Source organism: Lissotriton helveticus, chromosome 4_1, assembly GCF_964261635.1.
Source record: "Lissotriton helveticus chromosome 4_1, aLisHel1.1, whole genome shotgun sequence".
NCBI classification, from domain to species: domain Eukaryota; kingdom Metazoa; phylum Chordata; class Amphibia; order Caudata; family Salamandridae; genus Lissotriton; species Lissotriton helveticus.
The window spans coordinates 776,792,488-776,864,576 of NC_136063.1; positions in this window are offsets into that span (position 1 = coordinate 776,792,488).

Genomic DNA, 72,089 nt, shown 5'->3' on the forward strand with positions numbered 1-72,089 from the left:
ATAAAAAAAATATAAAACAACAAAAACAATAAAAAAAAAGTTCTTTTCAGAACTACCTCCCCGTTATTAAAAAATTGGTACAATATTTGGAACTGTGCCAACCTCTATTTCTCTTAGTTCGCTTCCCAGTTCGCTCGCCGGTACGCGAACCGGAAGCGAACCAAAAACAGTAAGTATAAGGGAAGGAAACAGAGACTTATGTTAAAAGAAAGACAGCTATAGGGGAGTAAACTAGAGATACTATTACCCGTAATCCACTGCTGATGATGTCACATATTACATCATTCATGACATGCTCAGTGACATCATCAGCAGAGGATTGCGGGTTTTTTGACAACGTGCCTTATCCACGGTTTAATAACGCTGCCTTTTGCTTTATATAAGTTTTCAAATTGTATGAAATATATACCAATAGGTCGTTATGAACCTTTAGGTAGTGCTTTTCTTCATGAGGTCTGGTCGCTTCCATACACATACAGATGTTTCAAAGATGATCAAGAAGTTTATCTGAATGGAGAGGAATGCACTGAGACGCCAGATCATTCACTAATGTGTAGGCACATACAGTTACACGGTTCATGCAACAAACACCGACCAAATATGGCTTGCGTGTTGCAAGGCACGCCAGTTCCTGCTATCATCCCCACGTTCAAGTTGTTGGAAAATGGTAGTTATTTGATGCTCAATAATGAAGATTGTTCTGAGTTAATTAAAAGTATTCCTTTTATGGTAACAGTAAGTGAACGGGTTATTTGCTGCAGAAATGTTCTATTTCCTCCCACACATGAACATAGGGAGTTTTCAATCTGGCCACAAATACCAACCTTGGGAGAGATTTCAACGGCATGGCAAGAATAAGAGCTCTTTTGTCTCAGAGAGAGGTGGCCTTGAGTTCGGCCCGTGAAACTTTCGTGCTTCACATAGCGAACACCCGTACAGAGGTGCAGACCCTTCTCAATTCAGATTTGCCTTTCAATTTCAGCAAGATGGTTCGGACTATCTTTAACGCATCCTCCACAAAGGCCCTGGCGCACTTTTTTAAAGTTGTTACCAGTGGTCTCGTGACTTCATTTGAGAAAATCTTTGGAGTCATCCCTGCTTTCTTTCATTCTATTTTCTCCACTCTGCTTCGTGGATTGGCATTTTTACTTGCATTACCAGCGGACGCTCTTGTGCTTTTTTACATTTTTAAATATGGATGTCCCTCCTATGCAACCTCCCACCCTGCAGCTGCTGACACTGTTCCGCAATCGCATGCTAGAATATTATGGCACAATGCCGTTGGCGATATTAAGCACGGCATATGGATTATCTTTTCGATTCTCCTACTTCACCTGTGTCCAGCCTGTATTTCACTGCCTGACCTGTGATTTCGATTGGGCCATTGATTTGTGTCTCTGCGGACCGGTTTCTCCTGACGTCGACTTTAATCAGCTGATGACTCCTATCATTACTCACGAGTTGGTTTGTCCTGGCGAAAGGATTATGGCTGTGGCATTGATGCATGGACTAATTGGTCCCTGGAATTTACTGGCGGCAGCACAGTCTTTCTTGGAACAGAGCTTTCTTGAAAACCCACCGAGCTGTCCTCTGATGGTGATAGAGGATCCGGTGCTGGGAGAGCACGTATGTTCTTTTCCGCTTTTAAATTGGATGGCTGAACTGTTTTCGGATGAAGACGGTGACTTCCTATTGGAGGCTGTTGCAGCTTATTTTGCATACACAGTTATGTCATAGACCTTTTTCATGTTTGATATGCTGAGTACTAGCATTTCATTGACAATTCATTGACTTATTTGTCAAGTTTTTATTATTTACCTTGCCTATTGGCTTAAGACTCGATAAAGTACTTGGCTGTTTTATTTTTCTTTAGCATTAAATTTTCCTAGTTTTTAATGCTTTACCTTGCGGACCGTCCACATATAAACTTGCAATCTGCTCTCATGAGATGGCACTTCTATTATCTTATTCAGTTCGTTTCCGGATCATGGGGAGGTGTCATCTAGGTCCTGGATATCTTTACACCGTGTTAAGTTAGCATGGGCTCCTTACCAGTTTAAACGCCATTTTTCCTTTTTTGCAACTTCTGCACACGACACTTAGTTGTTGCTTTAGCTTTCCACCTAGTAGTTCATCGTGGTTTACATGAGAATAATGTGTTATTGCTCTACTATCTGCTTTGCTTGTTAAACTATATCTGTACAGCGAGTGCTAAAGTTTCAAGAACAACACGATACAGAATTGTTATGAGGTCTGATCTCCACGACTTCATACTCATAACATAAGTGCAACTTCTGCCAATTCTGGGCATGAGGCGGGTTTTATATTGCTTTGCCGAACACACATACACAACAGTTGATGCGGTTCACATGAAGAGAGAGCTGGTGTATGCTGATGTGATTCCTTCAAATCTAAGACACTAAAGTATGGGCACGCCCTAAACCAACACAAAGAGACCTTCTTAGCAAATAATATAATATGTGTATTAGGGAGGGTGGGATATAAGCAGCCGCGGGCCGTGGAGGGAGTTACGGTGAGGCAGGGAGGCGGGGAGGGGGAGAAGCAGGGTGGAGCCCTCTCTACCCTGCCCCTCCCCCTCCCCGCCTCCCTGCCCCACCGTAACTCCCTCCACGGCCCGCGGCTGCTTATAAGTGTTGCTAACTCTTATTCATTTACAGCATGTTAACATACTGTCACCATTCGCTTTTTATGTACTAGTAACTATGCTGGTAATTTTGCTACTGATAATATGTGTACTTGTATTCTCCACCCTGCTTCTCCCCCTCCCCGCCTCCCTGCCTCACCGTAACTCCCTCCACGGCCCGCGGCTGCTTATAAGTGTTGCTAACTCTTATTCATTTACAGCATGTTAACATACTATCACCATTCGCTTTTTATGTACTAGTAACTATGCTGGTAATTTTGCTACTGATAATATGTGTACTTGTATTATCTAAGATACTACGCCTGAGAAGACGGCATTAGTAAATAAACATTTCAAATACACATGTGTTCTTCCTAACTCCATGTTCTGGTTTCTAAGAAATATATAACGACCGACTGTTCATGAGTTCCACGTATCCTGAGGTACTATAAGTTCATATTCTGGATTGTCTAAACATTGAGAGTTTGTTATATCCAATGTGACACTGTACCTAGCTTGCTAAGGGGTTTTTGATTACTAACGTGAGTTTTGGGACACCCTAATTCGCCGAGGTTCCAATCCTCTGTCCACAGTTCTGTGTGAGAACAGAAACCCTGCGACAGGGGCACCCCCGACCCTTGCTGGAGCTTCATCACACTTGCGATACAACTCCAGCAATGCGCCACCTTTACGGCACAGATACATCACGCATCTGTGCTGTTTTTGCCCCATGATGCGCCGCATTGTAAATGCAGCACACCATAGGTGACGGAACAGCGGCACAGAATGACTAACACATCCCTGGTGATGCGCCAGTCATCATAAATGTATCCCTATGCTTCTTATCTTGTTAGAGATGAACCGCCATATGTATCATCAAAGTTTTTTGCATTTCCTAAATAGCGAACTTTAAGGAATAAATAGCGATTCTTTACCATTCCTAGTTTGCGATTAGCTATTTGCTAATTACAAATTACCCATTCATTTCCTTCATTTCCATAGGGCGGTTGGACTCACTTTTAGCTCGAACGGCTGAATGGATTTCCACGAAACTTGGCAAAATTGTAGGGACTGGTAGCCCGATGTGCCTTTGCTATGTCTCAAGATATATGCTCCAGTGGTTTTTACGAAAATTAACTTTGAAAAATATATATTGGGCTACATTGGCCTATATATATGTTGGAGCCCAAATGTAGCCCAATGTAGCCCAATGAAGCCCAATGTAGCCCAATGTAGCCCAAAGATGGCCGCCAGACACACAAAAAAACAAATGTAGCCCAAATATCAGCCAGATGTAGCCCAACTATAGCCCAGTGACAGAATGACCAATCAGCTTCGCAAACCTTCGTTACGCGAAGCGGAGCGCTGTTACAGATATATATCTTTTTTTGAACGTTAATTTCTCAAAATCCACTGGAGCACATATATTGAGACCTAGCAAAGGCACATCGGGCTACCAGTCCCTAATATTTTGCCAAGTTTCGTGCAAATCCATTCAGCCGTTCTATTATTATTATTATTATTTTTTTTGCCCCGCGGGGCCCTTTTAAAACCTCCACATCAAACCTAGGGGGTCAGCGAGGATCTACTATGCCCCCTTATGGTTATTTCCCCCTTTGTTTTGGCCTCCTCTTGTCTCTCGATCCTACCGAGAGACAAGATGGCGGCCGCTACGGACTTTTTGGAATGTTGACAGACGCCAGAGAACCAATCAGCTTCGCTTCACAAAGCTCCGTTGCACGAAAAGTACGCGTCCTGGGACGCTGCCCGGTCCGCTGTTACAGATATATATCTTTTTTTAAACGTTAATTTCTCAAAATCCACTGGAGCACATATATTGAGACCTACAAAAGGCACATCGGGCTACCAGTCCCTACAATTTTGCCAAGTTTCGTGCAAATCCATTCAGCCGTTCGGGCTAAAAGTGAGGCCAACCGCCCTATGGAAAACTCAATGTTAAAAACACGTTTTGGGACCCCCCTTTTTTCTCGGCCCCCCCTTGACGAACCCCCCCCCAAATTTTCAAGGGCTGCTCAGAAACAAAATGTGCCATTTTCCTGAAAATTTCAGCCAATTCCGTCCACAAACGCCAAAGTTATTAGACATAGAATTTTCAAAAATCCCATAGAGAAAAAATCCTAACTATATATACCTACTGGCGACCGCCAGTAGGTAATATATATATATATATATTTATATATTTATATATATATATATATATATATATATTTATATATTCCAGCAGCTTCTGTCTCTCCAATGCGGCACACAGAAATCATGGACCACCAAGCAGCTTCGAGTAAATTGGCAAGTTTATTATCTCCTCTTAGTTTCAAATGACATGACGCGTTTCGGGTAACGAATACCCTTGATCACATAACTTTCATGCAGTACCAGGTAACATTTAAATACTCATTTTTTCATTTCAAAACACCACGTGACTATGAAAAGTGAAGAAATACTTGTGATTTGGATGGCAATTACACTTCCTTTGAGCACATATTGGTTACAATATACATTATGTTCTTATCAATATATTGTTCATTTGTCGGTAAAATATAACAGCTTGAATGCATAAATATCCGTCTAACAGCACGCCAATAAAAAAATTCTAATAATCCTTGCAATGTAATTATAAAGTTATTAGCATTATTATTTATACATTATTTACATATTTCATACATATTTACAAGATAAAACCTGTTATAAATCATTCTTATAATGCAAAATTAATTGTGCAAACTCCCAGCCTAAATGCTGCTATATCTGTGCAAATTGCACAATTGTTCGGTTTGCGGTTTGTACTTTTCTCCCCATGACTCTCAGATATTTTACTCCCAGATACTACGGGCCTTGTGCAAAATTACTGCCTAAATATAGTTGCAAATATGCTAGATTAATATGACCGCGTCTGCTAATAAAGTTTCATAATGTACAGGTATGAAACCAATTATTGCAACATCTAGAAACCTGATCCCAGGTGTCAGTAAAGTGCTCAGTAGATTAATTCCTACTAAATGCAAAAGTGCTTAGTGCTACAGTGAAAAAATGTATATAAAATGAGTAAATCCTAAAATGACCGTAGAGATGAGTGAATATTAAAAGAATGTGTATTCATTTATCTATCTCGGCACTATCTAGGGGGATTATGTAATTGTAATCATATCCCTTCCTGTATGACTCCACCAATTGTCGTCTAGATTTTAATCATAATGCAGGATGGTTCAAGACAGTTGGTAATGACAATATTCTTTATCACATTTATGATTTCCTCCAATTTATTAGGTGAGAGGAAAAAAAGAAAAATCATATGTCAGTAAATACAAGCAAATCAGAAAAGAGATATCCTAAAGGAATGTATTCAGGTCTTCAGTATTATTCAGGCCATAAGGAAATTTGCTGTTTAAGTTCAGGATATATTTTGTCTCCAATTGTCTTAATAATTTCTCCCTATCTCCACCTCTTCGTGGTGTAGGGACCGTGTCAATAACATAGTATGTAAGACAATTAATGTCTTTATTGTGCACGGATTTAAAATGTTGCGCGACCGCATAAGCCGGGTCGCAGTTTATAATGGCTCTAATGTGCTGTAAAATTCTCACGTGCACCTGGAGCTTTGTGCTTCCCACATATCTTAGCCCACAGGTGCACGTGAGAACATACACTGCGAATTCTGTACGACAGTTGCCATTTTCCCTGATTGTTAGTTCCTTTCCTGTGGAGGGTATATTGTATTTCGTGGTGTTGACACCACAGTTGCATGCGCGGCAAGTAGCACACTTAAAGAACCCTTGTTTTACTGGTAACCACGTTTTGATCGGGTCTCCTTCTATTTTGGTTTTTGTTAGATAAGCCTCCATAGTTTTACATTTCCTGAAGGTTATAGTTGGTTTATCTGGTAGTCTTTCCTTCAGGACATTGTCAGTTAAAACTACGGGCCAATTTTTGGTTAAAGTTGATCTGATCTTACGCTCTTGTATGCTGTAAGTTGTAATCAATCTGGGTGCCTCATTACCCTCACTGCTTTCTTTCTCTACTTCTTGGCTAGTTGACAGTAATGCTTCCCTGGCTTTTTAAAACTGCTTTGGTTAGGATATTCTCAGTGTAACCCCTTCTTTTTAGTCATTCTAGGGTTTCACCCTGGCATCTTTCAAATTCCTCAGATGTGCTACAAATGCATTTTAATCGCAAGATTTTCCCATAGGGAATACTTGCGATTAAGTGTTTCGGGTGCGCACTGGTGGCATGCAATATTTCATTGCCAGCCGTTGGTTTCCTAAAGGCACTAGTTATTAACTTGTCTTCTGCTGCCTGTATGCGCACATCTAGGAATTCAATTATTGTTGGACTGCTATGTGATGTAAAGTGCAAGTTATAATCATTCACATTGATCTGTTCTATAAACTCCTGTGCACTCTTGCTGTCCCCCTTCTAAATTATAAAAACATCGTCAATAAAACGAAGCCAGCGAACAATCCTCTGTTCAAAGGTGTCCTTGTATTGTACCATGTGGAGCTGCCTCTCCCAGAGCCCTACGTGTAAACACGCATAGCTCGGCGAAAAGCGGGCCCCCATGGCGACACCTTGTTTTTGTCTGAACATGTCCTTACCAAAGGACATGTTCAGACAAAGGCACCATGTGATTAAAGATATTACCATCTTATTATGCAACACATATTCTCCTGGTCTAGTGTTTAAAAAATGTTCAACACCCTTCAAGCCCTGTTCAATGTTGGATACTGGTATATAATGATTCAATGTCCAGAGTCAATAATATCAAATCTTCATGCCACGTAAAATCCTCTATTTTTCGGAGAAAGTCCCCTGTATCTTTTATATACGACGGCAATTTCCTTACCAGGTCTTGTAAATAAAAGTCAATATACTGGCCCACTTGCTCTGACATGCTGTTTATGGAGGATATGATGGGGCGCCCAGGGGTTGGAAATTTCTCCTTATGTATCTTAGGTAAAAGATATAAAAAGGGCACCTTAGGGTCTATATATACATACATACAACTACCCACACACACACACCCACACTCATTTTATCTACTACAGAAAATTGTGCCTACAGATATCTATATACATATATTTATCAATTTACGCAATCCCATGTTAAATATTGTGCACATATGTTTGGTGTGCATGTGAGAAAGTTGATTTCATCACCATCAGGAATTCACAGCTTCATAACATGTTTCAGCATCCAGCCTTCCTCATTGCCACATAATATAAGCACTCAGTGTGATTATAGCCCATGGGTTATCAGTGTAAAATATATATTTTACAGTGTTAACTTGTATTTCTGCCATTGTTGAGTGCAGATACAGATGATGACTCGTGAGAGGTGACATTGGAAAATGCCGGTAAAAATGTGCCATGTTAAAAACTGATGTTACTGCAAATCACAATTACATGGCCACCATTTTATATCAGGAAGCAGGGATAACTGTCCTAAAACCACAATTTTCATGAAAATTATGATTGTTCCGGTAAAACTAAAACAATAAAGACAATGGTTGGATCAAAACCCTGGTAGAAGTCATGGATTGCCACTGCAGAACCTAGTAGAATGTCAAGCTCTATTGTGAATTCCAAAAAGCAAAGCTAATGGTTGTATGCCTCAGGGTTTAGATATCCATGGGGGCAGCCGGGACCAGCAGCAAACTGCTTAGGTCAGACATTGCTGCACATGGCTAAAGGCTGAGCACTGTGCTGAATGGGTACATGGCAGGCACGCGCAATATATCATACAAATATTTACAAAAGTATTGAAAACAAACAACTAAAAGTAGCTATGTGTGTGTACTATTTGCTTAAGCGTGTAACATTTTCAAAAATATATTTTTGTTAGGAAAACGCATTCTGTTTGTCGAAGACAGAGATTGCACCTCCCATCTTTCAACTATGGTAGAAAATAGCATTTTAATGTGTCTGGATCTGTTTCTTTTGTTGATGTAATGCTGTTCTGTTGTGTATAGTAGTTATCATATGTATTTAAGCAGACTAAATGCAAAATCCCAATGTTTAGAACCTTTGTGTTAAGCAATGATGATCAAGAGTATGATCTAGGCCCAGAAACCCAACATATAGATACCTATAGATAGATGGATAGATAGATAGATAGATAGATAGATAGATAGATAGATAGATAGATAGATAGATAGATAGATAGATAGATAGATAGATAGATAGATAGATAGATAGATAGATAGATAGATAGATAGATAGATAGATAGATAGATACATAGATACATAGATAGATAGATACATAGATAGACAGTACTTACAGGTTTTGTAACTGAGAGGAATCGATCATAGGTGATAAGCAGAATACTATACACTGAAGATAAACAAACAGTAGAATCTACACATAACCAGAGTTTACAGGCAAGCCTTCCGTTCAGCCACCTTCCTGTAAGTGCAGGGTATATATACCATGGAATGGAAAAGAAACCTATAAAAGAATACATATCTTTAGATAAATTAATTCTCATATATTTAACAACATATTTCTCTATGGGATGCAATAAACTTCATGATGAATGTCTTAAAAAGAAATAAATATTCACAAGCTGTTTTAAAGCACAAGTTAGACTCACGTCTGAAAAACAGCATACATTATACATGATCTCTTTAAGCATGATTTCCACAATGAGTGACACATATTCAAATAATTCCCTTTAAGTGCAAAGTAGTTGTGTATAGTTCAATTTAAGATGCATTGTACCATGGTACCATGTAGTAAGTATCAAACTGACATGTTTTTAATCTATTTTCTTAGCATTATTGAAAAGAACACAACAGCAGGTAAGATTGCAGAGTTTCTTTATTCCTGGCCAGTATCACAGATTGATTCCCCGGCAGCAACTGCTGTAGCTACACATTCTGTGTTCCATGCAAGGAACCCACATAACAGAATGCGCACAAGGACAACCCCGAGAGATCCCAACACACCCCTCTCCCTTCACATAAAAACAATTCCAAACACACCGCTCCCTTCACATAAACAAAACAGAAACTTATCTAACAAAGGGAAACAAAGAAAGCAAAATTAAAATTTAATGTAATCCTGAAATGGTGGGAGGAGCCCTAGTTCTATAAAGGTTTTGTCGGGGAACAGTGTTCTTGGCAGGTATCAGATCCTTGGACTCACCACCGCAGGAGGCAAAGTCATGTTTACTTCTCACAAATTCAACTTTTGACTCTGGCACTAATGGGACAACACATTTGTTCCAAATGTTCCCATTCTCCAGTACAACAATGAGGTTAAAGATTAACTCAAAATTTGGGAGGTGCCCCATATTAGTCTTCCTCACCTACGACCTCGTTATGTAGTGCTGTTGTTTCAAACCATATGCTAAAATCCCCATCCACAATCACAACTGCATCTTATTGAGATAAGATAGAAATGTAATCAGTTAAAAGGAGGACAGAAAGAAAGGGGTGTCTCCCAGTTTCTTGTAGCATAATTATATCAGCTGTTTCAATTAATTTCCCCAGTCCACTTAAACAAGCTTTGCACCCAGCCCGCATTGTTCCAAGAAATCATTGTCAAGACAGGGATCTGTGATTTAGTCTTGGCCAACAGCTACCTCCACTGTGTGTAATAATCATTCTTTACAGTGTCGGAGATAATCTCCTTCCAGGCATGCCTTCTATGAATAATAATGGGCCATTTGCCCTGTATAGTTGGTGCTCGTCTGTGGTTTCCACCAATTGCACCCTTCAGTACACAGTCTGGGATTTGAGTTTGAAGTGGTTTTAAAAGAATATGGAGAAATTTCACTGGAGTAGGAATGTGAAGATCAATACTCCAGTCTTCAAAGATAGCCCTCTCAGCCAAAATGGCACTCCATTGTACTGTTATTTTGTAGGCTGTCTTGGTCACGTCCCCAGTTGAGGTTAACAGAGGCTTTTCAAGTTTGATCCAATCCACGTCATCAGTGGATATGTTCTTAAGGGCAGGAATATGAGTAAACAACTGCAGCAAAATCTCTCTGTACAGGGTATCCATACAGCCCTTAGGGATGTATCGAGGAATGAAGAAGAGTGTTCAGTGAGAACTCTCCTCTTCGTCCCACTTATAGAAGTTGAAATCTTGGTCATCTTCTGACTGAGCTGTAGACAAATGCTCTACCCGGGGGTCATTACCTGCAGAACTTTTCCTTTGCTATTCTTTTACTTAGCAACTTTTACTTCGCATAGTCCATTACTACGCATGCTTCTACTTAGCATGCCGTTACTTAGCATATGCCGTTACTTCCCATATGCTGTTACTTCGCAAATTAATTTATTTGCAGACTATCCACCATGACGTGCACCATGAAGCAGGAGAAGAGTGGATCCATGGTTGAAGGTGAAGAGAGGGACCACAAGGAGAGAGAGGTAAGTGGGGCAGTGTAGTTAGGGTAGTGTTGTAGTGTATGTGTAGTGTAGGAGGTAGTGTTATAGGGTTTAGGGTAGTATTGTAGTGTATGTGTAGTGTAGGGGGTAGTGATTTAGGGTTTAGGGTAGTGTTGTAGTGTATGTGTAGTGTAGGGGGTAGTGTTTTAGGGTTTAGGGTAGTGTTGTAGTGTAGTGTAGGGTAGTGTTTTAGCGTTTAGGGTAGTGTTGTAGTGTATGTGTATTGTAGGGTAGTGTTTTAGGGTTTAGGGTAGTGTTGTAGAGTATGTGTAGTGTGGGGGTAGTGTTTTAGGGTTTAGGGTAGTGCTGTAGTGTACATGTAGTGTAGGGTAGTGTTTTAGGGTTTAGTGTAGGGTTGTAGTGTATGTGTAGTGTAGGGGACAGTCTTATAGGGTTTAGGGTAGTGTATGTGTAGTGTAGGTGGTAGTGTTTTAGGGTTTATTTTAGTGTTGTAGTGTATGTGTAGTGTAGGGTAGTGTTTTAGGGTATAGGGTAGTGTTGTAGTGTATGTGTAGTGTAGGGGGTAGTGTTTTAGGGTTTAGGGTAGTGTTGTAGTATATGTGTAGTGTAGGGTGTAGTGTTTTAGGGTTTAGGATAGTGTTGTAGTGTATGTATAGTGTAGGGGGTAGTGTTTTAGGGTTTAGGGTAGTGTTGTAGTGTATGTGTAGTGTAGGGGGTAGTGCTTTAGGGTTTAGGGTAGTCTTGTAGTATATGTGTAGTGTAGGGGGAAGTGTTTTAGTGTTTAGGGTAGTGCTGTAGTGTATGTGTATTGTAGGGTAGTGTTTTAGGGTTTAGGGAGGTATGGGGGCGTGCAGGGAAGTATTGGTGTGTATAGTAAAAAAAAGATAAAAAGAATCTGTATGCGTAGTAAAAACCGGCGAAGTAATGTACTGCTAAGTAATGCCACTCAAATGGTTTTCAATGATTTTGCGAAGTAATGGCATGTGTTATAAAATACTGCTAAATAAAGGCACCTGCGAAGTAAAAACTTCGTAAAAAATCATGCTAAGTAATGGCATGCTAAGTAACATCATACATTCCATTTGAGATAATTTTCTATATCTTCTTTATTGCAGCAGTGCTGGACCATAGGAGCCCAAAGTCTCTTTGTCCTTGTTGCTGACTAATGCTCACAGAATCGAGTTCTACACTCTGCTGATTTCTCAAATATACCCTAGGTCGCCTGGGCATTTTACTCTTATAGTTGGTCATATCTTTCAGAATATCATTGCAACCTCTACATTCCCATCGCTCAGTAGTTAAAGCTGATTCACATGTATAGCATGAGCCACACCTGTGATTACCTTTAATTGGGACATAAACCCATAATAGATCTTTGTGAAAGGTCCTTCTCGTGGTTTTCCCAGTTCTTCCTACAAAAGAAATGAGCATTTTTGGGCACACGATTTGAAAATGTATGTTTACTCATTTACATGTACCCCCTCCACTCACCTCAAAACAAACAAGTGGGTGCATTGACTTTGTTGTCCTTATCCCAACCTACATACAATAATGGATATTTTTGAAGTATTATCTCCGCTAGTACCAGTGGTGTATGTAATCATGGTTGTGTGTAGGTCATGCATGAGATGAGAGTGTGATAGTGTACTGTTGTGTATGAGGAAATAATGGTTATGTGTGGTTGGTTATGGGGCGGACTTCATGTCATGATTGACATATTTTTCATTACACGGGCAGCCTTAAAAATGCTGGATCTTTGTATGAGTTGCTGTTTGAGGGTATTTGAGCTGTGCCCTACTTTTAAAAGAAATAATTACCAGAATTGTATTGACCTCTTTTTATTAGATGTACAATCCTGGGGAAAGCTCATTCATATTAAAGTCCTGCCTAGATATGAGTAACCACTTCCCTCTCCGCCTCACATTTGTGGAGGTGGCGAAGAGGGGAGTAGGACTCCTCTATTTTCTAGAGGTGTCCTTTCAGTCAGTAACATCGGGAGGAGAATAAAATCATGGGCAACTACTCCAAGTATGGCTTACTTTACCAATACCTAATTCCACATTTTGTTTTGCATGGCTAACCTTGAGGAATCTCCTGATATGGATATGGATGCTCTTTCCAAATGGTTTGAGAAACTGAAAATGATTTGCTTAATTAAACCTGCCCTAATATAGTCTGCCTCTGAAGGCAGATCCTACATTGTAGGACAGGGCCTGTAGGTCAGCCAAGATTAGTCTCCCTAGTGCCCTCAAGAGAGGGTCTTCGCATGATATAAACTCAGCTTGAGCTGACTGCAAACTTGTCTTGAAACATTCAAAATCTAAATGGGATACAAGAATTTGGAACAATATTTTATCTGTAACGCACTCGGGGGAGCAAGTAGCTTTCTGGCACATAATCACACACATCCCCAAGACAAATAGGATAAAGACCGAAGCACACATTCTTCCGAAAGACTGGGTGAACCATTCAAAATTTTTATACAGTACTTCCCCTCCAACCCTTGCAAACCTTGATTCCTGAAGGATAAATGTGCGAATTTCCTCCTTATTATAGGCCTGTATGTATATATATATTTGTTAGGATGATGTATCTATATAGTTAGTATGAGTATATTGATTAAGTTAGCTTTGTATGGGAAAATATACATTATTCGCGTGTATTTCATGTTAGTTAGTCAGTGGAAGAGTCGACTCCATTTTGTGGCCTTAGCTCAACTTCAGGCCAGTAACACGTGACTTTCTCTCTAGTAAGCAAAATCCCCGGCTTTGAGTTATGGAGAGGCAGCTGAAGATGGGTTGCTTCTCCTCTGCGTTAGAACCATCAAGGCTGCAAGTGGGTGCGAGCCTGATAAGCACATTCCTGGAGGTGCCAGACGAGTCCTCCCGAGCGTTAGGCAGAAGGGAGTCACCTTCTTTGACTTTGCCATGATGAACAGAGCTATTTTGAATCTGCTTTGTGTGCCATATATGGTCTTTCCTATGAACCACCTGTACCAACTTTAACAACTTGTATTTTTCCTTTCTAGGGTAATGACTTGAGACTGTAACAGTATATATGTTGTCCCCTGATTATGTGTCGGTAGTCTTCTCAGCGAGCCTCGAGGGGTGAGGTTGAGAGAGGCTCCACTTCGAAGTGCTTTATATAATAAACGATTGAACTTTCTTCACTGCCAACTGACTGATTATTGGTAATTAGTATTGGGGGACTATTGGTAAGTAGAGCTCCATAGGTTATTTATTTTTTCGGTACATCAGTTGCCGACTCCACCGGGACTCCACGCTGGGGTCGTCCCCCCGTAATCGGGAAAGAAAGGGACAATAAAAGGGAATCTTTGGTCGAGGGGGTGGACTGGCCGGAGTTTTGGAGTAACTCCGCTCTCGCGATCAGAGAGCCTCAGCTGCTAGTGGCCCCACGCCGGAGTCCTACGGGCGTAACCCAGGAGCTGACCGTGTTGGTTGTTAGGAGTTGGCAGTGGAGAACTTGCAATCAGACCTGAGTGCACCAGGTGAGTGATTTGCTTTGTCCTGTGTTGGATACACCTCGAAAGGGGGTGCTTTTGGTTTCCTTTGATTTTGGTCATTTTTGATTGGGTGGTTGGAGAACCACGGAGAACTTGTTTGGAGGTACGACAGGGCAGTATTGAGACTGCACGGGTGGACGCTCCTATTTGGATTGTTTGGTGAACAATAGAGATATGGACCAGACGCCTTGGTGTGACTTGTGATAGTACACATCCGGCCGGACTGCTCTCGTAAATGCCGACAGTTGCGCTTGGGTAGCCCTCGGGCAGATCTGGAGCAACGCTGAGGTAGAATAGTCCGGAAGGTGAACCAGGTGGGCTGTAGGATGGTCTGTGGTTGAAAACCTGTGTGGCTATCTCTAGGTAGTCGCTGGATGCGACTATTTGACTTTGGCCTTTTGTCAGAAAGGATTGGAAATAATTAAGTTCTCCATGAGCAGGAGTCGACGGGCTCTGCTCTTTGTTCGGAAAGACATGTCATTTTAAAACAGTTTTAATTTTATGTTGTTTGTGAATCGTTTTGTTTGTGAATCGTTTTTAATGTGTTCTATGTGAGTAAATGAAAGAAGTTTGTATGAACATGGCCATGTATGAAAGAGTGTTGTCGTGAATGTTTCAGAAGTTGTGAGTAGAAATTAAGTACGATGCCGTAAACTATGTTTTGGATGTGTATGCCTAAAGGGCACACGATTGGATGAAAGTCAGCCGGCTCCTCCCGAGGGAAGCGCCAGTCATGATATGTATTGTAAGCACGGAATTGCTCCACTTTTGTTTAATACCTTGTGGCATAGGTATACCAAGGACAATGTAGAATTACAATGGCCACTAACAGGGTCCTTTGATGAGAAAAAGATTCAGTATTTACAAGACCGTCTGTTTTCTAAATGTGGTAGACAAGCAATGTTCGACACCCTGAACATATGGCAGAAAGAGGCGAAGCCCAAACGTATTAGAGCAGAAAAACTGAACAAAATTAAAGCAGAACAAACTATTACCCAGAAAGCTATCACCTATGATGAAAATCAGACTGAGCAGAATATCGATTGTATGAATAGGCAATTTAGATTGCAGACGGAAAAGAGTTATGTTACTCGAAACGAACCCGAAGACGAAACAGAAGTGTTATTGGACGTTCGACCCCCTCCCCCGTATGGCCCTCAGCGCGTGTAGCCTGCTGTTCTTTTAGATTTGGCTTCCGCTCCCCCGGCTAAAGTCCCTGCTATAGCCGCTTCCCCTGCCCTTTTAGGCACTCCTAACATCCCTTCTACCTCAGTAAGGGAAATGGCTACACTGATTCCTGATACACAGTCAACTATAGGGGGTCCTCGTGTAATTCTTTTGGACCCAAGTCCTATATGGACTTCTCAATCTGCTGGTACAACACCCGTATCAGCGGAACTGACTCCTTCCAGGGGTCTCGGGTATTTAACTGCTCAAAGACTATTTACCAGGGCATCAGCAGGACATGATGAGAAAGAATTAATAGCAGAACAGGCAATTAAATGGATGCGAAATAATTTGTACATGGTGGCTGATATTTGGAGTACCATGAAGGATTTTGAGCCTGTTATGCAGGAACACGCATTGTACCAAATGTCTCGTTATCTCATTAGAGTATGGGAACAGTGTTTTCAGGATGGACTAGCTCCTCAAATATTATATGATATTGCAGATCGAGTACATAAGTTTGAACTGAGCTCTGAATAAGTATATAGGAATGTAGAAGTTTTAGTAAAATATCGAGGTAGGATATTTTTGAAATGCCCCAATTGGGATTCTCAGCATCCAATGAGAGAAGTACATCATATTTATCATCCTGAAATACCAGAGATACGAAATGACCAGAATGTAGTGACTAGGGATAGAGTGGAGGTTCGATTTCAGGAACAGTGGGTATACACTCCATGGAAGAGGAGTGAAATCCTCTCCCTTGTAGTGTAGTTCCTATTATCCCAATAGGCTCTGCGCATTGGAATAATATCTTCAATAGTATAGACCTAGGGCAGAGGTTATATAGGTCTTCTACCGACGATATTAGACTTAAAGTTTTGTGTTTGCCAGCTAGCTCAGAGTTCACTAGAAACTTTCTCGAATAGGCAAGGAGGATTTTAACCTCCCTGGATAGACAAGAAGGGATTTAGTTTCTGACAACCATAGAACATCACAACTTTGCTCTCCCCTAATCAAGAGTGTATCTCTAGAGTCGTGTGAAAACAATAGACAACTTATTTTACTCAGTCAGTACGTGCATTCTTAGTTTCACCAGTTTGTAGAGAAATAAGAGATCAGTCTCTTTTCTAATACAAGAGAAATGAATCGCTATTATTGCAATACTTGTAGTTAAGTAAAGTGCATACAGTAGAGACAGAATTATAAAATAATACTGTAAAAGCATTGATATGGTTTCTGAGCCATATGATACTTTAAAATGGATAAAATAGATACATACATATATACATTTGACTAATCGTACTCAACTGCTGCTTCTAACCACGCCTACCCCAATGTACCTGACCTAAGCCTAATACGTGGGCGGGAGTAGATAAGTAGCAGTTTAAGTTAAGTTTGTTTTGCCAAGGGACTGATTCGAGAATTCTCTGCAAGGGGTTATTCAGTTCTGTACCTGAGATCTAGAATGATGGAGGGCTGGTATCTCTTATCCCAGGTCTTGATATTCCAGCTGCCTGCGAGGGCTGCTTGGAAGCGCCGGAGCTGGATTTCTCGGCAGGAGAAAGGCAGCGTCTCGTTCTCAGCGCGTCAGGAAGGCGGGGCAGCGTCTGTGGGCTTCGCTCTCTGCTGGGCTCCTCAGCACGTCTCGCTGCTCCGATCTCGTCACCACCGCATGTGTTTGCTTAAGGCAATGTCGGTAATATTTATACCTGAAAGGTGCCGAGATTGACGTAAGGATGGACATATATACGTCAATTAGGATGTCATATGAACGGGCTCGTTCGCACATTCTTTTGCTGAAGTTCTCGGTGAAATCAAAACAATGGCTATGGGAATTTCCCAGGTCGCTGTAGGTTTGATTTGTTTTGAGAACTCTGTATGCCTTATCAGGGGCTGGAGGAATATCGCTTGTCTAATTAGATGGCATGCGTTATGACCTAATCAGATAACGCGCTTCTGTGCCGTGGTGTGGCTTAATCAGATAACGATTTTTGCACCGTTGGATGGCTGCTAGTTAATTATTAACCAAACCAGGGTCAGGAATAGGGGAATCAATACAGTACCTATAGGAATACATCACACCCACTCCACGTAGACTATGTCCATATTTACAAATCTAGGCATAGTGAATATCAGTAGCGTTTGTGTATACCGTACCACCCCAAAATACATTTATATGCATTCCGAAAATTGGATTTTATAAAATATACGAAACACAATCACATGTACTGTCACGTATACTATAAGCACAAGCAGTCTAATAATGCTACTCATATGTTAAAAATTCAGCATAATCTAAATGCGAAAACCACACATGAAATGGCTCTTAATACAGAAAAAAAGTGCGAGACCATTTCATCACAATCATAAATTTATGTATAACAGTACTAGCATAGCGAATGTCTTGTGACTACCTAAAAATAGAAATTTAGTTCTCTAAGAATAACGTCTACTTTAAGCAGAAGATAAGTGTCCCAAAAATAGTAAATATTTTGGAATTGGGGAAAAAGTTCTTGCAGTCTGAAAAAAAAGTATGAGAAAAAATTTTCATATCGCTTTTCTTCAAAAAGTTGAAGGCCAAATTCAGCATGTAGGGAACTCCAAGTGCTAGTTTGCTCAAAGTTATTCCTGCTGCTCTGGTGAAAACATCATATCATTTAGACTGTTGAAAAAACTGTCAACAGCTTCTTGCGTAAGTTCCACTAATTCGGAAAAGGTTGTTACCATGCATTCATGAGCCTGAGCATGATTGCCTCCATTGATGTTTTGATCAGCATAGCTGACTGAAGGTCGTACCTGATTGATGCTGCTTTCATCTTGTACTTCACTACCCCTCAATCGTAGTGGTGAAGACTCCACGAATGCCGTCATCAGGATTGGTAGCCGCTGGGGACAGCACAATGCATGAGCCGTTACCGGACCCAACAAGGTATCTGCGTCCATTGGCACATCCGATTGTAGTGCCAGACAGGTGTCCAACACGCATTCTTCACCGCATAGCAAGCACCTTAATACAGGCATAACACAACTTTGCCACATTGGTCTAAATGAAAGAAACCAAGTCATGTTCAGGTCTCTAAGCCGGGATAGTCCAAGGATTTTAGTTACCCGGTCCCGGTAGCCAATGGCTAGGATCATTTCTTCCCTTGTCGCAGGTGTTTTGTCTGTGACATGGTTTGCCATAGCGAAATAACAGGATCAAAAATAGAATACCCGCTACTAGTCCTAAAAGGAGTGGAAGTCCGCCAAAAATGGAATGGACAAAGTCTGGAAAAATAACCAGGATGGCTTTGAATGGAGTTAAAGCACCCGAGAACACTGCTTTAAATACACTGGAGATACCAGTGGTATCAGAAATATTTAAGATTTCGTTCAGTATTTCTGCGAAATGTATGGGGGAATTAGTTGATAATAATGAATGAATCTCTTCTGTTGTCCTTGCAACTTGGAGATCATACGTTTCTTTTGATGACGTGAGCCTGGTCGGCGTCTGTAGGAGCACAGTCTTCATTCTGCTTAAAGTATCTATTCGAATAGAAGCAATTTTCAAATCGGGCCATAAACTTTCCTCCCTGTCTGGAGAATCGCTGGGGAACAATACATGTTCACAGCACATGACCTTCCTAGTCACAGTTATGAGATAAGGTTTTCCGGGCAGCAAACTACAACATCTGCGATCTACTATTAGAATGTAACTCCCGTTCGAGAGTCTCCTAAAGAATGGTTCTATTCGTGTTGCAGGTGTGCCTAGCTGGTAACATGAAAGGTTATTTGAAGTCCCTTCACAGGCTCCGTGCAAACTAATACCCTGACACAGAAGTGTACCGCTCAGTGATCTTGCACAATTATCGCCACTGAGAAACACTTTCTGGCCTTTATTGCTGACACATTCGTGTGTATAGGGCAAGTTCCATATTGACTTAATGTATCCTTTACCCAACCTTTCATACTGGCCTGCCTGTATATATTTTTGGCAGAATTGAAACTGGAAAGTAGTTATCGGAATATTTATTATTCCATGTATTATCCATTCAAAGACAGGTCGTTCTGACATTGTCAATGGTAATCTCTCAAGTTTTTCAATGCTCAGAATTGTATAGTCATAATTTACAACAAGGGGTGGTGATGGACAGAGTCTCTGAATTAAGCAGAATACTCTCACCCAGTCAAGAGATCAGGGCTAGATCCAACACCGTTTTTTAGCTCATTGCACCATCCCAGTTTCAGAACCTGGCTGTATGCAAATTAGTCTGTCCCTGGCCCAGTGCATCATGGGAACAGGGCAGACCAGACTACAAAAGCCAATTCTTACACTGGGAAGGAAACAAGCTTCCGGGGACCGGTTTCTGGCATTTCAGCCGTCTTCGGCCCGGCTTGCTTGAATCCTGATGGTGCAATGAGCAAGGGACTCACATCTGAGTATACCCTTCCACGCTTAGGGTGGACAAAATAATTTACAACAAGGGGTGGTGATGGACAGAGTCTCTGAATTAAGAAGAATACTCTCACCCAGTCAAGAGATCAGGGCTAGATCCAACACCGTTTTTTAGCTCATTGCACCATCCCAGTTTCAGAACCTGGCTGTATGCAAATTAGTCTGTCCCTGGCCCAGTGCATCATGGGAACAGGGCAGACCAGACTACAAAAGCCAATTCTTACACTGGGAAGGAAACAAGCTTCCGGGGACCGGTTTCTGGCATTTCAGCCGATACGGCCCGGCTTGCTTGAATCCTGATGGTGCAATGAGCAAGGGACTCACATCTGAGTATACCCGTCACACGCTTAGGGTGGACAAAATAATTTACAACAAGGGGTGGTGATGGACAGAGTCTCTGAATTAAGCAGAATACTCTCACCCAGTCAAGAGATCAGGGCTAGATCCAACACCGTTTTTTAGCTCATTGCACCATCCCAGTTTCAGAACCTGGCTGTATGCAAATTAGTCTGTCCCTGGCCCAGTGCATCATGGGAACAGGGCAGACCAGACTACAAAAGCCAATTCTTACACTGGGAAGGAAACAAGCTTCCGGGGACCGGTTTCTGGCATTTCAGCCGTCTTCGGCCCGGCTTGCTTGAATCCTGATGGTGCAATGAGCAAGGGACTCACATCTGAGTATACCCTTCCACGCTTAGGGTGGACAAAATAATTTACAACAAGGGGTGGTGATGGACAGAGTCTCTGAATTAAGCAGAATACTCTCACCCAGACAAGATATCAGGGCTAGATCCAACACCGTTTTTAGCTCATTGCACCATCCCAGTTTCAGAACCTGGCTGTATGCAAATTATTCTGTCCCTGGCCCAGTGCATCATGGGAACAGGGCAGACCAGACTACAAAAGCCAATTCTTACACTGGGAAGGAAACAAGCTTCCGGGGACCGGTTTCTGGCATTTCAGCCGTCTTCGGCCCGGCTTGCTTGAATCCTGATGGTAATTTGTTCTGGGATCATGCAGGCTCTAAACAATGATTCTATACCTTGTACTTGCCAATCTCTTGTACCCCAAACAGTTTTTGTTTCAATATTATTGTTCCAGAAATCAAACCCAAATGTATTCATTTGTTCAACGAATGAATCGGAATATATAAATTTTGTGTTTGTAAGCATGGTCTTCATATCTGTCTTATTTGACAATTTGAAATAAAATGTTTCTGCATTACTTGTGTTAAACCCTGAAAAGTATGAATATTTATCCTAAAATGTTTTCGAGCTATCTTTTGGAGGAGTAGCACAATGTTCCCATTGGTTATAATTTAAAACATGTCTAGGTTGAGCAGATTTATGTAGATAATGGTTACCATAATGGTTGTAGCAGAACATCTGATCATAATTAGACGAACCCTGCAAATAATCATGTTCTGTCAATTTAGCAGACATCACAAGATCAGACATCATATCATTAATACTTTCAAAGTCCCAATCATCCGCAAATGAGCTTGGTTTTACAAAGTCACTCAATGAGATCTTGAATTGGTGTGGATACTTCAGGATTTCAACCGGACCATAGATTTCATAATCAGTTTTGTCCCATGCTACACCGCCTGGTATAGGATTGGCTGTGAAGTTTACTGAAGAAAGTTCTCTTTTCTCGATGTGTGAAGATGTGTGTGGTTTAAGGACCAAGTTGATTTTCTGGCTTGCTGTGTCCATTTTAGCATATTTCCCTTCAATGAAATGTCCCAAACATAGTACTAAGATGAGCCAAAGAATGAGGATAAATGCACCGAAGGCCACCCAAAATTCAATCCATGGAGAGATCAGATAGGTTTCTTTCAGCTGTTGAAAAAGTTCCTTAGCTTTGTCTTTAAAAGTTTTTGTTGATGGCTGTTTCTTTGCTTCACTCAGGGCTTCAGATGAATCATCGAAGTTGATGAAGTAGCCGGATGCTGTTCTGTCAATTGTTCCAATTGCTTTTGGATTTTGCTTTGTTTCATTAGCAAAGTCTGCAGTTACATCATCATAGGTTGTTGTTTCTTGATGAAAAGTTTTAATTTGGGTTTTAAGAGGTTCAAGTTCCATTGCTTTGTTGCATAGTCCTTGTTGATTCACTGTAGATTTTCCAAATGTGATCAGTCTTCCAGTTTGAGCCTCTGTATTTGTAGCAAACATTGGTGTTCTGCTATTTCTCGGGAGTCCACTTGGCCTACTGTTTGTTATCGGCCACATGATTGTGGTTTTACCAGGTCGATGGATATGACTCGGTTATCCTTTTTACCAGCAAAGGGCGGTAGTACTACTGATCTTGTCCCGTTGATAGACAAGACAGGAACTGCTTTTCTGTAAGAAGGCCCAAATTCCTTCTTTACCGCGATCTTTTCTCTGACTAGATCCCCGACTTTTGGAATCCAGACAGGCCTTGCTGGGACAGGTGGTTTCTCTTCAGTGGTTGTTGGCTGTTGTTTCAGTTTTATGTTGCTCAGGTCTTTTCTTGTTTCATTTAAGTCCTGTAAAATAGCCAAACGATCTTTGATATCAAAGCTTTTGTCTTTAACCACTGAAGTCTGACTATCAAGATCTTGGATCATCATTCTAGTCCCGAACAATAGTTCGTACGGACTGAACCCTTTCAGAGAATTCCTTGGCAGGTTATTTAGACTACGTTGGACACTTATTAGATGTTTGACCCACCCAGCACCCGAACCTAATACCTTTTCCGTTATAGATTGCTTTATGTCTTGGTTTTTTCTTTACACCATCCCGTATCCCTCAGGAAGGAAGTGAGAAGAGTCCTGCTATGCTATGCTCATTTGGCCATGCTTCCCCATAAGCTTGAAGGCTAAAAGGAATACATTAGTCAAAACGTAGCATGCTCCTAGCGTATATGCCATTATAGACTCGCAAATCCTTTTATAACAGTCCAGACGTCAGCCGAGCGCTGGGGTCTACATTATAAGTGAAAATTAGTCTTTTTATGTTAATATAACGCTTTTTTTTCATGATGGGGGCTTTCTTATTGTTGTTGTTTATCTGGAGTGAAATGCCATGGCAATAGTCCTCCCCGCTCGCCACTGCGATCTCTATTGCAGTCTGGGCATTTTTTTACAAAAATGTGATGATGCAGGCTCATGCCTGGCCACCAGTACACTGATTGTAATTCTTCCAGAGAATCTTTTTGTTTAAGGTGTCTGAGACCCTCACCCATATGTGCGTCTGCTATTAACAAGCCTCTCCTGTCCGTGTTTGGAATCACTCTATCCCCCACTCCAGGGATTCGAGCAAAAGGGACTGAGTTTGCATCGATTATGTATGTATAATTGAGTGGATAATTGATCGGTAGCGCCGAGCAGTCGCCTTTTGATGACATTTTCACCGCCAGCACAGTTTCACCGTCAATGTGTTTTACTGTACGCTTTTTTGTAGCTACGGAAGCCGGTTTAGTTGCTACCGCTGTGGCTGTCTCAGCCAATGAATTCCCTGCAACGTGAACGCCATCACGCTGATGACTCAGTGAATGTATCACGTGAGTTTTTGGTAGTTCTTTCTGTAAAAGAACTACTTGTTCCCAAAGCACTTTTTGCTTTATTGTTGCACCTGTGTCATCTTTATAACCGTTTTGAATCCATTTCTGTAAATCGTTATTGTATGATTTGACGCAGTAATACGAATCGCACACAATAAGTGTCGGGAATTCGCGATCGGCATTATCTAGCGCCATTTTTAACGCTATTATTTCAGTTTGTTGTTCTGAATTATTTTCCACTGAGTGTGTTTTTGTAAGTAGAGATCTTAATTTACCTCCGCGCCACACTTCTTTTACAATTTCGCATGTGGCCTTGTAAGCCAGCTCTCCCCAAACTGAGGGTTGAGCATGCCCGTCTGTATGTATTACACAGGCGTACTGTCGTAAAGGCAGAATGTCGATTGGCAGAGGGTATTCTTTCTCATATTCTAGATATTTTAATTCTTTCATTTCCGGGTCAAAATAGTATTTTACTTTGTCTGTAGCAACAGAATTTACCCATTGTATCCATTCTGGATTTAGTGCAGTTGTCGGTAAATTACATGGTGTTGTTAATGCCTCAAAAGCTGATTCTGCTGTTCTGACTGTAACCTGTCTACCGTCTGCTTGGTATTTTTCTTTTTCTACAGCTGTTTGAACCGCATGAACAATGTTTTCCTTAATGCTGAACCTTTTTTCAGCTTCTGTGTACAAATGTGATTTGTATGCTATTGGTACCTTCTCTCCCTCATTAGAGGTCAGGTATGTGAATCCGCATCTTCCTGGGATGATTAGAATCACAAGGTTGCGTGTGTTGTCACGTGTTTGTAATTTTGTTTTAACTAACATATCCGTTTGTAAAGATCTCAAAATTTCTGTGTGTTTTTGAGTCCAATTGATTCTTTTAAAATCTGGTTTTATTAGATCATAGAGAGGTTTAATTCTCTCTGCATAATTTATAATGTAAGTTCTTCCGAAATTTAGGAAGCCTAGAATTGATTGTAAGTTTTTTAGTGTTCTAGGTGCTTGGATTACAGCACATTTCTCTAGGAAATTGTCAGCCAGGCTTTTGCCTTCACTTGATAGTTCATATCCTAAAAACAGGACTGTTAGATGGGCAATTCTTGACTTTTTAAAGTTAAATTTGTAACCCTCTGCTGCGAACCCAAGTATTATGGTGTTCACTCTCTTCAAGTGAGTATCCAAGTCATCATCTGTTAGATAGATGTCGTCGACATAAGATAATGCCTCGTCATCATATGTTTGTAGTAATTCTGTTACTCTCGCTGAGAATAATCCTGGGCTGTTCTTGAACCCCTGGGGCAAACGACAGAATTTATTTTGCGTGCTATTTATTGAGAACTCCGTCAAATTTCTGCTCTCTGGTGCTATATTTTGACAAAAGAAACCATTAGAAATGTCTAAGGTTGTTTTGTATTTTTTGCGCACTATGTTATTCATTAGTGCAGCACTGTGCGAGTTTTGTACTGCAAATGTTTTGCAACATGAGTTAAGGTGTCTGTAGTCCAAAACAAGACGATATGAATTGTCTGGCTTGGAGACAGGAAACAAAGGGTTGTTCATTTGTGAGGTGCAGGTTTCAATCACCCCCTGGTATTCAAGTTGATCTAGGATCTCTTTTACCTGTTTTTTAGCTTCTTGCTTAATCGGGTACTGCCTCTGTGCAGTAGGTTGTGATTTTAACTGGATTTTGTGAGGAGGAGAGTCCTCATCCCATCCCACATGATTTTTATATAAGGCAGGGGCTTGAGCTACTGCCCACTTTCTTGCAAGTGTATATTTTTTATGAATTGGAATATGGTTTGAGAAGGCAGGCATAATTATTTCTTCGCCATGTGGGCACTCCCTGACAAACTCTGGAGGCCAGTCTCGTTCAGCTAGAAGGATGTCATAGCCCTTGGACAGATTATCCCAAAATAGTCCCCTTATTTTTCTAGTCTTATCCCCCTCTATACGCAATGTTATTTCATATATTTTATGAGGTTTGCTAACTCTGGTGTCTGCAGTTTCCACCTGAATGTATTCATTTGTGTCCACTGTCTCCAGATGATTCATAAGGACTTTGCGAGCTATGCTCACTTCTGCTGCGCTGTCTAGCATTGTCTGAGCCCATTCTCCGTTTTTCAGCTGTGTCCTCAGTATTCTCGGCATTGTTGATTACTTTAATACTGGCTACCTTCTTTTTTGGAAATTGTAATTTTGTATTCAGATGAGCAGGTTCTTTGTCTTTGGACTTGACATGCTCTTCCCTTTGTTCTGATCGTCCTCTTCTTTCCCATTTCTGCGAGGAAGTCTGAAAAGATTGAGAGGGACGTGTATCAATATCTTGATATCTATCAGGTTTCTTTATATTATCCCTATTTCTAAGGTTGTATTTTTTCACAGAGGGCTCCCGTTGGGGAGACTTGCGTCCTTGGTCGGGAGATCTTTCTTTCCGCCAAGGAGACCTTCCTCTGGACTGGAATCTTTTTTCTTTAGGATTGGATTGTTTATTTCCATCCCAGCTCTTTTTTTGAGTGTTTAAATTATTTTTTATAAATACCTTTTCAGGACTTTCAACTAGTTGGGGTTTCACTGGTATTCCACCCAAGCTATCTCTTCCTAGTTCTTCATAGGATTTTTCTATGATTCTGGCAATTTCCGATGGTTGGTCTGCTATATTTGTCTCTTTTAACCTCTGGCGAATCGCCACATTTGCTGCTTCTCCCTTTATGTTGGCTAATAATATTGCAGAGACCTGCTTGAAGTCTTTCAGTAGTTTCATACCGAGAGTTAAAGCGGGTTCTGGACCGTATTCATCTTGAATCTGTTTTAGCACATCTGGTATTACTGACATGGATGGTACACCATGTGTTTTTGTGTAAATGGAAGCAAAGACTGTTCCCCAAGTGTCACAATCCTCCACATGTGGTGCGATTCCCATTGGAAGACAGATAGTCAGAATCCTATGTTTCTCAACAGGGGTGGTATCTGGAAACACCGCCTCTATTTGAGTTATTTTTTGTGCTAGCCAGAAAGGAATTTGTTCCCGTTTTGCGGGTACCTTACCTAGACAGGACTGTATGTTCTGTGGTGTAATTTTATTTGTGTTCCCCTGATGACTGGTCAGCTGTGGAATTTTAATTGCTGGTTGGATTGTTGAAGTCCGCATTACATATTGGACTAATTGTCTATGTATTTTTATTAATTGTTTTAGCTGTGCTAAAAGTTCTGGTGAAGGCATTTCTTCAATGTCTGGATGTGGTGTGTATCCGGCTAGGACCGGCCACGTTTCTCCTGGTCTACCTAGTGGACCGAGCCTGGTGATGTGATTATTATGTTTTAGGGCGCCATTAAACAAGAGCAGATGCTCTTGGAATTTGAGTGGTATTTCCACCTCCTCGAAAGGAGTGTACTCATTAGGAGGTCCCTCTATTTTGTAATAGTGGAAGTCCTTTGTTACAGCGTTTGCTGCTGGAAAGTTTATCCATGAATAGAATACCTCTGTCTGCCGATATTCGTGTGCCTCAATTACGAATATGACTGTACCACCTCTTGGTGTCAGTCCATTTTCTATAAGTTTTAAAGTTATAGATTTTCTTATGTTGACCGGGATGAGTATTATATCCGGGTCATTTTGTAGCAGAGTATTATCAGCTGCTATTAGTTCAGCTGCTAGTCTAGCTGTCTCTCTTTCTTCTTCAGTGTCTGACATTTTACTGACATGAAGGTTATTCTGTTTGTTTGCAGATCAAGTTTCCACGGAATATAAAGATTAGATGCACAATATTTTGGAACAGTGTATCCTTCAACGTTGAATAAACCAAGAACCATACATAGGAGTCTCCTCCTGCGAGGTTTGGCGGATATGACCTTTCACCCACTCCAGCCGTCTTTGGAGTATTATGGGAAAAAAGGGGTTCTGTGTGAAAAAGCACGACTGAGTTACTCTAATGTCTTGCGTTAGTTTTGTCGCCTATCCAAACGTTGGGCGCCATGTAGTGTAGTTCCTATTATCCCAATAGGCTCTGCGCATTGGAATAATATCTTCAATAGTATAGACCTAGGGCAGAGGTTAACTAGGTCTTCTACCGATGATATTAGACTTAAAGTTTTGTGTTTTCCAGCTAGCTCAGAGTTCACTAGAAACTTTCTCGAATAGGCAAGGAGGATTTTAACCTCCCTGGATAGACAAGAAGGGATTTAGTTTCTGACAACCATAGAACATGACAACTTTGCTCTCCCCTAATCAAGAGTGTATCTCTAGAGTCGTGTGAAAACAATAGACAACTTATTTTACTCAGTCAGTACGTGCATTCTTAGTTTCACCAGTTTGTAGAGAAATAAGAGATGGGCGTGGTTCAATAAAAGATGTTATTTATTGATCAGTCTCTTTTCTCATACAAGAGAAATGAATCGCTATTATTGCAATACTTGTAGTTAAGTAAAGTGCATACAGTAGAGACAGAATTCTAAAATAATACTGTAAAAGCATTGATATGGTTTCTGAGCCATATGATACTTTAAAATGGATAAAATAGATACATACATATATACATTTGACTAATCGTACTCAACTGGTGCTTCTAACCACGCCTACCCCAATGTACCTGACCTAAGCCTAATACGTGGGCGGGAGTAGATAAGTAGCAGTTTAAGTTAAGTTTGTTTTGCCAAGGGACTGATTCGAGAATTCTCTGCAAGGGGTTATTCAGTTCTGTACCTGAGATCTAGAATGATGGAGGGCTGGTATCGCTTATCCCAGGTCTTGATATTCCAGCTGCCTGCGAGGGCTGCTTGGAAGCGCCGGAGCTGGATTTCTCGGCAGGAGAAAGGCAGCGTCTCGTTCTCAGCGCGTCAGGAAGGCGGGACAGCGTCTGTGGGCTTCGCTCTCTGCTGGGCTCCTCAGCACGTCTCGCTGCTCCGATCTCGTCACCACCGCATGTGTTTGCTTAAGGCAATGTCGGTAATATTTATACCTGAAAGGTGCCGAGATTGACGTAAGGATGGACATATATACGTCAATAAGAATGTCATATGAACGGGCTCGTTCGCACATTCTTTTGCTGAAGTTCTCGGTGAAATCAAAACAATGGCTATGGGAATTTCCCAGGTCGCTGTAGGTTTGATTTGTTTTGAGAACTCCGTATGCCTTATCAGGGGCTGGAGGAATATCGCTTGTCTAATTAGATGGCATGCGTTATGACCTAATCAGATAACGCGCTTCTGTGCCGTGGTGTGGCTTAATCAGATAACGGTTTTTGCACCGTTGGATGGCTGCTAGTTAATTATTAACCAAACCAGGGTCAGGAATAGGGGAATCGATACAGTACCTTTAGGAATACATCACACCCTTAAATCGCAACTTCCTGATCCCCGAAAGAATCCCACCGCCTATTACAAAGAATTAACTGAAGGGGCTGCTTCAGCAGTGATGACTTTAGCAGATATTGAGTTGTTTTTCGGACTCTTAGTCCCAGTAGATGTATGGTGCCAAGTGCACGATACAGATCATGTTGCTGAGTTAGGGGGAACTTGGGACCAATTCAAAGACTGGGATAAGGATTGCAAACCGGGGGATAAGCCAAAGAATGAGATTACAACACTTCCAGCTAAGATCATTGCTTATATGCATACATTGATACCACCTCGTAAGGTTGACGGGGATAAGTTAACGGTGTGTAAACAAAAGAAGGAGGAAAGTGTCAGATTTCTTTACCAGGTTTGAAAGAACATTTATAGATTTTAGTGGACAGGATCTTGCTACAGAAGGTGGTACTCGATTATTTGTAAATCGCTTTGTAACCAATTTGCTACCTGAGGTTTCTGCTCGGTTACAGGCTGCTGAAAGTACTTGGACTACATCTACCCCTTCTGTGATTCTGAGCATGGCTCAGTATTATGAACATAGGGAAAATGAGAGTAAGGATAACATATAAAAGAAGGCAAAAGACCTTAAAACCAGAGTATTATTGCAGCAAGTTGTCAGAGGACGAGGTGGGGGAAGAGGCGGCCGAGGGCCCGCCCCTAGGGGAGTGGGGACTGGTAGAGGCAGAGGTCCGGTCCCTGCTCTAGGAATAAATCAGTGCGCATATTGTAAACAGGAAGGACATTGGCGAGCTCAGTGTTCATTATTGTTGGCGCAAAACGGAGCTGTGAGAGGAAGGGGTCATGGTCGTGGTAGTACTGATCGGAGTGACATGCGCAGGGAAGAGGTGGTGCGTGGAGGTTTGGAGAAAAATCGTTTTGACAATTCCCAAGGTAGGCAATACTATAATGAGGGCTGTGAATATCAGGGACCAGACAGGGATTCATATGCATAGGACAGCCAAGGACAGAGAGGGGGCCAGGTGTCTGTACCCGTCGATCAATAAGGACCCTATGTTCAGGGACAATTGATGGGGACTTCAGAAAATGTTCTAATTGACACGGGCGCAATGAATAGTTCTATTGCTCGCTCATTGGTCCCAGGGGCTGCTCTGTCCGGGCAAAATAACGTTTCAGTGGGATTGTCAGAAGTTCCGGTGGTAAGCCCCATTTCCAAGCCAATTCCATTCACTATACGGCCAATCACAATTGACTCTCCGTTTTTATTGACTTTGCACTGTGGAGAAAACTTATTAGGATTGGATATGCTGAAAAAGTTAAATGCAAAAATCCATTGTTCCCCTAATGGTGTCTACTTGACTATACATTCCCCCAGTAAAAATGACAAGCAGTATTTTGCTCAAAATTAACCTCTTCCTCCCGAGCTGGCAGCTGTCCCTTCCTCGTTATGGGCTACGGGAGATGTGGATGCCGGTTTGTTGGACACACTCTCCCGTTCACATAACTTTGAAACAAGGTGTGAAATTACCACGGATACCACAATATAAAATTTTGCCCGCTGGCGAACGTGCATTATTATCCATTATACAGGATCTGATTGATAAAGGTATAGTAGAAGAAACTGCAGCTAACATTTGTAATAGCCCTATTCTTCCAATTTTGAAAAAAGCCCCTATAGATGGAGAGTCAGAAAATATTGATAAATATCGTTTTGTCATTGATTTGAGGGAGGTTAATAAGATTGTAGTACCCCAATATCCAGTAGTGTCTGACATTACTACTATTCTCACTATGATCCCTCCGATGGCAAAGTATTTTTCGGTTATTGATTTAAAGAATGCTTTCTTTAGCATTCCGATTCATCCAGATAACCATCAGTTTTTTGGCTTCTCGTTATCTGGCTGAAGCTTTAGATTTTGTCGTGTTCCTCAAGGCTATATTGAAAGTCCAAGTATATACAGTCAGGCTCTTAAAGCTGTCTTAGATTACTTAACTTTGCCGTCGGGAAATGTTCTCCTTCAATATGTGGATGATTTGCTAGTGGCCTCGGATGCTGAAGAGGGTTGTAGGGACGCCACTGTTAGATTATTGCATCATTTAGCGGCCAAAGGTAATAAGGTGTCCCTCTCGAAATTTCAATATTGTCGACAGGAGGTGACCTATCTTGGTCATCTACTGTCGAAAGCGGGGAGGCGCTTAACTCCTGAGCGTGTTACTACTTTTTCTAACATGTCTGTACCTCGTACTCAGCGTGATGTTCGTGCTTTTCTTGGCATTACTTCCTACTGTCGCCAATGGATTCCTAATTTTTCTCTTCTTGCTAAACCTTTGTTGTATTTAACCCCTAAAGATGTGCATGAACCTCGTCCTTTGACTGACGAATGTCAACAATCTTTTGATTCTTTAAAATCTGCGCTTTGTTCTGCACCCGTCTTGGGTACTCCTGATTACCGAAAACCTTTTGTGCTTTATGTACACGAGGTGGACGGTTGTTTGCTTTCAGAGTTAACGCAAGGATTTGGTGGTAAGCAGAGACCTTGTGCTTATTTTTGGGCAGTATTGGATAATGTTGCCAGAGCGCTTCCTAGCTGCCTGAGGGCCACTGCCGCTATTGCAGTGGCCATCCGACAGTCGGAAGGGCTAGTTCTAAATTCAGACCTCACAGTGATGGTACCACTCGCTGTGGATGCATTATTGAATAAAACGAAGACTCAGCACCTCACGAGTGCGCGTCTTACTGGATATGAATTGATTTTGTTTGCTCCACATATTACGATTAAATGTTGTGCCACTCTGAATCCTGCCACGTTACTACCCCTCCCTTCGGACGAAGCTAAAAATGATGTACATGATTGTATATTTCGGACCGAAGAAGAGACGAAGGGTCGGGTTGACCTCACAGACATTCCTCTATCTGACTCCCAAGGGGAATTGTATGTGGATGGCTCCTGTTTTAAGTTAGCAGATGGTACATCGACAGCTGCATATGCAATCACCACTTTAACAACAGTAGTTGAAACCTCTCAAGTGCCCTGTCAATCAGCCCAGGCAGCTGAATTAGTGGCATTATTACGAGCTTGTGAACTAAGCGAAGGACTGAAAGTTAATATTTATACAGACAGCCATACGCCTTTGGCGTGGCCCATAGCTTTGGGCGGCTGTGGAAAGAAAGGGGTTTTCTCACCTCTCATGGACAGAGAATACAGCATGGCCCCCTAATTTTACGATTGTTAACTGCTCTGACATTGCCAACAATGGTGGCAATAGTGAAATGTAGTGCGCACAAGGCAGTAGTGGATGAAGTAGGTGAAGGAAATGCTTTCGCTGATCAGGTTGCTAAGGAAACAGCTCAGTCCAAATGGACCTCTATGTTTGTAACCACCTCCGCTAGATGGGTGGAAGAATCTGATTTGTTTAATAATACCATGGAAAGTGTTCACGAAATACAAAAAGAAGCTACCCCTGTTGAATTGGCCCACTGGGAACAGGAAGTGGGAAGGTTGGATGAGAATAACTGTTGGGTCGACTTGACAGATAAACAAATATGGCTATTACCGAATGCCTTAGTCCAGGCCGTTGTAACCATGGCTCATGGTCCAGCTCATATTGGAGCGAAAGGTATTTGTGCACTTTTGGACCCTGTGTGGAATAACCGAATATTCAGAAAACAGCTGTTCATTTGGTTCGGTACTGTATGATTTGTCTGCAACATAATCCTGGTGGGAGGGAAACTGTTTTGAGTGGAAATTTTACACCCCCGACTCTGCCTTTTGAAATGATCCAAATGGATTATATCCATATGGAGCGCATCAATAATCTGAAGTATATCTTGGTGGTGGTATGTGCTTTCAGCAAATGGGTTGAGGCCTACCGGACCAAGGAAAATACTGCTCTAGCAACAGCAAAGGCACTTCTCAAAGAGTTTTTGCCTCGCTTTGGTTTGCCTCGATTGATCTCGACAGATACATTTTAATGCAGATTTAGTCAGACATATATGCAATGGACTACAGATTAAACAAAAGTTTCATGCAGCCCGGCACCCTCAGTCAGCAGGATTAGTGAAAAAATATAACGGAATACTGAAACTTAAGATAACAAAAATACAGGAAAGTACTAAACTCAAGTGGCCCAATACTTTGCCTTTGGCCCTAATGTCATTGAGAGTTACCCCCCTTTCCCGTTCGGGTTTGTCTCCTTACGAAGTGGTGTTTGGGCGACCTGCAAATGTTTGGGGAGTGCCAAGGCCTAGATCATTTAGAGATGTTGAATATCCTATGTTGATAGATTATCTATATGCCTTGACTAAAGATCTTCGTTCCATTCAACAGCAGGTAGCAGCAGTGTTGCAGCCCCTGCCAGAGGGTCCCGGACATCGGCTGGAAAATGGCCAGTGGGTACTGGTTAGGAAATATCAGCGAGACACCATCTTGGCTCCGAGGTGCTCTAAACCTCACCAAATCCTCTTGGCCACACGGACGGCAGTGAAAGTGGGTGGGAAACGGCATTGGATACATGCTTCCCATATAAAGCGCCTGCCTCTCCCACTTCCTTATGATCGGCAGCATCCGGATGGGATTTTGACAGAGGAAGGTGAAAGAGCCACATGTTTTGTTCCTTTTTCCGACGCCCTTGAAGTTGAGCAAGGGCTAGAAGGAGGAGTGACGGGATCAAATGGGGCACCACCAGCTGAATCCGTAATTGCCCCTGATTCAGTCGTTGCTACCAATGACGAAGCTAGTGGTAGTTCAGATGTTGTGGAGCCGCCTTCCTCTGTGTTGTTTGCAGATCAGGAAACACCTGGCCATGTTCATTACAACCTGCGGCCGAGAAAACAGCACGGTACCTCAGAAAGTGGTAGGAGATAAAGAAAGACTTGAGTATTAGGGTTTGCTAGAATCCTTTTCTGAGGGTACTGAGCGAGACACTGGACTGAACTCGTGGAGAGCTGGAACTTTGGTGGAGCTCTGTTCAGAAAGAAAGACTTGTGAACAAAAAGGCCGAGGTTGGATGTTTGCTTTCCGAGGATTTCAACGCGATTCAATCAATGTCTTTGACATGAACGATAGGAGCCTGCCTGTGAGGCTCTAGACGGACACAGGGAAGAAGAACCCTCAGGCAGGTCGGACTGCATTGTCCCAGTTTAGTTTTGGACTTTTAGTTAGGAATGTATCCCTTTGGTTGTATCATACCTGAAGAAGAACGCCATTTTGCTCCCCGACATTTGCCCTTTTATGTACCCATGTTTTCAGCTTGGACCATGCGTGTGAAATTAGCGTTCGTAATAGTGATTGCAGTTATATTCATAATATTAATGAGTGTATTCATATATTTGGAGTATCAACATCCGATGCATACAATGTTGAAACCTACTGTTGCACTCCCAGAACACTTGTCTTTCACATTAGCTCCCCATAAAGAAGAACATCGCCAGACCTACTCTAAGAATGTATTTGTTGAAATGCTTCACCAGACACATAGTACCACTAATGTAACAGATTGCTGGGTTTGTGGCCTTTTGCCGTCAGTTATGCACAAGCATGACTTATTCCTCTCTTTACCTTTATCATACCTGGGTAGTTGTGAGGCATGGTTTCAGATTCTGTCGTCCATGTATATGCATTATGTTGAAAACCCTAAGCAATACACAGAGAAGGACTACAGTATGATTTTAGCTTATATTGACAAGGATTTGACCCTGAAGGAAACAATGGTGAAGGATCATTGGACCCGAATGATTGTATGAATTTATATACTACTCATCAAAATATTACGTGGTTAAAAAGTGAACTTTTAGATTTTGTAGAATTTAATCATAACCACTATTTTCAGCAGTTTATTGCAAGGAATGTGACTAGTGACCGAATTATGCCAATCCCTATCCTGAACCGTTTATCTGTCTTCTGTGTTCAGGGAACGGGGCATGTGCAAATTGGGGAAAGCACATGTAATTATACGTACAGAATGAAGACTTTTAGTAGTCCCCCTTTACTGACCCCTCCAAATGTGTATTTTGTATGTGGGAAAAATGCTTATACTTGGTTACCATGTGGATGGGCAGGCCGCTGTTATTTGTCATTTTTGTATCCTCCATTGTATCTAGCTCCCCCCAATTATCATAAGAATCATCAATTATATGACTCTAACTTGCCTCTCATTAGAAATAGGAGCCATATTGGGATGTCTGAGGTCGATCAGACCGATACATCGTTGCAACAATTTTATGACATTGCTAAAGGTTTATTTCTGATATGGGGCCCGATTTTCACAAGTAGAGAGGTAAGACATGTGTCCCAAATAGTTGAGCGGGTTATTGATATCACAACAGATATTTTGACAAACTTAACAGAGGAGATTCAGGCCACGAGACTTGTCTCGCTTCAAAATCGTATGGTTTTAGATGTCATCTTGGCTGACCAAGGAGGAACATGCCACGTGATCGGCAGCTCCTGTTGCGTATATATTCCAGACTCCACCCCTACTGTTCATTTGGTAATCCAGAAGCTACATCGATTGGCCTCTGAAATTCATGCTGAAAATGGGTCCTGGTCCTTTTCTAGCTGGTTCTGGGGATTGGTGTCCACTTGAGGATGGAAATTATTGATGATGTTGGCTGGAGCAGCAGGTGTTATATTTATCTGCTGTTTCTGCATGCATTGTGGTCCAGCATGTTGTTCCTATTGCGCTACTAAACTCTCATCCACATTAATCCCCGCCCCCACAGCAACTAAACAACAAATGATACAAAAGGAGATTCATGAGCTCATGGCGATTGATGAGGAGATTTTTGAAGATTCGTTTTCAGTTAGTTAGCTACATCATGCTAAAAGGGTGGATTTGACGGATAAATGTCCAAATTTCCCCCTTATTATAGGCCTGTATGTATATATTTATATATTTGTTAGCATGATGTATCTATATAGTTAGTATGAGTATATTGATTAAGTTAGCTTTGTATGGGAAAATATACATTATTCGCGTGTATTCCATGTTAGTTAGTCAGTGGAAGAGTCGACTCCATTTTGAGATCTTAGCTCGACTTCAGGCCAGTAACACGTGACTTTCTGTCTAGTGAGCAAAATCCCTGGCTTTGAGTTATGGAGAGGCAGCTGAAGATGGGTTGCTTCTCCTCTGCGTTAGAACCTTCAAGGCTGCAAGTGGGTGCGAGCCTGATAAGCACATTCCTGGAGGTGCCAGACGAGTCCTCCCGAGCGTTAGGCAGAAGGGAGTCAACTTCTTTGACCTTGCTATGAACAGAGCTATTTTGAATCTGCTTGGTGTGCCACATATGGTCTTTCCTATGAACCACCTGTACCAACTTGTATTTTTCCTTTCTAGGGTAATGACTTGAGACTGTAACAGTATATATGTTATCTCCTGATTATGTGTCGGTAGTCTTCTCTGTGAGCCTCGAGGGGTGAGGTTGAGAGAGGCTCCACTTCGAAGTGCTTTATATAATAAACGATTGAACTTTCTTCACTGCCAACTGACCGATTATTGGTAATTAGTATTGAGGGGCGATTGGTAAGTATAGCTCTATAGGTTATTTAGTTTTTCGGTACATCATTCCCCTAATTTCATGCAGCCCCCCCACTTCCTGCAAAACTCCTTTTAAATTAGAAGCTGTTATAGATGTTTGGGCTTTCTCACTGACCAAAGTGACCACAGCCTTTATATCTCAAAAGGCAGGAAAGACACCCAGGTTAGACTGAATACTGGTAGACCTCTTCAAGTCAGAAATGGTAATTTGGGCACCCTACCTTAAACGCGCTTTAATGCCATTTTAGCAACTGGCAAGATTCTAACCTCAAGGAAAGGAGCGGAGTATATTTATACACACAAGGAAGTTCCTAAGTCTGATCCAGTTAATTACCACCCATTCAGTCTCATGGATTTCTCCCAGAACATCTTTTGTAAGCTTTAGTAGAGCAGCTCCTTACGTGGGTCGAAGAAAAGAAAATCTTAACACATTCACAGGCTGGATTTCGTTCCAAACTTAGTACAGTTGACCTGGTTTTTAGGTTTTAGTAAATAAGATGTGGACTAAAAAAGGGGTAGCCTGTATGTCGCTTTTGTCAACCTCAAGGAGGCATTTGACATGGTCCCTAAAGGGAAGCTATGGCGTATGCTAGAGACCTAGGGCTTCCAGCATACGCCATAGCTCCTAAACTTATTTGCCAGGCTTCACCACAACACTTTTGCACAAGTTAGATGGGGCGCAAACAAAGTAAAACACCAATCCTTTTAAGGTTGCAAAAAGAATCATGCGAGGATGTTTCCTTGCACGCACACAATTTTTGCTGTTTATAAGTGGCTGTATTGATTATCTTTTGGGTTGTGATAATGACTCTCAAGCTCTAGGGGGAACCAACATTTCCACCCTATTATTTGCAGACAAAACTTTATTAGGATCAAAAAATCCCAAGGGCCTAGAGACCCTTGTGAGTAAGTACAATATTTTCTGCTTAGATCGTGGACAAAACGAGTAAGACAAATTTTATGGCCATCCACCTGTATAAAGATTTCAGAGGATCAATAATGTTGGAAGGGAAGGAGTTGGAGAAAGTGATAGATTTCGAATACCTTGTCATTCACCTATCTAGTGCAAATTCCTGGGATTCCCAGGTTACCAAAAGCATTCTCAAACTAAAGCACAGGGTGGCAGTTATTTTAAATTTTGCAAAAAAGATCAGGTTTCATACAATCTCCCCCCTTCTTGAGGTCTGGAGGGCCACATCTGTAGGTGCTGCAACATATGAAGCAGAACTTTGGGGATATGATAATCTAAAAGCCCTTAAGGTGGCAGGGAATATATTTCTAAGAGTAGCCCTTAAACTGCCACAAAATACGTTATTGATTTTTAAACATGACTTAGGTTTCCAATCTATTGTTCCCCTAGTGCACCTGAAACTGATTCTGTTTTGGATAGGGATTTGTTCTAGGCCTGAGTTGGCAGAATATAGGGTGGGACTAAGAGATATCCTATATAAATCACAGAGAGGTGTTCTGCTACCCTGGTTGTAATGAGTAAAACAATCCCTATACACTTTGAATCTGCATGAGTGTTGGTAACCTCCTGAAACTATTCCATCTTCTGCAAATAAAGGACTCACGGTCATCTATTGGGAGCTTGAGGAGGTTAAACTCTCCAAACAGGTAGGCTTGTACCAACTGATTGATTTCTTCTTAGGATTCCAGCCTACCTTTTACTTTGAAAACTATATGAATGATACTGATGCTACGTTCACAAAAATCTATGCTATGTTATGTTAATATACTTTTAAAGCGCTCAATTACCCTTGGGTGTCTTGGCGCTGGCTTTGATACTGGAGAGGAGACATAGAAAGGGGCAGCAACAAGCTAGCAGGTACTGAAAAGCCCGGTTTTTAGGAGCTATCTGAAGGTGATAAGATAGGTTCGCTCTTGATATGAGTTGGTTGGGCATTCCAGATTGCTATTGTTCTCTGAGAGAAGCTCCTGCCTTCACAGGTGGAGTGTTTGAATTTAGGAACAATTATGTGTTTGGTCGTGTAAGATCATAAAGTTCAACTTGGGGTGTATTAATTTAAACTTTTTTGTAAAAAGTCAGGCCTAAGCCATGGAGTGTCTTGTAAGCAATGCAAAGTGCCTTGAATGGGATCCGCTGTCTGATAGGGAACCAGTGGAGGTCTTTGATAGTAGTGGCAACTGCATGATGTCTTGGTATTTTTAGGAGAAGTGTTGCCACAGTATTTTGATGTATTTGCAGTCTGGTAAGGATGTATCAGGATACAGTGAGTAGTAAGCCATTACAACAATTCACTTTTGTCATTATCAGAGATGCTATTCAGGTTTTCTGAAGGTGACCTGGAATAAACAGAAGAATCTTTATTAGCATTTTAAAAGTGAAAACAGTGGAAGAGGACAGGGCACTTACATGATTAATATAACTTAATTTATTATGAATCAAAATTCTCAAGTTCTGGGTCTTAGTGACAGGAGTCGGTAGATATCCATGTCTATTGGCCAGCATGACGGGGTCCAAAAGGAAGTTTGTTCCACAAAAAGCATCACTTCCATTTTCCCTGCGTTTAGTTTAAGACAGTGTCTGCTCATCCATCTGCTGACTGCCTTCATGCAATCACAAAATCTGGACCAATACCTATTTCATCATTGTTCAGTAAGATGACGATTTGGGTTTCCAGTTCAAGTTTCAAGTTCAAGTTTATTATTCTAGTATTTAGTCTTTTTTTAAATGATTTCTCTATATAAAAAAATAAAAAACATTAATAAACCCTTTTGTGTACTTATTTTGCAACATTTCAAAAATATATATATATGTATCTGAGAACAAAAGTGTAATGTCGTCTCATTAAAATTCACAATATACTTCACATATCTTTCATGCGACAGAACATTGGCAAAACATGTTTCTTTACAGTCAGAGTAAGATGCAAAATTACTCCTTTATATATTAGGATGGGATTATTATTTCCCGTCAAGATCGTTGCTCATGATTAATTTCAGTATTGTCCTTGAGTCCAGAATTTTCTTCTTGATAGGGTACCATCCTTAATCAATTATTTTAGGATTGCTAAACTCTTGGTCGATTTGTAATCCAACTGAACTTCACATATATACTTTTTGTGTTATTAGTCCTTTATTTAGGTTATTTCTTTTAACTTGACTTCTAAAACATTTTACCCCTCTGCAGACACATGGGAGTGTGATTCCTCCCAGCCAAGTAGTTACTGCTTACCTGCAGGTAAGGATTTTCAATGTAGCAAAAATAGTTTTCAATGTTTTTTTTCTTTCTAATCCAAAGTTTGGGCACACACAGAAATTGTGTGCTAAAGGCTCTTTCTAATATTTGCACACCCAACATTCTTGGTTTTACAAGGATATCTCTTCCGGCATGAGCCAAAAATATGGGGACCTTATGCACAGACCCTATTCAATGCCATCCTGAAGGGTATGCCAATCCACGAAACCTGGGCAGGAGCCGAAATAGTCCCAATTTTCAAAAAAGGTTCCCCTCTCCTACCAGCCAATTACAGACCGATTAGTCTGATTGATGTGTCACAAAAGCTCTTCACAAGATTAATTCTTGACCGCCTACAGGTTGGATGGATGACCACGCGATCCTAAGCCCATATCAGGCTAATTTTAGGAAGATCACTTCCACCATTGACCAAATTTATAGACAACAACTAATTCTGTGGAAAACAGTGAGAATGGAGGGTGGAATCCTTTACGTAATTTTTGTAGATCTAAAGTCAGCGTTTGACTTAGTGCCCAGAGGAAAACTATGGGAGGTTCTTATAGAATTGTCTCCTGACCATACTTAGATAGATATAGATAGATATTTATTTTTTGCTTGATTAATTAAAATCTTTGCAAATGCATAACGAAAAGTTCCCATTTGTCCATAGATAAACAATTAAAAACGATTTAAAAACCACATAATATTAAAACAAGGTCGTCAATTGCATATTCCTAATTTAAACGGTGTAGCTGCTTTTAAAGGAGATTCTCATAAACTAATACATCTTAAATAATACTGACAGTAACTGCCACAACTTCTCAGGGCAGACGGCACAGCTTAACCAAGTCCATTGTCCAAGTTAGTGGGGGAGTGCAGGTACTACTAAAGCGAGATGGAAAATTAATATTACCTTTGAAGGCATATTAGCATGTTTTGGGTAACGACAGGGATTTAAATCTTTTCGTTGCCATCTCAAAATATTTTGTTAGCCGACAGTTGAGCTGGACGTCAGTAGGTTTAAAACAAAGCTTCACTGCCTGCCTACATGACCGGATACCATAATACCTAAAGAAAGGACGTAACAAGGTGCATCTTATGTCCTTTAAGTTGGAGCAGTTGCAGATGACATGGATAATGTCTTCCTTCCCACTACCACATAGATGACAAGTCTGGGTGCCTCCTTTCCTTTCCCATGGTGGAAGATGGGGTTTAATTGCAATTACCCCCAAGCGCAGCCTTAGAAAGTTTTCCTTTCTGCTTGTCTTAAATCCAGCACTCAAGTAGGCTTGGGGTTTCAGCCTCACATAGTCACTGAGCACTATCCAGCCGTGTGCCTTTTTAGTGAGACTTGCTTTATCTTCTAAAACTGATAGCATAGATGTTGTTTTTCTCACTGCTTTTTTAACCTCATGGCTGCTGGAGTGATTCCCCTGCAGTGCTGGGCCATAAAAAAATGGGTGTGGTCATGACGAGCTCAGCTCGTCATGAGCACCTGAGAGGTATGTGCCATGACGAGCTGAGCTCGTCATGAGCACCGAAGGGGTTAAAGGTTAGGTGATCCATTGGAATGGCCCAGAGTTTGGACAGGCCCAATAGCTCAATCGATGGAAACAGATAATCCCTTGCTGGACATTTTTCTTGATTATGCAGGGCTTTCCAAAGATGGGAATTTAAAGATCCTGCCTCACTGTTTCGGATTTTATGCCAACATTTAACGTAGGTACTCCTTCTTTCCACCACTTGTTTTTGAATCCCAAATTCTTGCCGGATTTGAGCCGGAGAGACATATTTAGGGAGATGGAAAATAGCTCTATATGAGTTGGCTGTTATGACATCTAAAACTGCTGCATCTTTCCCCATTATGGCCTCGCTCCCATATGACAATGTCGGCAGCAATTTAGCCCTCAAGACCTGTAGGGAGGGATCAAGCATAAGATCGGGTAGACGCCTCTTCAGTGACTTCAATGATAGATACGTTGTGGTCTCTTTTCTTCGCATGGCCTCTAGCTGAGGTTTGAATGAGCATTTGTCATCAATTAATATTCCCAGATATTTATAGCTTTGTACTTGTTCCAGGCGTTGGCCATCAAGGAACCAGCAATTGATCTTCTTTTTATGGTAATTAACTGCCATGATTTTTGTCTTCTTGAGGTTGATTTTAAGAGAGTTCCGGTTAGAAAAGCTGCTTGTTGTGTTTAATAGGTGCTGGAGGCCAATTGGTGTCCGACTAATTAGAACCAAGTCATCAGCATATAACAGGTTTGACATTAGCTTGTTGCCCAGTTTTGGTGCATGGGATGCACAACCGTCCAGCTCTCCAGATAGGTCAGCCAAGAAGAGATTGAAAAGGATCGGGGCAAGGACACACCCCTGCATGAGGCCTTTTGAGGTCATAATTCGTTTGGAGATGTGCGTCCCTGCACCTAATTTGACCCTGATCCATGTGTCTGTGTGCAGCTGTTTTAGCCGTTCCAAAAGTGTGTTTGGTAGACCCCACTTTTCCAGTTTTTCCCAGAGTTTGGATCGATCAACGTGGTTGAACGCAGCAGTGTAGTCAATGAAGCACAGGAAGAGAGGAATTTTTGATACTTTGGCTGCATCCATTAATAACGTGAGAGCCAGTGTGGTTCTTTGGCCACTACAGAACCCATTTTGATTAGTGGGGATAATGAAGCTATCTGAAGCCCAGGATGATAGCTCCTGCCTGAGTGTTCGCATCTCTATCAAGAAGGGCAATTAGTCGATAGTTATTCGGGTCATTTCTTTTGCCTTGTTTAAAAATTGGGCTAATAATTGATCCTTTCTAAGATTCCGGAATGGTGACTGTGGTGTTTAAGCCCTTGAAGACTGGTAGTAGAGCCTTGCTCCAAAAGACGGCGTCATGTTTATACAATATCGGTGGAATCCCGTTTGGACCGGGCACTCCTGTGTCTCTACCCTTGGCTATTAAGCCAACTATCTGTTTTTCTGTAGGAACATATCCTTCATCATCGACGGAGCCTGTAGAGTCTAAATCACTAGCCGACAGGGACCCCTGTTGTTTATGTATGCTATTACTACTGACCAAGTGACCTTCGGTGGTTCATTTTTGTATCGCATTTCCCTTGTTGGGGGGTTCGATGTCCGATACCGCGGTGCACAAGCTTTTATTTAGATTCCCTTCCTTGTTGTTAAAATGGGCGGAGAGGTACTCTACCCAGACAGACTCTGTTATATTGGAGCTGATTCCTAGGTGGTACGGTCGTTCTAACTTATGGATTGTTTGCCAGAACTTGGCACTATTGCGTTGCTTGGCATCATACAATAATGTAGCCGATATTTTGTCATTTTTTCCCCTTATTTTTCTCCACTTCCTCTTTCTCAATAGCACCTTCGTTTGTCGGAGGTTAAGCTGCAACTCCAAGTTCCCTGGTGTTTTTCGTAGTTATCGAAATGTTTGGTTTACAGTGCGTTTGAGGCTCTTAGTTTCCGGGCTGAATTTTACTTTGTTAGTACATCTAATTGTCGTGGCTTAGTCCCGTCCGCAAAGGTGCCGCTGAAGGTCTTAATAAAGTTTTCCCATGCTGTTACTATTGTAGCTCCTGTATCTTTTTTTCGCTCAAATAAGGTTTTGATGGTGGCCGATAGGCCTTCAATATTATTATTATTATTATTATTATTATTATAAACCATTTTATAGCGCGCTCTGCTACTGGGGAGTATCCTGGCGCGGGAGAGAGAAAGGCAAACAGCAGCACCTCAAAAAAAACACGGACTCTAAGTAACACTATTGAACAGATGTGTTTTCAGATGTTTTTTAAATGCGGCTACAGTGGGTGTGGAGCGCAGGTGGAAAGGAAGAGCATTCCAGGCGCGAGCCACAACCACCGCAATCGACTGGCCACCCAGTCTGGCACGTTTAAAATGTGGAAGGGACAGTTGAAAGAGAGTGGAGGATCTCAGAGTACGCGTGGGAACGTAACTAATGAATCTCTTTCTCAGGTACTGAGGGCCTTGTTTATGGATAGCACGAAACGCCAAAACCAATGACTTGAACCGGATGCGCTGTGCAACCGGAAGCCAGTGGAGTGTGCGCATCTCTGCGCGTACGCTCTTCCATCTTGGAATGTTGAATAAAAGACGGACTGCCGCGTTCTGGATGATTTGCAGGCGATTAACCAGGTAAGAGGGGATTCCGCTGAACAGTGCGTTGGCATAGTCCAACCTGGACAGTATGAGTGCTCGCGCAACAGACTCCTTTGCCTCTCTAGGGAGCAGGGGAAAGAATTTGCGAAGCATTTTCAGGGTCGCAAAGCAGGTGCCAGTGAGTTTTTTGATATGATATGATATGATATGATATGATTTGATATGATATGAATATTCTTGACATTGAACCTAAAACGCTTTAAATTCGAAACTTCTTCGATCTCAATCGAGTTCCAGATGTCTGGTGTGGCAGCTGGCATTGCCTTTAGCAATACTTCTTGTGGGAGGTGATCGCTCTGAACATTATCACCTATTTTAAAGCATTCTATTTTATCAAACATGGCTAGCGTTACAAACATATAGTCTAGATAGGAGGATGTTTTTGAGGAGTGAAAAGTAGCGACAGGTGGAGTATCCTCCAAGAAGCGACCATTCAGTGCTCTTAAATTTAAATGCTCTAATTCTTGTAGCAGAAGTTTGGCCCATCTTGAAGGTTTGCTAGACTTTGCTTGACCCTGAGTCGGTATCCCCCAGAGTGATGTAAATTTGTGCACAGGGTCGTCATCCTGGCTTGTCCCAAAAAGGTGTAGATTGAAGTCACCAGCAACAATTATGTGGTTGGCATCTTACTCCTCCATGATCCTTTTTATTTCATTTGACAGCTCTTTTACAGCTTTTTGTTTACGTTTGGGGTGCACGTAAATGTTAATTATTATAACTTTTTGTATTGTGTCGTAGAATTTGAGCTGTGTCTGTATTGAGAGGGCTTCGTTAGGTGGCGTAAGTTTTACATCTATAGGCTTTGTTGACCCCATTGTGGTTATTGAAGCCAGCGTCATTAGTCCCCCCGAACAGCGACCAAGGTTGGAGTCTTTTGTTACTGGGACATAGTAGGAGGAATATCCACGGAGATCCTTGGTTTTATCCTCCCAGGTCTCCTGGAGAAGTATTAAATCAAATGTTTTCAGATAGTTAACTGCTTCGTAATCGACCAGTTTGGCTGCCAGACCATTGATGTTCCAAATGCGGATTTTGATTTGACCTTGGGCAGGTGGAGCAGTCTGAGGGGTGTCACTCTCTTGTCAGTTTGGATGGTCTATAAATATGACCATGCTTGTTAGACTAGATGATACAAATTTTGCCCAGATAAGATGTTGGAAAGGGGGAGAAATGACAGCATGGTTTCCAGTTGACAGAGGTGTATGGCAGGGCTGTGTGCTTGCACCGACCCTGTTTTGCCTCGTTGTCAATGCTTTACTGGCCCAACTTACTGAGGTGAGGGAAAGCGATGCACCCAAACTGGCAGGCACCAAGGTCCCCGCAATCATGTTTGCTAATGACACCCTCTTAGTGTCCAAATCCCCTATGGGCATGCAAAGGATTTTGGAGTGTTTTGCTATCTTTTGTAATAAACGGGGATTGGAGATAAATACACAAAAAAACAAGTTCATGGTTTTTAATCCTCCTAAAACACTTCGTACCAACCCCAATTTAGATGGCACCAGACTGGCCTGGGTGACGGTATTCGATTATCTAGGGATCACCCTGACAGAAAACATGGAATGGGGCCCACAAATTGCCAAATCCAAACTCAAGTTAGCGCAGACATCTGGGTGAATCATTAAATTATTAAGAAACTCTTCCTCCAAACCTGCAGGGCCCGTATCAGAGTTTTACAAGATGCAAGCCAGAGGTGCGACATTATAAAGGGCTGAATTATGGGGTCTTTTCTGCTGTCAAGATCTGAGTAAAGTAGAAAATAACTTTATGAGGCAAATCTTGGGTCTCCTCTCCAGCACTCCTCTCATCCCACATCGGCTAAACCTGGGGATCAGACCAATTGGGGAGGAAATAGGACTGAAACCCCTCACGTTCTGGTGCAGACTATGGGTGACACCCGAGCTGACTGTCTACAGAATGAAATTGAAGGAGATATTGAGTATTCCTGGTGTGGCAAAAATCCTCTGGTTTATTCACATAAAAAAAGAATGGAATAAGCTGGGCAAAGCAAGTCGGTGGACTAATCCAGAGGAAGCTTTACTGCATGGCTATCTTATATTTTTTACACAATGTTATACTATATGGACCATCACTGTTAATATTCATGGGTTTCTACCAGGACTTTGTTTCACCCTTGTCCTTGTCCTTGTAACTACTCAACCTTCATGAGCTCAGGAATTGTTTATATATAGGTGAGGTGCATACTTGTTTCTATTGTCAGAACTAAGGAAGTGCTGTAACTAGATCCATGTAAACAAGTATGGTAATTATTGTATAATTTTAAAGTGTCATGAATTGTAATGTACAGTTTTTTCTATGCACTCTTTTATGGTCGCTTGACCGAAATAAAGTCTAGATTAGAAATGCAATCCACCTGGCCAAACACGAACTCCCAAAACAGATGCAGCTTTGGACAGGATGCAAAAAACATGCATAGCATTAGCTCCCAAGAATCTGCATTGAAAACAGTGGTCCTCATGCTGCAACTTCATGACAAATAGTTGGTGTGGAGTCTATTACTAGTCATTATTGCATTTAAGATTATGTACCTTAATACGTGAGACATTGAAGGCCAAAAAAAACAAGACACTCTTCTGCCACAGAATGGCCAACATTACTTCTGTATTAAGCAAGTGACTCCATTTATTTGCCCAACCCTGAAAAGGTTCCTTCTAATGATCATGAAAAAACAGATATATTACCTTGTGGGATTTCTGATTGCTAGCCCCAATATTCCTTTTCAGTGGAGCATTCCCTCTAAGATCCACACTTGGATCATCAGAACAGTTCATATCTTCTTCTTTAAGACACAAAATAAAGTGCTGAAACTGAAGATTTCTAAAAAAACCTTATAGTGAAGAGAAAACTGTTGCTGTATATTCCTGAATAAGCATAGAATATCTCCATCAACTAATTGACCTAAATTCAGAAGATTAACCTTACCCCAGATCTCCCAAAAGCCTTCATGAATACAATCAGAAAAGTTAGGATTGTAGCCCAAATACGTAAGTCGATTGAATAAAGTAATATCAGAAAAAAGCGCTTGAAAGAACTTCAAATTAGATGAAAGACCTTCAGCATCTTAAAGCGAGTTCTCTTGAAGTATACTGTGTCCACACTGCTAACACTGGCAACAATTGATTCCCCTAACAGAAACAATTCAGAGAACATACAACCCTGAGGCTACCCATCCCATCCCAAAATACACCGAAGTAGTATGAAGAATGACGCCAGATAGTAACATATTATCTCCGGAAGAGAAACCCCTCCTTCTTCTTACACTGTTGTGAAAACAGAATCCCAAAAAGAGGTTTCTATTAGGACCAAATAAACGTCTGCCATAAAGCCTCCACTTTGTTGAAGAAAGCACTGGAAGAAAAAGTGGAATACAATTAAATTACAGCGACCGATTAGGCCCAAATGGAGATGATCCCAGCCAGGTCATTCTGCTTTTAGACATCATATCAAAAACCTGTTCTTTTAGAGAAGCTCTAAGGGACATAGACTGGTCTAAGAGCCAGTCGGCATGAGGGCAATCCTTTAGACTTATGCTGTAATCTAAATCAAATTCCAAAGAGCTGAAGATTCGTCTGGACACTATTTTGTCCTTCACTATCGCCCTCTGCTGACAGGAGACACATTGAAGAGTCTGTCCATGGAATGAGGCTTTTAGAGCATCCCAGACCACCAGAGGTGATACTGACCCTATATTGATCTCTAACAAGAAACATATCTAACCGTGACATAGCCTTATGAGAGGCAGAATAAAATGTAAATTCGGGTTTATTAGGATGCTTATTGCGCCAAAGGTCTTCCAAAGCATATGAAGAAATCAGCTGGGACAAAGCACCCCTACGACAATGTTTACCCTGGTGGAGCAAATTGCCAGAACATGCAAACTGGGATGCTGAATTTTTATGGGGATATAGAATCACATTGAAGCCCCTACAGATAATGTAGGTGGGTCCCAAAGATTCAGCTCAGACAGAAGGAAATCCAGCACTTTCAGGTCATTCATAATTAGCCCATGTATGACACAGATAGTAATGTGAGCCCTATACTTGTAAATGATTCCTACAAGCCACCAGCCCCTCAAATCCGTCCTATGTGGAAGAACCCCACACCTATTAATACTTGCTGAAAGTGTGACAGCCCTATGGGTAGATGTACAATAAGATGTGGAGAGGGTCTGATATCCAAGGTCTTATAACAATAGACCATCTGCCAAGGATATATTCATCTCAGCATCTTCAGTTCTTCCCTTACCAACTTGCATTTATGTGGTGATTTAACACCATATATATTCCTTTGTAGGAAATGAAGCTTTTGTCCAGGATCACTGTCATTACCAGTTATCATAAAACCTCAACCTCAGCAAACTCTTCCTCCAGAAAACATCCAGCCATGCACAACAACAAAAAATATACTGCCAAAAATATAATATACATATCCCTTTTACCACCAACAAGATCGCTTAAGATCACACTGCCAGAAGTAACATCCTTAATTCTTTGTGTTAAAAACGAACATCCCAGTCTGAAATCCCCCTGTCCCCAGCTCCATTCCCTACCTGCTCCCATGGCTCCTTTACTAGCAAGCCAACCCATCCCCTAAGCTATGCTCTATGAGGCCAAGTGCCATTGACCCCTCCATGTGGAGACTTTAATTGTGGCCCCTTGCTAAGATCAGGAGACAGTCAGCTTCCTCAACTACTCCAACTTTTACACAAAATTACTGCTACCCCAAAGTGATGTACTCCCTAAAAGAAGTAAGGGAGAGGGGAAGAAAATATAAATTCAATCACTAAGATAATAAATAAAGATGAAAAAAATGAAAGGGAAATAAGAAAGAGAAAGAAACAAAGGACAATATACCTGACCCCCAACATAGTATGTGTACCCCACAAAGAACCCATTCTCATCATTAGATCTAGGCTCCTAAGCCACCAAGATCATCTGCGGCGTACCCCAGGGCTCATCCCTCAGCCTGACATTGTTCAACATCTACATGGCACCTCTCGCCCACGTCGCACGAGGGCACAACCTCAACATCATCTCACATGCCGTCGACACCCAGCTGATCCTATCCCTCACCAAGGACACCCTCACCGCCAAAACCAATCTCCATGAAGGAATGAAAGCTGTCGCCGAGTGGATGAAGAACAGCGGCCTGAAGCTAAACTCGGACAAGACAGAAGTCCTCATCCTTGGCTTCACCTCCTCGGCCTGGGATGACTCCTGGTGGCCAACCGCACTGGGATCAGCACCAACACCCACGACCATGCACGCAACCTGGGGTTCATCCTTGACTCTACTCTCTCCATAACAAAGCAGGTCAACGCCGTCTTGTCCTCCTGCTTCAACAACCTCCGCATGCTCCGCAAGATCTACAGGTGGATCCCCACCAAAACAAGAACGGTCACCCAGGCCCTCATCAGCAGCAGGTTGGACTACAGAACGCCCCCTACGCAGGAGCCTCGGCCAAATTCCTGAAATCACTACAACGCTTTCAGAACAACTCCGTACGACTGATCCTCGATATCCCTCACCGCAGCCACGTCACACCCCACCTGAGAGACTTGCACTGGCTCCCCGTCAATAAGAGGATCACCTTCAAGCTCCTCACCCACGCACACTAGGCACTCCACAACACCGGACCAGCATACCTCAACAGAAAACTCACCTTCTACACCCCTCACCGCCAGCTCCGCTCTGCCCACCTCACCCTTGCCACCATCCCCCACATCAGAAGAATGACCTCGGGCGGCAGATCGTTTTCCCACCTCGCCGCCAAGACCTGGAACACCCTCCCCATCCTCCTACAGCAGACCCAGGACCTGCTAACCTTCAGAAGACTACTCAAGACCTGGCTATTCAAGCAGTAGCTATCTCTACCCCCCAGTGCCTTGAGACACTCACGGGTGGGTAGCTCGCTTTACAAATGTTCTCATTGATTGATTAACAAGTCTGGATCCGACCCTCCCAACAGCCAGCACCATGAGACACCCAGTACCCAATTACACAAGCCACTATATACTTGTGAAAGGCAAGCCTATTAATTAGCCCAGAACCAACCACAAAACATTCAAAAGCAGCCGTCAGCCCCCAGTTTCCACTGAGTTAGCAGTTCTGGAAATTTTAAACCATCACATCAATAAAATGTCTTGCCATCCTTGTGAATACGTAAAGTTGCTGGATCCATAAGAGAAACCGAGGCAACTAGCTTCAGGGAGTACTGGAATATGCTGCCGGAGCTGCCAACGTCTTACCACCACTGTTGGCAAAAATCTGAATGGACAAAAAACATAATGCCACATGTGTTAATCAGCAGCTTTGGGGTTGCTGCCCAGTAGATCTCCTGCTAAAGAAGAAAATACGCAATGTATATCATTATAGCCCTGGGGTATTGAGGAGGTTTGTTGGGGGGGTTGAAATAGAAAATGGTGTGCACGCTGCGACATACAATCGATCTCCCAGTCACCCAGGACAGGGAAGGCCTCTCAGAACAGTCAAATGACAAAGCCTTAAGGATTATCACCTTCTGTCTGTTCCGGGACCCCAAGGATCCACATATTATTCCGACGTGACCTGTTCACCAAATCTTTATCTTTAGATGACAAATGGTAAGTTGCTGTTCATGTTGAGCAATTGACTTAAACTTCCTTTTGTAGAGTTAACTGTGAGGCTTTCACTGCTACAAATAGCGATTGAACAATGTACATATTTGTTTTACAACTTGCTGAGGACCACTTGGGTCTTAAAATGAGCAGCCTTCAGAGCAAGTGAATCCTTGCTACAGTCCTCTCTGTGTTTCAGAATAAGATGGCAACTATTCCCCCGCATGAAAGCATCCTGAGCTGAGCTTAAAGATTGGGATCTTGAGAGAGGCAAGGGATCCAGTGCCCCGTCTGATTCTAAGATTGTAGATATTTTGCTTGTAAGGTCGAGATGGCTACTACTATAATCATTAGAGGCCAAGACTGACAACGCTGCCTGATTGAGGCCCTCATCCCAGTCACTATCCTAGAGTTATGAAGAGTAAAATAATGCCTCTTGGCCATACCCACAAGTAGAAGCTGGCTCCTTACTACCCTGGCACAATGGTTGGAGCAATTGGGAGGGATTAGAAAATATTATGTCATTAGGATCAAATGGGCCCCAGGAGGCCTCACTTCAGAGTGAGGAGAGTTCCAATGAACCACAGACACCTCTGGTGAATCCAGTTGGGGTGAGGCAAAAGCGATGGAAGGAATTGGTTCCTTCCTATCAGATACCTCTCTAGTTGTACCAGATGGAAGAAATGCTGCTGCCGGCAAACTGATCTGCCCTGTTCCATTACCCATATCCATAGTCCCAATAGCCACTGTTAAGAGAGAGACTAGGCTCAGGAGCGAGTCCATTGTCCATTGGAATCAGGGAAGCAAACTGTCCCTCCCAGGCCAAGCTAGAACCATCGTGAAGGCATCCTCCTATGTCTGCTGTGTCAGGATTACTTCCAAAGTAGGTATTACAAGGGAATTCTCTATCCTCACTGAATTGATTGGGGGCAGGAATGGGAGGGCATAAGACAAAAAAAAGTTCTCTGCTTTTGACCCACTATGGGTACTCATAAGGCTATCCCCCGGCTTGACAGTGGGCAGCACTTTTTTCTACATTGGTGGAGGTATGAGAGGTATCTGCTCCTGATGGGCCCCCCTCCTTAATTATGCCCCGAACCCTAATGCGAGGAACGGCCCACAGTGAATCTGAGATCTTCCGCTGCCTCTAATCCAGTGCAACCTCTACCTTGACAATCTGTGAACTGCACAAAAGCCTTTCAGCTAGCAACAGTATATCCCACAGAGCCCTGTGACCAGGCTGACAATGAGGTGGCTGAGACAGAAAAGTCCTACAACAAAATTACTCAAATTATCAAAAAACACTTTCTTCCAAACTTTGGAACATAAGAAACAGTGTCTGTAGGGTAGCCAGAAACCAACTACCCCAGAGGCTGTATGGCCAAAGCCCCACAATGTAAACATACAGGGCAGCACAACCATACAGAATGCCTCTGCCAGCTGGAGACCAATGGTGAGCTGTTGTACTCCACCGGCCAAAATCAGTCAATATGCTCATTGTTAATGAGCTTTGAACTTCCCTGTCGCTTCCTCCAGTACTGCATGCCAGACTGCGTATCTGAAAGCAGACAGATGCTCCTGCTGCCAAAAGACAAACCCACCCGGGAGGAGCCTACAAATTACATCCTCTTGTTGAAGCGAGGTCAGTGGGGAAGGACTGCAGTCACCTCTGTTGTAGATACCATGTTTGCCGAACTAGATGGGAGCCGGACCACTACTACGTCTCAGCAGCGAGCCACCTTCCTAGTAGTGCTTCTTTAATTAATGAGACATATTTTAAAGGGCTACTTAGGAGGATGATACAATAAGTGCTGCAGGCCCACTAATAGCATTCAATGAGCAGGGTATTGGCACATGTAGTGTAACTTTCTTAGGGACTTATAAGAAAATTAAAGTTGCCAATTGGGGATAAGTCAATGTTACCATGTTTAAAGTATTGAGCACAATCACTTTAATACTGGTTAGCAGTAATAAAGGCTAGCAAAAACGAAATCAGAAAATATGGAGGATGAAGGAAAAAGGTGGAGCCACCATAAAGCTGCTCTATTAGATAATTTACAATTGGGAAAAAGATAAATTCTCATTGCCTTACTCTGAGGCCTATACAAGGAACTCCATCTCGATTTTCCATCCTTAAATATTCAATAAACAATATTTCTTAACCTTCTGGGTCCGGTTTTTCACCTCAATTTCAGAAGCACCTACTGTAGTATTGATAACCAAAACAACAACCTTGGACTTTGGGTGAATAATATTCAGATGGCTGTTTATTTTTTCTTCAAAATAAGTCACTTTTGTTTATAGTGAGCTATGAGTATGCCACACAAGCTCCATAAAGTACAAAGAATATTGGCATAAATACAGTGAGGGTCTTCTCACGCACATTCAGAACTCCTGGTCCAGCTTAGCCAACTATCACCTTAAGATTCCAATTCTCAGCAGCAGATTACTACTGGATAGGCCTGCTTCACAATGACAATACAAGGGTGTGAGGAAGATGCTACACACCTTCACCATAAATATTGCAAGCATAAAAACAAAAACTTTGGAGAGTATTAAAAAATATGATTACATAATAATAAAGCAAAATAACTACATGGTTCCACCCATTGTTTGTAGACTTATGCTGCAGGTTTTTTAACCCTGCACACTGGGGAACTACTGTCCAGTTCCCAATGTATATGCTCTGATTGTTTGAATATGGTAGAATTGACTAAGCCCCAACTGGTATATTTTCCTTTACAATAAGGCCTCAGTATATGCTGTAAGAAAATACGTCAGTGACAAAGAAGGTAAAATGTTACTTGGGTGTGCCATTCATTAGTCCAACCAGGAAGTCATGACGTCAGACTTACATGCATAGCTTCGCTGCTGCAGTTTTGAAAGATTGTATGGCAAAACATCGAAAGACAGAAAATCAACCTACAAAAATATCGACACAGAAATATCGACGTCAAAAATATCGAAGTCTTATCTACATAAAGGTAAGTACAAAAATATTTAAAAAAATATATTGTAAAAAATATCGATGTTAAAAATATATATTTTTAAATGTTTAATAATAATGTAAAAAGAAGTAAAAACATTATATAATTTACAAAATTATAGATATGAACATTAAAAAATATTTTAAAAATAATAACGAATACATATCATTTTAAAATTAATTAAACATCTACATATAAATTAATATTTATACTTACTCTACATATTGCAACAGTAGGGAAAGCATTGGATAGAGTAGGGGTAAAAATTACTATTCCCACTCCAGTGAATGCAACAGTAGGGAAAGCGTTGGATAGCGTAGGGGTAAAAATGACTATTCTCACTCCAGAGAGTGCAACAATAAGGAAAGCGCAGGATAGCGCAGGGGTAAAAAAGACTATTCCCAGTCCAGTTAGTGCAACAGTAGGGAAAGGGATGGATAGCTTAGGGGTAAAAATGACTATTGCCAGTCCAGAGAGTGCAACAGTAGGGACCGTGCTGGATAGCGTAGGGGTAAAAATCACTATTCCCACTCCAGTGAGTGCAACAGTAGGGAAAGCGCTGGATAACATAAGGGTTAAATTAACATACTTATCAATTACAGATTTTTTAATAAAAAATATAACATATTAATAATTAATTTACAAACAATTATTAATAAATACCAATAAATTACAATTATTATTTACTTAAATACCATTAAATTATATCCCACACTATTCCCCCTTTAACACACAACACATACAAAAAACACAATTAATGAAACTATCAATTAATCAATTAATAACAATTATTATAAACATAAATTAACTAATTAATAAATATTAATTACCAATTAACATTCAATCACAAATTAAACAATTAACAATACATTAATTAACAATAACAATAAATAATAATAATGAATACCCCAATTATAATTAATATAATTAACTGATTAATACAAATTAATTACGGATTAATAATTAACAATTCATTAATCATCAATACCAATTAATAAAAACATATTAATTAATTAATTAATTAATTATAATTACATTACTTCCCACCCTATTCCCCTATAAACCTACAACCTGCTCTGATGCTAAAATGCTAAATTTACTGTAACAAAATTACTAATTTCTAAACATTTATTTAATTTTTTTTTTAAATACATAAAAAAAGTTCAACTTACATATGAAATACATACTAAAATACATAACACAAAAAAAATCAATATTACTTACTTCGATATTTAAAAAATCGATAGTACTTACCTTGGAGTCGATATTCGGTGAACGATATTCTTGACTTCGATATTCTGTCTCTACGATATAAAAAACTCGATATTAATGTAGTTCGATATTTTAAATTCGATATTTTGACTGCCCACTGTTTCGAACCCTGCATGTACACTTATTAAAGCAAACCTTTTCTGACAGGAAGGACCCCTCCTTTTAATACTAAAGAAGTGATCCTTATGTGGGTCTTGCATCCCATAAAGTAGGCTGCCTGGTATGAGCATGTGGAACATGTAAGAATGTCATGTTTGCATGTTTCTACAGTAACTAGAACGCAAAAGCTATTTTCACTGTTAAGGTTGTAACTGGATTTTGTAAAAAATTAAGTATAGCTATTGTGTTAATCCTGTATCTTTAGTGTGCAAGAGCTACATAGATGGTTCAACCAATGCTCTTAAGAGTTATTAAAAATACAATTCAATGTTGTAGTTGGATTTTTAATAACAATAAAGGAAAACTAAATTTATAAAAGATCTATTTTCTCTGTGTGAACGAGCTGAAGGCCAAATAGCATCAGATTCTTTTTGGCTGTCTTTTAAGTGCTGCTTTGATGAGGTGTTACATTTTGCCACAAGAGCAGAGACAATGGCTTCAGCCTTGCAGAATGGCTTGGCTAGAATGTGACCCAGCTTGACCCATGAAGTGCTTTTTAGGAGTGCCCTGTACATTTTCTAACTTAAAAGAAACTGTGGTAGACCTGTATTTGTATGCTTGAATGATAAGGGAGGTCCGTAGGAGTCATTTGATCTCAAAATACACATTAGCCTTTTGGCTTTAGTCTCAATAGAATATTGAGATGGTCCCAGAATCAATATGGAGTGTTTGAATGGGAGGGAACTACTCATTACCTTTGACACACTCCAATGTGTGCCACAATTTCACTCCATATACAGAAATATTTTGCTCTGATGGAATTTACTGAGAATGGTGCACTGTGTAATGCTTTCTAGTGAGGCAAATAGAGTGTGTTGCAAAAGTGGGAAGGTTTACCCTTGGGAGATTTTTGTCCATTGGTCGAAGTGTGTCCAGGACAGAACTGAACAAAGGTAGAACCTTTCGCCAGCTCCTAAGAGCTTTTGAACTCATTCTAGACCTGCAGAAGAAAATAATAGGATTAGACCCGCTGTCTGTGCCCTGTGTGAAAGCCTAAAGGACAGGAACTATCCCCACTTGTACCCAAGACCGAGCTATGGAGCCAACGATCAGTTGACTGCCCTCCTGCATGGCTACAGGGATACCGCAGGCTGCAGGAGACATTTCTTTAAGAGTGATCAGCTAATCAGTACCAACTGGACTTGGACTAGGTGTTGCTGTGGGCCTCTCCTTAAGAGACCAAGAGGAAATTCTCCACTAAGGGCTCAATTACGATATTGTTTGGGAAGCATTCTGACTGAATCTGTCTCGGAATGGTTTCCGTCCGAATCAGTTTGGGGAGTCCGACTGACCGATTGAAATGGTTCCGGATACCATTCGGTTGGACTCCCTTTGACTTCAATGTGAGCCTGTGTTCTGACCAAATACACAGGCTCACTTTGAAGAAAGGGGTGGCTGGAGAAAATTGTGCACCCTGTGGCCGGCACCCCATGGTGCCTGCCACACTGTGCAGTATGAAAGGGAGTGTCTCTTGGATACCCCCACGGGCACCTTTTGGAAGGCTTCGGGGGAAGGGGGGCCTGCTACGGGCCTCCAAAGTCTGATCCATGTCGGAACAACCAATTTGTAAAGGCTGCCGAATCCGACATTGTAATCACTCGGTCGGAAACGCGTTCCGTAGACCTGTATGAGTAGGCTCTAAATGACTTGGTTCCTACAAATTCCATCTTAAACTGACCTGGAACCTACTCTGAAAGTCAGGACACTTTCCGAACATCATAATCTCTCATTTGGAAAGCTCTCCGAATCAGTAGGACAGACGGGTTCCAAATTGGATTCGGCAGACCTGAATCCGATTCGGAGCCTTTCCGAACAACATTGTAATAGTCCCATTAGTCTGAAAAGTTGTAAGTTAGAAAAATATTTCCAAAACCTTTGTACCATCAGCAGGACCTCACGGAAAAGGTGCAAAACTTCAACAGGAGTTCATTTGACACAGTTCCCAGGCCTGCCAAACTGGAGGATTTTGAGCTCTGAAAAAGTGACAAAGTTGGAAGTTAGAAATAGTGCCCAGCTGAAGGTGCAAATACAAGGTGCAAAAGTAGCCAATTGATTATCTTTTGTTTTTTAATGACCATAGTGGGTTGTGGGGTTTATAGGGCTACAGGAAGGAAAGTCATTTAATTATATTGATTATATAATTATTTTTCAAAAATATGTTTTAGGTGTAGGGGGTTGTGTTTTGTAGGGGTATAGGGTGGGAAGTTATTTAATTATAATGAATACATTTTATAAAATTAACTATTTAATTGGTGAATAATTATGTTAATCGTATTTAAATGTCATTATTTAATTGATAATTAAATATGTTAATTGTATAGTTATTTATTTATTTTGATACATTTTTAGGTGCAGTTTGTATGTTTGGTATGTGTATAGGATGGTAAGTAAATTAAATATAATTAATTATTAATTGTTAATTGATAATTATTTGCTTGATAATTAAATATGTTAATTGTATAAATGTTTTTTATCGGGTTTTAGGTGTGGATTGCGTGTTTAATAGGGGTGTTGGGTGAAAAGTACATTATTGTTAGGTTATATATTATTAATTTTTAATTATTATTAGTTATTTAATTGACAATTAGTTATGTTCATTGTATTTTCTTATTACGTTTTTATGTGTAGTGTGTTTTGTAGGGATTTAGGGTGGGAAGTAATTACATTAGATTTATTTACTAATTATACTCTTGTTAATAATTACATTTTAAATGATGTTATTTATTTACATGATAATTATGTATTGTGAAATATAATAAATGTTTTTATTGGTTTTGTGTGTGTTGATGTTTCTGTATGTGTAGAGGGTGTATAGGAAATGATTTATACTAATTCAATAAAAAAAGGTATTTTATAATATTGTCTTGAGGGCGCATTGTGGCTCCGCCTTTCCGCCAGTGGCTCCTGTCCTTGAGATCTACAAAAGTCAGGGTTTGGGGGCTACCCTGTATGGGCGAGAACTGTGGGGTTTTCAGGACTCCCGCCCTCTAGTATCAATATTTAAATATTTAACCCCTTCGGTGCTCATGACGAGCTCAGCTCGTCATGAGCCACGGCGCTCCGGTGCTCATGACGAGCTTGTCATGGCCCGTGGAATGCTCAGGTGCGGGGAGAATTCCCCTGCTGTGCTGAACGTTCCACGGGAGCCAATGCACCTGTGACGAGCTCAGCTCGTCGTGAGCACAGGAGCGCCGTGCCTCATGACGAGCTGAGCTCGTCATGAGCATGCAGGCGCTGTGCGTGCCCCCCTCCCCCCAGCACAGTGGGGGAATAACCCCCGCAGTGAAGGGGTTAAATATTATTAATTTATTATTACTTTGGTCTGTCAGACTTGGTTCCCACCATCGTTGCTAGACTCCAAGTCTGTCAGAGCCGAATCGTACAGCTCTGTGGAATGTGTTACTGACCGACGTATTACAATGTTGGATTTGGACAGCCTTTCCGAATCGGTTTGTCCAAAACAAAAAGGCTGTTAGAAACTGATTTTGAAGGCATCCCTTCACCCAGAGCCCTCCAGTTGGGGTCCGTGGGGGTTCCAATTGCAACCATGCACAGTGAGGAAGACACCATGGGGTGCTCGCCACAGGGTGCAAGGTTTCCCGCAACCACCCCTTTCTTCAATGGGTGCCTGTGTTGTCTATCAGAACACAGGCTCCCATTGATGACAATGGGAGTCCAACCGAACGGTGTTTGGAACCATCATAATCAGTCGGTCGAGAACCCCGAAACTGAGTCGGTCAGAAACTATTCCGACAAGGAGTCGGTCGGAATGCTCTGCAACCGACATAGTAATCAGGTCCACAGTTGAAATATAGGGTAGAAAGTTATTTTAATAATAACAAATTAAAAAATATGCCTTTTTTGGTTATGTTATTTATTATTGTATGTGTTAATTGTGTTGGGTTTTTGAAATGTAAATAATATTGTATTTAGTCATTTGTCATGTTCTGAGAATATAGATTTTTATTTAAAGTATAATATTATGTATAGTAATGTATGATATGTATTTAGAATTTTAATAAGTAAATATTGTATTTCATTTTCATAAAAATAAATATATTTATATTTCTTTATTACATATGTGAAATTATTTTCCTATGTTGAAGTGAATTAGTTTGTTTCTGATGTTGCATTGACTGGAGTGAAAATGTTAAATTGTACCCATCAATAATTCAACACTTTCCCTACTGCTGCTTTTAATTTGGAGTGGAAATAATAAATTTTACCGCTCCGCAATCCAACACTTTCCCTACTGTTTCACTGACGGGTGTCTTTGCCACAGGAGCTTATGCTGATGCACTTAGATTTCAGTGTCAATCTCTAGAAACATGGAGGAGGTAGCTGACCGCTTCAATAGGAGCATGATAGCTTTCAACAGCTGACTGAGTGATAACTGCCATCTGTCAGCCCTACACTATTTTATATTTATTTGGCTACTTTAGCAAAGCTTATACATTATTTTGTCTTTGCCACAGGAGCTTATGCTGATGACACTTAGATTTTAGTGTCAATCTCTTGAAACATGGAGGAGGGAGCTGACCGCTTCAATAGGTGCATGATAGCTTTTAACAGCTGAGTGATAACTGCCCAATGTTGAATTCCTAAAAAGCAGAGGTTCTCCTTTTCGGGAAAGATGTTGCTTTTTGGAATCAATCATGGTGGCCTCAGTCTTTTGGCTCTCTCCCTATGCCAGTCTCTATAGTAGGAAATGTAGGTGTTGTTTTTGATGCTGAGTTGTCATTTGTGGATCGGATCAACAAATTGACAGCATCATGTTTTATTATAATAAAAATGTTGAGGGAGGTGTTACCCTTTGTTTCCCCAGATTTGCATTAATCAGAACTCAACTCTCTAGTTCTATCTAGGCTTGTTAATTGCAGTGCCATTTATGTGGGCATTAACCCGTTTGCTGCTTCGAACGTTACGAGCCAGTGCGGAATGTTCTTTTAAGCGGGCGGGGCCGCGTCAGCCAATGGACGTGCGCAGCACTACCGAGGTACTGCTCGCGACGGCCGTTGGCCGACACCCGCAGAGAACGGGTTAAACAGAGACCCATAAGCAAACTTCAGATGTTGCGTAATACAGATTGGCAGATTCCCACAAAGTGTACTGTGGAGCTTGGGGTAATATGCAATTTTATTGAATTCACTAGACAGTGGGTGGGGATTGCTCCTGGACACCCTGCGACCAATGAGTAAAAAGTTCCCTTGAGTGAAGCTTCTACCTTTTGCAGCACATCCTGTTTGTGTCACTGCAAATTATCCCACAGTGCACCATTCTCAGTAAAATCCAACATGGCAGAACCATTATGGTGCCATGCCTGGGGGTGTGTCTAGGGTAATGAGCAGTTTCCTGCCACCCAACTACTCCAAACTGATTCTGGGGACTGCATCTCCCTACACTGAGCCTGGTGCTATGAGGGCTAAAATGTATCTTGGGATCAAAATACCCCTCTCTTCTAAGCTTACAGCAATCCTTTTCTACTTAGGGCCTGATTCACAAAGGAAATGTTAGACTTTTTGTCTAAGTTTAGACCAAAAGTTTAACTTTACAACTTTCTGATATTCACAAAGGAAATGTATGAGTAATGTATTTACCTCCCACACTGGGCAGAATGTCTGCACTTGGGGTGGAATCTCCACACCTTGGATGGAGATTCGCCCCAAGTGTATAGATTCCACTCTGACTGCCGAGATTAGGCCAGAGTGAGGAAACTCCACTAAATGTGGACTTAAAAATACTACTCGTACCTTACCTATGTTAATACCAACAGAGGTAAACTTAGGGCCTAATTATGAGTTTGGCAGTCCATAGGACCACCAAACTTGATGTGGAGGTGAGGTGGCAGTCGGCGACTGCTGCATCAATGGTCCCGCTGCCATATTAGGAGTATGGCAGTCAGACCTCTATGCGACTGTCGCAACCGACAGGGATCCATGATCCCTGGTGTTGGTATGGTGATCTGGGGAGGCAATATGCTTGGCGTTGCCGCATATTGGAGTTTCCCCCACTGCCAGGCAATGAGCGTGCCATGAAAATGCTGGCTGTGGGGAAATAAAGGGGGCCCTAAAGGGTCCGTGTTGTCCCAGTGCATGGGGGTTCGTGGGGGGCACATGTTGTGCCCCCATGTGCATGCACTACTGATCGTGCATTGCATGGACTGCTCCGTCCATGCCATGCAGGAACGTGCATTAGCAGTCCCGCTGCAGTGCTGTTCTTAGACTCACATAGGAGTCTTTAAACTGCACCTCCATGGGACTGACACGCCACCCACCTGCCAGAATACAAGATAACTTGCAATGTGGCGGGCAGGCAGCAGTGAGCTTTGGCAGTGTAGGAGCTGGGCAGTGGCCTGGCAGCCCGCTTCCACGTAGCCTAGGTTATAATCAGGCCCCAAGACTTTTGGTCTAAGTTTACCTTCGTAAATTGGGCCCTTAGTGAAGTTCCAGGGACCTCCCTAACTTCCCTTCTTTCGTGAAGGGGAGTCACATATCTCGTCCAAGCCATCCTACAAATTCAAAGATAATATCTCTGCTCCGAGAGAAGTATTTCACACTTCATCAAAGGCAGCATTGACAAGTCAGCTGCATGCAGGCTAATGTCAATTATCCCTAGGAGCTTTTTACAGAATAGGACTTTCTAAAAGTAATTTTTCTTGTATATTTATCAAGTTTGAAAATGACCAGTCCTAAAGTCGATCGTAGAACATCTTGCAGAAACTGAGCAGAAGGAATGAAAGGAACCTACTCAGTTTTATGTTAATGAAGTTCAGTATTCTTGGCTGTTAAGGCCTGTTTTCATAGTGTCCATCTTTAAGATCCAATTCAATTAATCTTTGTTCAGCAGTTGCTCCAGGTTCCCTCCTCGTTCTGAGGTTGAAATAACCAATATCACCTGTCATCAGATATCGTCTTCTGAATAGCCATGTTGAATGAAATGTTGAACTAATGATGCAGTGAGTACCTTACATCGGAGTCAACACCTATGTCGACAAATGAAGATCTTTGCTTTCTGAGTGGTTTCGCTAATGTATTATAAGTGGCATGGGAAGACAATGGCATAAATGACATTGCAGGTGCTACAGCTGAGGAATGCTTTGAGGGGAAATTCAACATTACCATGAGGAAATTGATCATGCACATTTTAACCTTTTTTGTACGCAAACAAAGGAGATTCCAATGTAAAGCCTCTAGATGCCAACACATTCCAGTCTTTCCTTATACATTTGTACATAGTAGTGGACACTGGGGAAAAACCTACATACTATTCTGTAAGAATGAGTTTTGTTCTTAGATGTCAATAATATATCTCATGGGCAATACCATGTCTTTTTCCTGGGTCGTTTGATCAGACGTTTAGGGTAGCAATGGTTGCAGCACAGCTCCATCTCAACTCCACTGACTCACCAGATGTGATCCCGCAGAGCTACTGTAGTGCTCTAACATTAGATAAAATAATTTTTTTCATGCTGATAGACAGTGTTGAGACTGACAAAATTGGCAGGAATGCAGTTTGAAAAAATCTGGAACCTTGCTAAACATGCAAGGTTGCCAAAAATGGGGATATTGATGAGTAAATTGGGATTCCTCAATTAGATGGAGTTTTCATCAGAAGCATTGTCACTGAAGATAACTAACTTATTCTTTGATGGAAAATTCTACTTGCAGATTCCTCACATCACAAATCAGTATCAAAGTAGTACTCCTCACAAACTTAGCCAAACTGACTTATTAAAGTGTTATCCATGGTAGAGATCTTAATATATGATAAGGGAGAAACCAAATCCTACATTACAGTCTAATCCATGTCTCAGCCGGAAACCCTCCTGGACAGTACCAAAACAAACTGTTTTGCCATGGTCAAAATGTACCCAGATTTCACAAGAATGCAGTTAAAAAAACTATGCAGCAGATCAATAATCTGTATCTAGGCCACTATTCCCTGCTTGGGACCAGGTTATGCAATAAGACAAAAAAGCTGTAGAAATAGACGAAGTCTATGTTAGGAGCTTAGACATGTCAGACAGAATGAAACAAATGTCGTAGCCACTAACTAAACCAGTAACTCTGAAACATTAAAATGATAATTAGACCAGAAAATATACATTCAAAAAGATATACTATAAGGCCCCTTATCATGAACTCATCAAAAAACAAGAACCAAAGCAGGCCCACTAAACAGAGAAAACAGTTGAGTTAGTCTTTACATAGAGAACTAAAATTATTGACCGTGAGAAAAAAATAGCAAAATGTGCCTGTTCAAAGAAAACATGAAGCAATCCACAACTGGTAGTCCTAATTGAAGAAGAGCCACCTCCTTTTCGGCAACTCAAAAAAAATCCTGGCCCGCAACTATCATACACAGTCTCAACAGAAGGGCAGTGTGCACCCAAAGTCACATTCAACACACTAGGGGCAAAAAGGATCATAAAAGGTTGAGTCAATCTAGTCACAGTGAAGAGAAAGCCATGATTGAAACTTTCTATGAAGAGACTAACGCTCTCAAGCTAGAGGAGATCCACCTTAATCGGAAGATGTAGATTAACGAACCGTTCAACATTCCTTCTCCAGCATGCTCATTGCAAGAAGTTTGCTTGCCCCAGCAGCTTCCTCCAAGTACAAGAAAGCAGAAGAACAGAAGAAAGCACATAATCAGAATCAGAATTGCACCTAAAAGGAAATTCCCAGAGGTCCATGCGTGGAACAGAATGGTATTACAAGCTTTATGATGTTTTCAAGAAAGGCAACACATTACCTCTGGAGTGTCACACAGAAAGTATAGACCTTAATATCAAACTTTCTTTGAATGAAAATGTTACCATCTTATAAGATGACACCTGGTAAAATCTCTTATTCCTATATTCAGTTAACGATCCAGATGTATTATTGTCAACAAAACCTTGCAATGTCACCCCTAAGCTAGAAACAGGGAATACAAACCAGACCATCCTGTGCAAAGGCACTTTCCTCTGTAATAGAGGATGTACATGCAAAAAAACACAAGGCCCTCTTTAGGGGGTGGGGGGGGCAAGAAGAAGACATCTTGTAATAGCGCCACACTAAACAGAGGTGAAGTGTGTAAACTGAATATGAAGCTCCAGAAGAAACTATTCCCAAATAAAAAAAGTGAACAACTGTATCTGAGACTGGGATCAGCTTTGGTCACTGTTGAAAATATCCAGTATATGTGAATTGAAAACACCCATATTTCTCATTGAGGATGACACATGGCCATATGCATGAAGACACAGTGGGCCCGATTACGACATTTGGTGCAGTTGGAGAAAGCAGTACACCACCTACACGCTTCTGCTACACCAAAGCCGTGGTTGGGCACCGCAATGGGAACGCTAAAACAGTTCCTGCACTGCATGGACTGTAAAGTTCATTGCAGGAGCTGGGGTGCATGCATACGGGGCACATATTGAGCCCCCTTCCATGTATCCACATGCATGAGTTACGAGAGGGCCCTGTAGGGCTCCTTTTGTTTCCTCCCAGCCACAGTTTCCATAGAGGTGTAATTACCATAAAAACAGTGGCAGAGAGGAAACTCTTAATATGCTTAGCGGTGTCGCACCAGTCCCACAAAGCATATTGCAGCCTCAAGACTGCTGCACCACTGCCAGGAAAGGGCGGTTCCCTGACAACGGTCCCAGGTCGGCCCGACTGTCTAATATGTAATGGGGCAGTTGGGCTGCTGGTGCGGTGGTGGCTGGACTGCCACCACCGTACCACAGTGAGTCTGGTGGTCTTTGGAGTGCCGGACTCATAATTAGGGCCAAAATGTGCACCCCCTGCTAAATGGCAAACTATAAGTTTAACAATGCTGACACCACAGAACAGATAATTTGTCCATGAGCCTGCAGGACTAAAGAATTAAACACATTCTGCAGGACACATTAAACAATCCCCAGACGTATGGGCTTAAGCAACACGTGTTAAGACAGCATTGTTAGAGCCCGGCTAAGAAGAGGGAATCCATGAATGCTGCATCTACTCGGTTGCATCTTGCACAGAGGATAAAGGGCACCTATGGAAGTATATATCATAACTGGTGAATGAACAGAAAACCAAATGGTGTTAAGCATATGTAGTTTTGAAAAGTAAGGATATATTCTCATGCACAATCCAAAGGCCTTGTGGTGTTTATCGAGGAAAATCGAGCACGTCAGCCGGGAAGAAAACTTAACTCACAAAAAGCATGTGGTTGCACAAGGACACTTGAAAATAGAATAGCATTGCAGGCAAGAGAGGTGGAGGAAGAAGACTGCCTCTGTTGATCTTGGCACACCTTAAAAGCACCACATCCTTGTAAACAGGGGATGGTAGAGACAGTCTGTATGATAGAGAAAGTTGGTGATGCTTTATAGGCTGTATTATTGTATACCTCTGAATCTCCAATGCCACTAACTGGACAGACACGCTCAAACCACCAAGATCATGCAGTGTTGTGTCTTCGTTTAATTTGGTTTAAAATGAAGTAATATGTTTAGCTGAAGACACGGGAACTATAAGAGGGTCAATCCATCAGATTTGCCTTGAGACCTGTGGAGCGTATCCAAGAATGTCTATGAATAGTTATAGAGGAACCCACAAATTCAGCAACTGAATCCAGGGTGAAGACTGCATCTTGGGAGCCTAAAACCCACAAATTACTTCAAAAAAATGAGCTATTACTGGCATGGTAAAGCAAAGCTACCATCTGAGCTAGTGAGTGAGTGTGCATATGGCATTGCATGAGCGTAGAACCAGGCTTTCTAGTGAGAACAATTTCATAGAGAGAAAAGGAAGTTGGAAAAACAGTTTCTTTGTCAAATTTTAAATGACTGTTGTTAGTTATGCTACCAATTATATCCAGTAACATACAACAAAGTCTCAAAAGGGTGTAATTTAAAGGTCAAAAACATGTAGCACAATTAATTGCTGAGAATTAAATCAAAAGGGGAGAAAACCAGGGACACATTCTTTTTGTGATATAAATTGTATTTTAGTGTACCTACATGTTTGACATATTAAACTTAATATGTACAGGCATATGGGACGATAGCACTGTGTTCCATTGAATGGCACGTAACCTATGAGATACTGTGCACAAGTACTCGTGAAGGATTGTTACGGCACAAGTGACACGTGAGGTAGTATGTAGCATGTCAAACATGTATATATGTGTAAAATATGATTTATATCACAAAAAGAATGTCTCCCTGGTTTTCTCCCCTTATGATTTAATACTCAGCAATTAATTGTGCTACATGTATTGGACCTTTAAATAACACCCTTTTGAGACATTGTTGTATGTTACAGATTATTGCTTTAGTCTCCTTGGGGTAAATGGGCTACCTCCTGTAGTCTGATACTACCAATTATATCCAGGCTTGAAATGTTCTCTTGTTATGTTCCCCAAACTAGGCCTTTTACCTACATTTGTCCTACCTTGCTCTGCATAACAGTACTAGCACTGAACTTTTACCCAGTTATGTGCTGACTAAATGTCAATTGGTTTCCTTGAAACTAGCCTCATTTATGATGCATGAGGTTTCTTAGAAAAGTCCCCTGCATTTGACGTACATAACAGGATTAACATACTCCGAATAAAAGTCATTGTCATCTTCATCCTGGGGCAACAGAACTACTTTGCACAATTGCAACTATTGATTTAGGCTCATTTACATAATGGTACTCACAACATATCATCTGTAGTAGGGACCCCAGGGCTATCTTTATGGCATAAAAGAACAATCCCTTCACTAGATAAGGAGAGGAGACACTTCCACGCTGACACTGGAGTCCTGTATGCTGAAACTTTAACACACAGAGGTCTGACATCCCTTGTGGGGTGTCCAACTATGACCAAGATGGGGTCTTTCGTTCTCACCCATCAGGTAATGGGGTTGGCTCTTAGAGGATTTTTGACGTTGTGCCCACATACATGCTATAATGCACAGGTACACCTAGGTAGAGTTTGCAATCATAGGAGTACACTTGATTGCTGTCATGTTTATATGCTTGCATATATTCACTGTTTTAGTACCATGGTAGATTTCTACCATCTATTTACTCTGTTGGTGCTTGTAATCTTTTACCTTTGCTTCTGTCTTATGATTGTTGCAGCAAACATGTTTTATACTAGAATGATGCCGGTTAAAAAAAATGCTTTTTTTAAAACGTCTCCAACGTTTATTATGTGCATCTCTCTGAGACCAAGTGAGCACGATTGACTGAGTAAAAAGTACTGTACTGTTTCCACAATCCCTGAAGGGTCAAGGGTTGTCATGTTCGATGGTAACCAGAAACTAGTCTCTCCTTGGTAAGGTAAGGGGCTTATAGTGGCAATGTGAGCTAGCTGGTCTATGGACTGACATATCCTTTGGGGTGTCCAAATCAGTCTAGACACCAATCCCTTAGTTTATGTTACCTACAATAAAGATCCTAGGTATTTTTAGGAACAACACGACACTCTCTTGGACCTAGAAGTGCGAGCATTAGTAATAGAGATTACCAAATTGTATTTTTATGTGAATCACAATTTTGTAATCACAATGTACTAAACGAGAAATCTGGCCCTGATTTCCAAATTAGCTATTCCTAGTGGGTCACAAATAAACCTGCCTCATCAATAATAATGAGGTAGGTCGTAATTTGCGACCCACTAGGATTCGCTGGCATCCCAGGAATGGTGGCCTGCTGGGTTCAGACTACCAAGTTTGTGTTTTCTTTCATATAAAGAAATCATTCTTTTTCAAATGCAGCCTGATATCCTTAAAAGAAAATTGAATGTATCTCAAAAGAGAAATGAAATGTTTCATTTTTATTTTTAAAGAGCAGGCACATGGGACCACTGCCTGCTCTTTAAATGTCTTTTTACAAACATTCTCAAAGGGGAAGGCATCCCAAGGGGACCTCTCCACATTTGTGAATGGGCTACCATCAACTTTTTATTGGTGGTAAATTGCTACTGTTTTGCAAAACATCACATGCAACTCTGGGACTCCATTTACAGTACTAAGCCTGAGATCTGTTTCATAACTGAAACATGGCTTAAACCCCATACTATTCCAACTATCACCCTGGGAATACCTATGGGGTATAAAATTCTCCGCCAAGATCGACTGGAGAAAGTAGGAGGCGGGATCGCCATTGTTTATAAGGATAGTCTGAATATTAGGGTCTTAGAACAAACATTGCTACCCACTATGGAATTAATTATCTTTCAATTGAAAGTCAGCCCTAAGATTCACTGGAAAGGAGCCCTAGTGTATCGCCCGCCCGGACCTAATGCTGGCTTCTCTCTAGCTCTGACAGAACTTTTAGCTCCACATATGAAAACGAATGAAAACTTCATTTTACTAGGAGACTTTAATTTCCATATTGATATTGCAGACCACCCTGATACTGTTACACTCCTGGCAGATCTGGCTTTGTTGGGCCTTCATCTCCGAAGTAGTGGCCCCACTCATTCTGGTGACCACACTCTGGACCTAATTTTTACTACCCTGCCTAATGTTTATTGCCACCCTCCCAAATATATTTATTGGTCGGACCACAAAATGTTAGATTTCTCCTTTCTTCATCTACCCGAACACATTAACCGACCCACCACGCAAATGACCAAACGCAGGCCATGGCATAAAGTCACTCCAGACAGGTTTACCCAGGTCTGGAAACAGCCAGTCTTCACAAACATGGATGACATTGAGACAGCTCTCTCAAAATTTGACTCCTCTCTGATGGAAGCCATTAACGTTCTGGCTCCTCAGAAAGTAGTCAAACAACCTACCACAGCCAAAAGGGAAGCATGGTACACTGTGGCCCTCAAAATAGAAAAACAGGGGTGCAGGAAATTGGAAAAAATATGGAGACGATCACATAAGGAGGAAGACAAAGATCGTTACTTAACATCTATGACTACCTACTATAAAAACATCAAAAAAGCAAGGAAAGTCAGTCTTACCTCCCAAATAACAGAGGCAGGTAACTCCACCCGAGAGTTATTTAAAATCGTACAGACCTTTACCAATCCTGTAATATGTGAGAGCCCGGATGTTTTTTCTCAAGATCTCTGCAACAACATTTCCCAGTTTTTTGAGGAAAAAATTGAGGGGATATATAAGAAAATTACAAAAGTTACAGGTCCTCTGGAGACTATGGCTCCTGAGACCCTCCCCTCAACGACCCCTGATAATACGCTCCATGCAATCCCAGAAGTTACCTTAAAAGATCTGATCACCCTTATTGGTAACATGAAAACTGGCTCCCCCACTGATCTGATCCCTGCAAAAATGGTTTCCCCTTTGGTGGAATCATTAGGCCCTACCATTCAGAAGCTTATTAATCTTTCCTTTGCCGAAGGACAACTTCCACAACCTTGGAAAGAAGCGGTTGTGAACCCTATACGGAAAAACTCCACCCTTCCTTGGTCAGAGCTCTCCAACCTTCGCCCTATTTCCCTTCTCCCTTTTATTAGCAAGCTGGCTGAGAAACACGCCAATACCATCCTCTCCAACTTCATCGAGGCGACAGGGGGCCTGGACCAATCTCAATCTGGGTTCAGGCCCAACCACAGCACTGAATCGGCCCTCCTATCTGTGACTGATAAGATCAAAATGTCACAGGATAGAGGAGGGTCCATGATACTAGTGCTGTTGGACCTGTCCGCGGCCTTTGATACCGTGTCTCACAACATCCTTCTCAGCCGCTTGCAGGGAGTGGGAATTAGAGGCTTAGCTCTATCTTGGCTGGAGAGTTTCCTCTCAGGAAGATCGCAATCTGTCAGCCTGGGCCCCTATCGTTCCACCTCGAAGGCGCTCACGAAGGGGGTGCCACAAGGCTCATGCCTCAGTCCTACATTGTTCAATGTATATGTTGCCCCCCTAGCTGAGATTGTGCGGAAGTATGGGTTCATACCAGTTTCCTACGCTGATGACACCCAGCTCCTCTACCCTTTCAGCTCCCTTGGTCCTACAGTCAAGGAAAATTTTGCTGAGGGTATGAGGGCAGTGTCACACTGGATGGCTGTAAATTGCCTCCAATGTAACGTTGCAAAAACTGAGGTTATGCTCTACGGCAGGGCGAGCCTTCTATGGTCTCCTGAATGGTGGCCGTTGGACCTGGGCCCAGTTCCCACATCAAAGCCCCATGTAAAAAATGTAGGGGTCAAGATTGACCAAAAATTGACCCTTAAGGAGCATGTCAACCACACTGCAGGACTATGCTTCTACACCATTGGTCTTCTACGGAGAGTATTTCCTTATCTTCCTGACACCTATAGGAAGACACTCGTGCAGACTCTGGTTACTAGCCGCCTAGACTACTGCAACGGCCTGCTGACGCTAGCAAATGCTGATGCAATAGGTCGTTTGCAGGTGGTCCAGAACACGGCGGCTAGGCTGGTCATGGGTGTGCAGGCTAGGACCCCCTCTAAGCCTTTGTTGATGGAGCTACACTGGCTCCCGATAAGACAGCGCATTAGTTTTAAAATATGCTGCACGGTTCACAAATGTTTATATGGGAATAGCCCTAAATATCTTTCCCAATCTGTTGAACTGTACCAACCCAGTCGTTCGCTTCGCTCAAGCAACCAAGCCTTTTTGAAACCCCCTGCAACAAAAAGAGCTAGGCAGGGAGACCGAGCATTTTCATCAGTTGGCCCTGCCCTGTGGAACAAACTTCCTACAGAAATGAGGATGAACATCAATCATCTGGCCTTTAGAAAGGCGTTGAAAACATTCCTCTTTCAGGAAGCATTCCAGTCTCTCCAACGCACCTTGTAGACTTTGACCTCTCTGGCTGGCAAAGCGCGGAGATACCCCATGGGATTGATTCCAGCGCGATATAAGAAATTAAAATAAACCACATTTTGGTCACAAAATGTTGATAAATACCATTCAGATGCCCTAATCACAATTTGGTGTTTGTACATTACAACATCCATTTTTGTAGTCGCAAACGGTCCAATTCTGCAATATGGGGGGTTTGCAATGGAAAAAATGCTTTGTACATCTAGCCTTCTGGGCTAGCTGTACGTACAACTGGTAGTAAAATACTAGTCGCAAATTGAAACCTGAATTTTTGCAACCAATGTGGCAATTTCCAAAGCAACCTCTGCACTAATATGTTCTTTTGCAAATTACTGATTCGTAGTCGGTCACAATTTGACCTATTGCATGAATATTAATGAGGTAGGTTGCAATTTGCGACCCACTATGCTACTTTGATACATTGCAGTCACTGGGATGGCGGCTTGCTGGGCTCAGCAGACCACCATGTCGGTGCTTGCTTTTAAATAAAAGAAAATATTCTTTTTAAATGCAGCTCGTTTTCTTTAAGGGAAAACTGTAGGCATTTAAAAATACAAAATGAAATGTTTCATTTACCTTTTTGAAGAGCAGGCAGTGGTCCATGACACGACTGCCTGCTCTTAAAAAATAATTCTTTAAACATTCTCAAAGGGGATGAGTTCCTTTGAGTTGGTAGTAAAGTAAGAATGTTTTGCAACCGCATTGCGGTCGCAAAGAATTAGTATATAACAGTGCGATGTAGTATTTGGAAGGAACGCCCTACAGATGCATATTCCAACTCCTGAATCGTTGGAAAGATACAATCACAAATTGAGATTTGGTAATGGGTTTCCTGAATCGATAGTTAGGTTTGATAGATTAGAAAAAGCCTTTCGTCATTTGAAAATTGCCTGAATCTGTGAATTGGGCTATTTGGAACTGCCAAAAAGGTTTTGTATAACTAGCCATTAATCATTTCTTGATTCTCATCAGCTACTGCTTGTTGTGTTACACCCGTCACACCGATGGTGGAACTGACTATCAGAGAAAGGGAGTGGTGGCTCCTGCATCTTCTCTAAGATGGCCACCACACCAATGCCTGTAAAGGGAGAATTTGAATGTTGCAGTATGAATCCGGCTTGCTACACCAATTAGTAATGTAATGAACTCTTTCTGTGACGCAAGTATCTGTGAGGGGTGCACCTACTTCCCACCAATACGTCAATTTTAAGATTGACACAAATCTATTATCTATGGTAAAACATAACAAAGGGAGAGGGCTTTGCATATGAACTAAAATACTAAACCTATTGTCGATTCATACTGAACAATGGAAATTATAATTACGACAATGCTTTTTATCATCTTGAGTAATACTTTA